Source organism: Leptodactylus fuscus, chromosome 4 (genome assembly GCF_031893055.1).
Source record: "Leptodactylus fuscus isolate aLepFus1 chromosome 4, aLepFus1.hap2, whole genome shotgun sequence".
Lineage (NCBI taxonomy): Eukaryota > Metazoa > Chordata > Amphibia > Anura > Leptodactylidae > Leptodactylus > Leptodactylus fuscus.
The window spans coordinates 20,184,083-20,256,171 of record NC_134268.1 but is presented as its reverse complement, the minus strand read 5'-3'; positions in this window follow the sequence as shown (position 1 = coordinate 20,256,171).

Genomic DNA, 72,089 nt, shown 5'->3' with positions numbered 1-72,089 from the left:
AGTAGCTGGCTATCTATGGAACTGCTTAAACTTTTTCTGTTGGATTGAGATGTATCATACCAATCAGGAATGAATATGGAGACTTACATTGTTGTTATTTCTCTTCCTTTCTCTGCAGCTATTTAACCCCACGTTGTTTTAATAGAAGAGTGTCAGTATTTCCTCCTTGGTTGAGAGAGGATCTAATACCAACATTGTGTGTCTGGTGTCATTTCCTTACTGCTGGCACTCAGCCTAATTAATTAAGATGACAGTTACCCAGGATTATTGATCAATTAGTCATAAACCAGGCTTTGACCTTATCATCGTTACACTCGGGAGTCTGTACTCATCCCAGAGTATGAGTGGAGGCCCAACGTAATAAACTATACCCACCTTCCCTCACCTCGCCTGGGCATATGCCCAGTTTCCAGCAGTCCCTTACATACTCTTGAGACCTTTTCGGTCCTCCTGGCTGACATCACAAGCCCTGGGGTCAATGCTGGTCACATATGACCACCGAGGCCCAATCATAGGCTTTAGCGATCCCCCAGGGGAGTGAAGGTAATTCCAAAGAGTGGAAGAGCTCAAAGCAGACTGGATGACTTGAAGGAGCCCTGGAGAGATAGGTAAGTCTTTTTGTCATGTTTATGCACCTCCACTTTTTATAGTCGTACGTGGAGTTCACCCCTAGGAATTCGATACAGAATTTAAAGCAGATTTTGACAAAATTTGAAGCAGAATTTGGAGAAAAATTCCATTGTCTTATTGGCAAGCCCAAACGTAAATGATTTTCCACCAACCATTCATTCCAATGGGAGTTCAAAGACGGAATCTTACCGTAAAGCTACCGAAGTGAACAGGAGGCAAATTTCAGGAGGAATTTGGGGTAGATCTTGAGGCAGATTCCGCCTCACATTCAGAGTCAAATTCCTATCAAATTCCTAGCACCTAAGCCTGAATGGACCCCAGAGTATAATAACAGGACTTCCGGGACATCGAGAATGTTCACAACGCGAATCTTGTGAGGTTCACCCAACGCTAACCGCTATCCAGAAGAATCTGGTCCTTAACCCATTTTTGACATTGATTTGAAGAGACTTTTGACATGGTCGTTTATGGGAAATGTTACCCCAAAGATATCGCCCTCCACTATAAAGGCTACAACTGATTGATGAAATAGAGGATCACTGGAATGAAATATGACAAAATAACATCACATTTGCGTCTCCGGTGTATTATCTAATGTAAAACATGTCCATACGATGTGACTAAAGTAAGTTATACGAAATTCTGCGATAAATCTCAATGTGTTTAATCTGCTTATGTTTCCAATTATAAACTTACACTATAAAACACAGACAGTACGCAGAGAGGGCGCGAGTGACAGATATCCATACCCTGACCCGTGAAGAACAATCTTACCTCAATCTTACAACGCCACAATTCATTTACAAGATCTTCTCCAGTTTGCCTCTATAGGCTGGAAAACTGACGGTAGAGCCTGAAAGTACAGTACAAGAAATTTCCATTAACCTGACACTTAAAGGGATGAACTAACTAAGAAAAGCCATTTTATATACATGAGAAGAGAATTCTGACTTAAAATGGGGAGGGTTCTCTGTTCAGGATCCTCATTTCTGGACCAGAATGGAGTGTGATTGTGAAGAGTGTCTCTCTCTGGAGGACCTGTCCTGTCCCATCTCTCACTCTGGAGGACTTATCCTGTCCCATCTATCGCTCAAGAGAACTTATCCTGTCCCATCTCTCGCTCTGGAGGACCTGTCCTGTCCTATATCTCACTCTAGAGGCCCTTCCTGTCCTATATCTTGCTCTAGTGGACCTGTCCTGTCTTATTTCTCACTGTAGTGAACCTGTCCTGTCCCATCTCTTGCTCTGGAGGACCTGTCCAGTCCCATCTCTCGCTCTGGAGGACCTGTCTGGTCCCATTTCTCGCTCTGGAGGACCTGTCCTGTTCCACTTCTTGCTCTGGAGGACCTGTCCTGTTCCACTTCTCGCTCTGGAGGACATGCCCTGTCCCATCTCTCACTCTGGAGGACCTGTTCTGATCCATCTCTTGCTCTGTAGGATCTGTCCTGTCCCACTTCTCGCTCTGGAGGACCTGTCCTTTCTCTTGCTCTAGAGGAACTGTCCTGCATAATACAGAAAACATAATGATTTATATGAACACAGTGTAATGTTGTTTATTTCTCCCAACTGAAAACTTAAAGACAGCTGGAGATCCCAACAGGGGGAACTATGTGATCAACATACTGTTTGTCAACCCTGCATGCAGGGTTCCTCTGTCCGCTTGAGAAGTCGGACATCTTCTCTTGCGGACAGGGAAGGACGGGCACGGAGTGCAAAAGAACGCACCCGATGCCCATTCAAGTGAATGACAGGTGTCACGGACACATCTAGTGTCCGCTCCTAGTGTCCGTGACAGATTTTGAGCGGACACTAGGAGCGGACACTACATGTCGGACACCGACGGTAGTGTGAACGCTCCCTTGACTACACGATACTTCACTAGATTCTCTTGTTGAGTGAAACTGAGTCAGAAAGGGTTCTAAAGGCAACAACCCTCAAAGGAGACATGATACTCCTTTTGACCTATGTCTGTGACCTATGACCTAACCAAACCAGTACCCGATTTCATTCTGATGAGGTGCAACAATCCTGCAACAGCTGTCTGTGAATGGCTCTCTCTTTCTTTTGTTTGCGTTTCATAAGGTAATTTGAAGAGCAAATAGGTTTAACACATTAATTTGACCTTTGCCCAATTTTACACAGTTCCCCCTTTCTCTGCACATGGTGTTGTCCGTTCCTGCATGAGTCTAATTTGAGTCTGTGTCAGTTATATATTCTGCATGTAGCACAATATATTTGATGTATGCATTTATTGTATGGTATGGCAATTCTGATTGAAAGCAATGCCATAAATACATTCTTCCCATTGGATGGAACTTGGTGGTACATTGTAAGACTTGTTACTATAACAAACAGATTGCTGTAAAGTCTTTTAGAAAGTCCTCACATGTTCCGTAGATATTTATCTAATGTCCTTTCTATGACCAGACTCTTACTTTCCCCCAGAAGGATACTTAAGAACTGGAAGCTCACAGTCAATAAGGTAAGATCCCTAGTTTAATTCTATTACAACACCTTTACACTAGACCAATTCTATAGATTTCTTAGAAACTAAGCATTGATCTATAAGGGGCCTACCTTCCAGAAGGTGGTGCTAGAAGGAGTTTTCTTCTTTGCATCAAGGATAACTTATTTACATAAATAAGACAGAAAAAAGGTTAGACCATAATAATAGTCACCTGGAAGAGAGTGTGTTACCAGAACCCATAACATATCAACCCAGCCATGCAGTAGATAGGTTAGGACTAGAGATGAGTAAACAGTGAAATGTTCAAAGTTCGATTCGAGTAGCCGCTCAATACTCGGCTATTCGATCGAACATCGAACCCCATTATAGTCTATGGGGAATAAATACTCGTTTAGGGGGAAACCAATATTTGACTCAGGAGGGTCACCAAGTCCACTATGACACCCCAGGAAATGATGCCAACACCCTGGAATGCAACTGGGACAACAGGGGAAGCATGTCTGGGGGCATCAAACATGCCCAAGTCACTGTATTACGTCAGGATCCCTGTCAGCTTGCGATATGCGGGAGCTGACTTTTTCCCATAGGAATGCATTGACCAGCGTTGATTGGCCGAATGCTATACTGAGTACAGCATTCGGCCAATCAAAGCTGGTTCTGCCGGAGACTCGTCTGTGAGGAGGCAGAGTCTAATATCGGACCAGAATGGAGACTGCTGTGGACCGATCTTAGACTCTGCCTCATCCGGCAGAACCAGCGTTGATTGGCCGAATGCTGTACTCTGTATGGCATTCGGCCAATCAACGCTGGTGAATGCATTCCTATGCCGAGATGCAGCAGTGCTGGCCGTGCGCTCAGCTCGGCTACACCGGAGATGCAGCCAAGGTGAGCGCATGGCCAGCACTGCTACACCAGAGATGTGAACCCTGCTGCACATTCAGCTCTGCTGCATCAGTGCATCTCTGATATTCGATCGAACATGTACTCGATCGAACTCTGCTCACTCATCTCTAGTTAGGACCCCCTGAATCAGTGTTTTCCCCTTGTGAATCATTGCCTCCATTGCTGAGATATTACTGCTTTGTCAATATGCACAAAAGCTCTTTGGAGCACTGAGAGTGTTGCTATTTCTCCAAGTAGGTAAGTGGCAACACAATCATTGCTTCAGAAGGCTCATCCATTGGTGCACTAAGATGGTTGGGAAAGTTTGAGTAACAATGGAAAGAAAAGTGAGAGTTTGCTGAATACATTATCATATTCCTATACTGAGATATGGTTTACATTATTGTATAGAGATGGATTCATCAATGTTCCAACCATAGAATTAAGCAATTCACATACAAAGCCATGCTGGAATCAGAACTGAAATATTTACTGAAGACACACATGGATCTCCTCAACTCCAGTTGGTTTTAATCAATCCAATGATATGGCCCTGCTTCTGCCATCCATGTATTTAATGTATATCATCTACTAGAATATTCTATATGGAGGCTTGTATACATTGGGTATGGATTATACGCTCTTGGATTGAATTGTTTGAGCAATACTTAGTATAGCTTATTATACAACACATTAGCCAGAAAGTTTAAGAAGTCAGAAGAATAAGGAAACAATTAAGTTTACTCAATACAACTCCACCAAGAAAAGTGGAAAACTTCAAGTGTCCTTATCTATAGTCAGGAGGCAAGGGACAAAATTGGGTGCTGTCATCTCCTAAAATGTCCTAATCCAACTTCTGAAAGTCATCCCACCTCTAAATCATAGTGATAAAAATTGTTATTGTATTCTTGTACATAGGAGCAGTATTATAGTAGTTATATTCATGTACATAGGAGGTAGTATTATAGTAGTTATATTCTTGTACATAGGAGCAGTATTATAGTAGTTATATGCTTGTACATAGGAGGTAGTATTATAGTAGTTATATTCTTGTACATAGGAGCAGTATTATAGTAGTTATATTCTTGTACATAGGAGCAGTATTATAGTAGTTATATTCTTGTACATAGGAGTAGTATTATAGTAGTTATATTCTTGTACATAGGAGTAGTATTATAGTAGTTATAATCTTGTACATAGCAGTAGTATTATAGTAGTTATATTCTTGTACATAGGAGCAGTATTATAGTAGTTATATTCTTGTACATAGGGGGTAGTATTATAGTAGTTATATTCTTGTACATAGGAGCAGTATTATAGTAGTTATATTCTTGTATATAGGAGCAGTATTATAGTAGTTATATTCTTGTACATAGGAGTAGTATTATAGTAGTTATGTTCTTGTACATAGGAGCAGTATTATAGTAGTTATATTCTTGTACATAGGAGGTAGTATTATAGTAGTTATATTCTTGTACATAGGAGTAGTATTATAGTAGTTATGTTCTTGTACATAGGAGCAGTATTATAGTAGTTATATTCTTGTACATAGGAGGTAGTATTATAGTAGTTATATTCTTGTACATAGGAGGTAGTATTATAGTAGTTATATTCTTGTACATAGGAGTAGTATTATAGTAGTTATATTCTTGTACATAGGGGGCAGTATTATAGTAGTTATATTCTTGTACATAGGAGCAGTATTATAGTAGTTATATTCTTGTACATAGGAGCAGTATTATAGTAGTTATATTCTTGTACATAGGAGCAGTATTATAGTAGTTATATTCTTGTACATAGGAGGTAGTATTATAGTAGTTATATTCTTGTACATAGGAGTAGTATTATAGTAGTTATATTCTTGTACATAGGGGGCAGTATTATAGTAGTTATATTCTTGTACATAGGAGGTAGTATTATAGTAGTTATATTCTTATACATAGGAGCAGTATTATAGTAGTTATATTCTTGTACATAGGAGCAGTATTATAGTAGTTATATTCTTGTACATAGGGGGCAGTATTATAGTAGTTATATTCTTGTACATAGGAGTAGTATTATAGTAGTTATATTCTTGTACATAGGAGCAGTATTATAGTAGTTATATTCTTGTACATAGGGGGCAGTATTATAGTAGTTATATTCTTGTACATAGGAGGTAGTATTATAGTAGTTATATTCTTATACATAGGAGTAGTATTATAGTAGTTATATTCTTGTACATAGGAGTAGTATTATAGTAGTTATATTCTTGTACATAGGAGCAGTATTATAGTAATTATATTCTTGTACATAGGGGGCTGTATTATACTAGTTATAATCTTGTGTATAAGACCATTATTATAGTAGGAGAGGCAATACCTAGACCTATCAGATTTACTATAACTCACACCAGAAATCTAAACCAGTCTCTGTGTTGGGGGACATACATGAGTTCCATTGAATATGTGTTAAGTAGGACCTGACAACACAATTATAGTCTATGGGGATTTCTGTTTTTTCTTATCCCCAAGCGGACTTGAAGAATTGAAACCCAAGCACAGTTGTGAACCTTGCATAATACAGTAGACTCTGAGGTGTAGCTAGCAGGAAGGGGGGGGAGGGAGTGGCGGCCCCGGGCCCACTGGCTCTGTACGCTTTACCTTTAACTAGATTGGTGTCTGCAGCGCTTACACAGGTTCCACGGTCCAGTCAAACAGCTGATCCTGGGGGTCCTGGGTATTGGAACCCCAATATTTTATTTTTACTTTTTCATTTGGAAACCCCTGGGCATTATTAATATGGAGTACTATTTAAAGGGGTGCACAGGGATGTTATTAATTTAAAGATTCATGTGGCAACATTATTCATTAAGGGGGGGTTATATTATATATTTTATAATTGGGGTTAGTAGCAGGAGGGGTGTTCAGGTGAGTACAATGTGGTTCGGGTGCCTGGGAAAGTAATGAGCCAACGATGTCTGTGCTGCAAACGTTACAGAGACTGGAAAAAAGTGGTCATGGAGGTCCAGATGGAAGAGAAATAGAATACAAAAGACGTCACCGGTAAGTCACCAGATGTTACTGCCCTGTATTCACCTAAATTGTCTGCAGACCCTGTGTAGAGCTGATATGTACCACTAGATGGTCACCGTATAGTGATAATATTGGTATTCGTAAGTTGGGGGCCCCTTGGACAGGTTGGCCCCCCATACTCAACCCCTAGCTACCTCTCTTATTAGACTTGACTAGGAATAGTGGACAATTGTCATGGTTTACATGTCTATGTACGGGTCAGGATATTAAGCTCTGACACAACAGTTGTGCTTCATCCCTACGACCCGTTCTTACGGCGCACAAACCATTAGCTACAATGTACATTCTCTGCTTAGCTTCGCAGCTTACAGCATTTCCAATGGGACGGCTCTGTTTATCCTCCTGTCGGGTAAGATCTAAAGAGCTTGCCTAATATATTCCCATAATGCATCACAAAGCTCAAACAGACCCTATGCGTCATAAACCCGATCTGCACAAGATGGCCGATGGCTCACATGAATATGTATGAAGGGAGTTTTACATGACTCTGTCAGCAGATTTGATCCCATAAAATGTTCTGACAGTGTTATATACAGGGCTGGAGAGCAGGATAAACACATATCCGATGACAATCATGAAATTGCACTTTTGATGCCCTGGTGCCAAGATTCCAAGAACAAACTCACAATGTAAGTCTTTTAGTTTATCCATTGGACTCCCATAGATCTGCATTGATAGATTGACCTCTTGTTCATACAGGAAATAGAATGCACATCAAAGGAGCAAAAGAAGAGGTCAGTGCTCCAGATGGGAGCACATAATTTCACAATAAAGCTAAATCCCAGTACAGTAAGTGTATGCTTCCATCTGTACCCTTGTCTCCATTCTTCTGCAGGACCAGAAAAATGGAAAGTGGTCTACAACAAATCCCCGTTAACTATAATGTGGTCCATGAGTTGCCAATTTTTGTTTTTTCTCTGACATTGCCTAATTAAAAAAAGTAGAGCTTGGGTTTCTCATATGGGATTTCTGATGGACTTTGTGCCAGATGGGCACCCAGCACAGATGTGATCCTCATTGTACACTACTCAGAGGCGTAACATGAATCACGAATCTGGACCCCAATTAGAAATCTGTACTTGTGCCCCACTTACCATGTGCCATCTATAATAATGGTGTCTTTCCTGCACAGACTAATTTTCAAAAAGATTGGACAATTTTTTATTATTTTTTTTGCAGATCTGTGTGACCATTGGTCACCGTGGGTGAGTGACGTTTCGCTCACTTGCAGTTATTGTCAGGTTGGATGTAGTTGAAACCAAAAAACATTTTGCTGCTGTGACGCTGTTTTTGGTGCAATTTTTTTATTTTACAGGTAAAACATGTACCTATTAGAGATGGGAGAACCTCCCAAGATCCGTTTAGTTTTGGGTTCAGGTGGTTCAATCCCCTGATTTGTTTAGGGTTGAACAAGATTGGGTAGAATCAGAAGTGAAATGATTATTCTTTGGGGTCTGGAGGCCCAGGGAGGTGTAAAAAACAAAAACCATTCCATTACTTCTTCTGGACCTCATTGGGGCATCTGGCGCTCTTTCTTGGTCTCCTCCATATCTGGATTGACATAAAGAATTCATACTGCTAACATTTGGATGGAAGAATAGCATTGTGAAAATTTTGGACCCAAGTCATACCCCGAACGAGAGTGGCCATGTGCCTTAAAGACATCACCCCACCACCCCTTTGGTCACTGCTCACGCTCTTTTTTTGGATGTGTCCAGCACATATCCTGCTTTCCAATTGTCTAAGGAGATTTCCGTTCTCTTCAGGAGGTCATTCCATTTGTTTGGGAGTTTCCAGAAGGGTTAAGGGTAAGTCAGGGGTGAACCTAGCTCTCATGCCTCCTGAGACGGACAACATAAAGCCGCCCCCCCCCTCCCGAGAGGAGGGGGCGGAGCGGAGGGGGCGGGGCAGAGCGGACGGGGCGGCGTTAGCAGGCAGAGAGCAGGCAGGGAGAGGACCTGCTCTCTGCCTGAGCGTCAGGGGAGGCCGGTGGAGCAGCGCTGCGTCCACAGGGCCTCTCCAATCCACAGCTTGTCCTGGACTGGCTTAGGTCAACAAAAATGCCGTATTTGCCTCAAAATCCTGACCAAAAAAAACGGCTACCATTGAAATCAATGGGAGCCACTCAGGAGCTTTTTCCCTTTTTTACCCTAACAAGTATGCAAAATCTGCATACACAAACCTGAACATGTAAATGGAACCAAACAGGTTTCATCTATAAAATCAAAAACATCACCAGAAGCGTGCAGTTTTTTCCCCCATGCAGTTTTCCTATGATGGTCTGAATAAATCCTAAAGCACCTGCGGAGCAGATTAGCTCGGTCTGTTACCTCTTCTGTCCTACAGCGCTATCTATATCAATCCACGCTTTCTAGAACAGACCTACGCCCTGCTATAACTGATTCCCCACCGTCACCTGTTTATTCTCACACCCGCAGTGAACTTCGTCAAATCTAACAAAAATCTCACGAGCCCAAGACACAGGAATTGAATTAAATATCAAGGAAAACATTCAGTGACGCTTCTACCTTGCAGCGCTGCTAGAACCTACAGGGACACAATGAGATGGAACATTGAATCTGCAGGTCACGTGTAATAGCCCGACCAGTGATGTAACGGTTAACCTTCTATGTGTCACCGGGCAAGATCACGTAAGATGGACTGCAGATGGCGAAACACCTGCGCGCGGCAATGATGTCACTACTTAAAGCGACAGAACAGTTTTCTGATCTAAACAGATCCAATATTTTGTGCTCATTCATTTCTTACTATATCTTTTTAGAGAGGAATTTATCAACCCATCTACGCCAGTTTTGTGGAGCTTAAAGGGATCCTATCATTCACATGGCATTTTTTGTCCCTAACATGTTGGAATAGCCTTAAGAAAGACTATGTGTCTCCTACCTTTAGATGTCTTCTCTGCGCGCCATTCGGTTAAAATTCAGTTTTCCGTCAGTATGCAAATGAGTTCTCTCACAGCACTGGGGGCGGTCCTCGGTGCTCAAACAGCACTGGGGGCGTTCCCAATGCTGCCAGAGAACTCTCCAGTGCCGCCTCCATCTTCATCTGGAACGTCCTCTTCATGCGTCTTCTTCCGGCGGTTAGCTTGACACTTGTAGGCCTTGGGCAGAGCTGACTGCGCATGCCCACAGACCACAAGAAAATGGCCACTTACTGTGCAAGCGGCCATTTTTCTTGTGGCCACAGGCATGTGCAGTCGGCTCTGCCCGAGGCCTACAAATTTTACCACCTGCACCGGAAGGCGACGCATGAACAGCATGTTTCTGAAGAAGATGGAGGCGTCACAGCATTGGGGACGCCCCCAGTGCTGTTTGAGCTCTGGGGCACGCCCTCAGTGCTGCGAGAGAACTCATTTGCATACAGAAGAAAAACAGGGTTTCTACAGAACTGTGGCCCAGAGAAGACATCTAAAGGCAGGAGACAAATAGCCTTTCTTAAGGCTATTCCGAAGTGTTAGGGACAAAAAATGCTATCTGAATGATAGGATCCCTTTAAACGGGTTGTCCCATTATGGACACTTAAGTCACGATAAGTGTCACGTCACGATGGTTCTAACTCACCCTGGTGGTCTTGGACCAAGTAATATTGTAACTTGAGGGACCCCTGTATTATTCCTTGTGTTATGATCTTCCGATCCTGCATTTATGTAAACTAAAGATGTTTTCGAGAGCGATTCAGAATTCAGTGAAATGGACGTCTGTTACCAATAGAAGCCGAAAAATTGCCAAAAAATATTTGTTATTGTAAAATTCAACCAGAGATAAGATGAAAATCAAAATGAGAGCAATTATAGGAATGTTTTTTCGGAAAACAAAGCTATAGGTCAAAGCTTATGATGCAACTTCCCGGGAACTCGATGGTGTTTATTCTGAGGACGGATCTTGTTTCATTGTAATTCTCAATGAAAAGCGTTAAATATAATAATATGAGGTCTGCATGGAGGTCACCAGGATTTCCTACCAAAAACAGAGGGGACTGAATGAAGAGGTAACCACAAAAATAGATAGATCAGGATACAGAATGTTTAAATAAGCAAAGAATTAAAGGGGGGCCCGGAACACACAGGCCCAGGGTTACATCGGAATGACTGTTTTATGTCTCAGGTAGGGTAATAAAAAGATATATATTAAAACCATGCAGAATGGGGGCCCAACATAGTCATCCTCACCCTCACTGAGTCCCCACGCCCCTCTGGTTTCAGTGTGGCCCGGGTCATTGCTGGGGTCTACCTGCTCATCCAATGGCTGACCAGAGATGAGTGAACCAACTTGTTAGAAACCATGGTAGACCTGATTATTCCAAGTTGTTTGGTTGTAACAAAACCAAATAAGTGCCAATTCAACTTGTACAAAGTAGTGTGACGTTCTAGCACCAGCTAATATCAGCCGACAGCCTCACAGCCAATAGACAGTGGTAGGTGGACACCTTACATTCATGATGTCATTTACACTATATATGGTGCTGTTTGTACAATCACGAGGCATTAGCAGTAACAGTGGCGATAGTGAAGGATCTGTGATTCATATCAATGCATCGTACAGAACACTCAACTCTGAAAAACTTACAATTACATGCAATAGAGCTGAAGAATGGTAGGCCTAGGAGAATGTAGTCAGGCAGATTAGTGATCAGCACCACTGAGCTAGACATGTCCTGCGGCCTGGTCCACCATATTATATCCAGTCATCAGTGGCGTATCTAGGAATGGCAGGTCCCCGTTTCAAACTTTTGGGCCGGGGCTTGTGTCATGACGCACAAGGACGCAAACCTGGCCTATGTGACGTCTGGGACGTCACCAGCGCTGCACCTCCCATGAGGCGACCTGAAGCGACTGCTTCAGGTGGCGCTATGCCAGAGCCCCGTGGAGGGCGGCATTTTTGCTTACCTAAGCCAGTCCAGGACAAGCTGTCCTGGACTGGCTTAGCGTCACCGAGCAGGTCCTCTCCGTGCCAGTTCTCTGCCTGCTAACACCGCTCCGCCACGCCCCCTTCGCTCGGCTCCGCCCCATCCTCCGGGGGGTGGCTTTCTGTCGTCCACCTCGGGCGGCAGAAAAGGTCGGTTCACCCCTGGACGTCACACAAGTAAATCTGAAACCCAGGAAAGGTGAGTAACAGTACTTTTTTTATGTTCCCTCACCTCCCCTGGGCCTCCAAACATTATACTCGGGGGTCTGAAAAGACCCCCCCCCCCTTCCTTCCTGAGTATAATGAGTGTTTGTGGAGTTCACAGACCTGTAGCCTCACTTACCAATCCTCACAAATCAGGAGCCAGGATCGGAAAGTAAATAGGGCCCGTTACCCGCTCTAGTTACTAGAGACATAGATACCGTATATACTCGAGTATAAGCCGACCCGAATATAAGCCAAGGCCCCTAATTTTACTACAAAAAACTGGGAAAACTTATTGACTCGAGTATAAGCCTAGGGGGGCTTCTTCAGCACAAAAACTGTGCTGAAAAATTTGGCTTATACTCGAGTATATACGGTAACTGTCAATCATTGCGTAAGACTTGTTAAACAAGATCATGGCTTCAATGAGGGTAAAAAAAAATTCACTTTATGATGTTTTATGCATTTTTGCACTCAGAAGCTGATACGGATCATACAAGTAGCAGCAGCAGACGGTGACATGGACAGTACAGGCGGTGACATCAGTCTGATATGACCGGTACTAGAACTATGTTACATCCAGTGACTCATCTCATGTCAATGTGTTTCCACTTAGGCCCTCACATCCAGTGGCATGCCATCACAGCTGGATCGGTTACACGCTGGGCTCGAGGAGTATTACGCATCATCTCACAGCAAAGCACAGCTCGCTCTATGGAGCCAATGCTGCAGATATCTTGGAGGACGGTGAGATCTGAAATTCTCATTACGTGTCCGCTGGGCCAGTATTAGGAGCTCCGGGGCTGTAGCGTTTCCCTCTTGTTGATCTTCACTGTTATGATCTTATATAGCAATAGGACATAACGGGTGGAAATTATTACATTAACCCTTAAGGGCGCAGGGTAGTTTGGTCGTTAATGTTGCAATTTGTTTCCATCTCCGCCTTCCAAAATTTGAAACTTCTGTTGACATACGGAGGCTTAGGCTTATTGTTTGCACGATGAGTTGTATTTTTGTTTGCCCCCTTTTTGTTGTACATACAATTTTCTTTTATTAACCTTTTGTGGGGGGGGTCTGTGCCGAACAAACCTACAATTTTATTTAATTTTTAATTGTTTTTTGCATTTAGTTTTTGCAGCATTCATTCTGCATTACACATGACATGACTTTACAATTACGGCGATGTCATATTTCTACTGGTTTTATTATGTATTACAGCTATTACTGAATAAAATGTCATTTTTGGAAAATGGGGGTCACCATATTTTGACGCCTATTTTTACTTTTTTTGACGTCTCTCTTTTAGAGGGGCATGTGGTGGATTTTATTACTGCCAATTTTTGAGGAAAGTGTGGCATGGCGGTATTTTTTTTTCTGGTGTTCACCGTATGGGATAAATAACGCCATTTTTGGATAGAGCAGACTTATATATACATTAGATGCCTAATATTTTTGTTTACATAATGTTTTGTTTTTGTTTTTTTATTCTAAACGTTTTTCACTTTTTACTATTTATTTTGTATTTTGGGCCCCTGGCATACTCTTCTGGCCTCTGTCACATAGCCCGGAGCCACCACTAAGGCCAGTGGCGTAACTACCACCATAGCAGCAGTAGCAGCTGCCACAGGGCCCAGGACATTAGGGGGCCCGGTGACAGCCGCTACCGCTGCGGTTCTTTTTGGGTTTTTTTAATATGCCGTTTCGGGTCCTATTTACTTACCGATCCTAGCTGGACCGGGATCGGTAAGTGACACTGCGGGCCCCACAAACACTATCATTATACTTGGGGGTCTTTGCAGACCCCCGAGTATAATGATTTGTGTACCGGGAGAGGTAAGAAACATAAAAAACACAGTTACTTACCTCTCCACTATCCTGCCAGGCCTCCTTCCTACTTGTCTGACGTCATTTTAGAAGGACGGCAGCGGAGGCCAACAGCGCAGGAGCCGGGGGACAGGTAAGAAACAGTAGTTGTTTATGTTTTTATTCCCCTGGGTCTCCGATTATTATACTCTGGGGTCTGACTAAGGGACATAATACTGTGTGCAGGGGCCACTAAGGGACATAATACTGTGTGCAGGGGCCACTATGGGGCATAATACTGTGTGCAGGGGCCACTATGGGGCATAATACTGTGTGCAGGGGCCACTGAGGGACATAATACTGTGTGCAGGGGCCACTAAGGGGCATAATACTGTGTGCAGGGGTCACTATGGGGCATAATACTGTGTGCAGGGGCCACTATGGGGCATAATACTGTGTGCAAGGGCCACTAAGGGGCATAATACTGTGTGCAGGGGCCACTAAGGGACATAATACTGTGTGCAGGGGCCACTATGGGGCATAATACTGTGTGCAGGGGCCACTATGGGGCATAATACTGTGTGCAGGGGCCACTATGGGGCATAATACTGTGTGCAGGGGCCACTAAGGGGCATAATACTGTGTGCAGGGGCCACTATGGGGCATAATACTGTGTGCAGGGGCCACTGAGGGACATAATACTGTGTGCAGGGGCCACTAAGGGGCATAATACTGTGTGCAGGGGTCACTATGGGGCATAATACTGTGTGCAGGGGCAACTATGGGACATAATACTGTGTGCAGGGGCCACTATGGGGCATAATACTGTGTGCAGGGGCCACTATGGGACATAATACTGTGTGCAGGGCCACTATGGGACATAATACTGTGTGCAGGGGCCACTATGGGGCATAATACTGTGTGCAGGGGCCACTGAGGGACATAATACTGTGTGCAGGGGCCACTAAGGGGCATAATACTGTGTGCAGGGGCCACTATGGGGCATAATACTGTGTGCAGGGGCCACTGAGGGACATAATACCGTGTGCAGGGGCCACTAAGGCGCATAATAGAGTGCGGGGGGGGGGCCATGTCAAAAGTTTGCCGCTTTCCTAGTTACGCCACTGACTAAGGCCTAATCACTGGCCCCACCAATGACCCCGGGTGTGACATCAACCAGAGGTCAAAATAGTCATGTACCAAAGTCAAAGCATTATGACGTTTACACACCCCATGTGACTGCAGAGGCCCAATAATAGGCTCAGTGATGACCCCAGGTCACATGATATCAGGCATATGCCAGAAGACGACATGGGTGGAACACAGGATGCCATGAGGAGACCCCCGAGTAAAATAGTGTTTTGCGGGTGCAAACCTTAAAGGGGTTCTATCACTAGGAAAAGTCATTTTTAACTAATCTCATCCTTGCATAGCCTTTAGAAAGTCTATTTCACTCCTACCTATAGTATGTAGATTGCCTCAGTGGTTTCTGAATAAGTCCGTTTTTATTCATATGCTAATTAGACTGGTGCACGATAGATCGTGCACACCTCTCCTATTGTTTTCTATGGGAGACTGCTGATGATGATGATGATGACTCAGCTTCCTGTTTGATTCACACACATAGAAGATAATGGGAGAGAGGAGGCTGCTGGGAACTTCCTGAGCCGGCTGGAGGCTCATTAGCATATGAATAAAAACATTCAGAGACCACTGAGGCAATCTACATACTGAAGGTAGGTGTGAAATAGACTTTCTAAAGCCTATGCAAGCATGTGTTTAGATAAAAATGACTTTACCCAGTGATAGAGCCCCTTTAACATCTTCATATTTATGTTGAGCCTGAAATTTATGGAAAATTTGGTTTGAATCCAGTTTGATCTGAATTGATTCTCTCATCCCTAATATATGCACCTCTATATGCGCCAGTCTTATGTAGGGCCACACACTCAGCGCCATAGTATGAAGGTATTCTTCTCTGGAAGAATATGATGGCTACCATGAGCTCCAGATGGCACCACACATGTGCCTAGTTCCATATAGTGCCAATATTGTTGGTCTTTAGGGAAACCTGTGACGCAACCCATTGAGCATTGGAATGGGGGCTATTGGTTGTCACCCAGCTTTCCCAGACAGGAGATGGACATGTAATAGACATATCGCTTTTCTCACCGATCTGTTAGACTTTGTCACTTTTTGTCTTACGTTGCACTTTATATTCCTGCCCGGTCTCTGAACCTTGGCTAGTTCACCCTCGGCCTTAGTATAGTGTATGATTTCCGTTTCCTGGAGCACAAAGTCTGGTTACATAGAAAGAATAACAAACCTGTAATGAGTGAGTTAGAGGCGCAGCACGGTGTGCAGAACGTGAGAGAGTCTGTGCAGTTACCTCCAGGACTCCCAATGGTGGGACTTACTGAGAAATCACCGCAGAGCCCTGACATGGAGAGAAGCCGAGCTCCTGATGTGAGGGATCTCCTGGTGTGAGGGATCTCCTGATGTGAGGGATCTCCTGGTGTGAGGGATCTCCTGATGTGAGGGATCTCCTGATGTGAGGGATCTCCTGATGTGAGGGATCTCCTGATGTGAGGGATCTCCTGATGTGAGGGATCTCCTGGTGTGAGGGATCTCCTGATGTGAGGGATCTCCTGATGTGAGGGATCTCCTGATGTGAGGGATCTCCTGATGTGAGGGATCTCCTGATGTGAGGGTCTGCAGCTTCAAAGCCTCTGACCTCCAGTGTAAAGAACTGAAAATAGGGAGAAGAGGGTCCTAATGATTTACTGTACAGAGACTTCTCCATCTGCCAGGAATGAGCGCAACATAAGATACCATTCACATAGTGCAACTCTAACATTGGGATTATGTCCTGCATCCTTACAGTGAAGTATGAGAACAAAGACAATTATCTATCTATCTATCTATCTATCTATCTATCTATCTATCTATCTCCTATCTATCTATCTATCTATCTATCTATCTATCTATCTATCTCCTATCTATCTATCTTCTATCTATCTATCTATCTATCTATCTATCTATCTATCTATCTATCTATCTCCTATCTATCTATCTATCTATCTATCTATCTATTATCTATCTATCTCCTATCTATCTCCTATCTATCTATCTATCTATCTATCTATCTATCTATCTATCTATCTATCTATCATCTATCTATCTATCTATCTATCTATCTATCTATCTATTATCTATCTATCTCCTATCTATCTATCTATCTATCTATCTATCTATCTATCTATCTATCTATCATCTATCTCCTATCTATCTATCTATCTATCTATCTATCTATCTCCTATCTATATATCTCCTATCTATCTATCTATCTATCTATCTAATAATAATAATACATTTTATTTATATAGCGCCAACATATTCCGCAGCACTGTACAATTTATAGGGTTCAGATACAGACATACATAACAAAGAACGTCATTTCACACAATGGGACTGAGGGCCCAGCTCAAAAGAGCTTACAATCTATGAGGTAGAGGGGGTGACACAAGAGGTAGCAGGGGCGGCATTGCTTATACAGTGTTCAGACAATTTTGTGCATTAGGAATTGTGATAGGCCTGTCTGATAAGATGTCTTTAGTTTGCGTTTGAAACTGTAGAAGTTGGGAGTTAATCTTATTGTCCGGGGTAGAGCATTCCAGAGAAGTGGTGCAGCTCGGGAGAAGTCTTGTATACGAGCGTGGGAGGTTCTGATAATAGAGGATGTAAGTGTTAGGTCATTGAGTGAGCGGAGAACACGGGTTGGGCGGTAGACAGAGATGAGGGAGGAAATGTAGGGAGGTGCGGCATTATGGAGAGCCTTGTGGGGGAGGGGGATAACTTTATATTTTATTCTATAATGAATAGGCAGCCAGTGTAGTGACTGGCACAGACCAGAGGCATCGCTGTAGTGTCTAGCCTGATAGATGAGCCTGGCCGCTGCATTCAGAATAGATTGTAGAGGGGAGAGTTTAGTGAGGGGAAGACCAATTAGTAAGGAGTTACAGTAATCAAGGCCAGAATGAATCAGAGAGACAATAAGTGTCTTTAGTGTATCTCTGGTAAGGAAAGGACGTATTCTGGAGATGTTTTTGAGGTGGAGGTGACATGAACGTGCGAGTGATTCAATATGAGGGGTGAAGGAAAGGTCTGCGTCAAACATGACCCCGAGGCAGCGAGCCTGCTGCCTAGGAGTTATAGTAAGGCCTGAGACTGCAATGGATATATCAGGGACAGATCTATTAGATGGTGGAAACAGTAGTAGTTCAGTCTTAGAGAGATTTAGTTTCAGATAGAGCGAGGACATGATATTAGAGACAGCAGAGAGACAGTCACTGGTGTTCTGTATGAGTGCAGGGGTGATGTCACGGGAAGATGTGTATAATTGGGTGTCATCAGCATAAAGATGGTACCTGAAGCCAAATCTGGCGATGGTTTGTCCAATGGGGGCTGTGTACAGACAAAAGAGCAGGGGGCCGAGGACCGAGCCCTGAGGAACCCCAACAGCAAGGGAAAGAGGGGAGGAAACAGAGCCCGCGAATGATACACTGAAAGTGCGGTCTGAGAGATAAGAGGAGAACCAGGAGAGCGCAGTGTCATTGAGGCCAACTGAGCGGAGCATAGTGAGGAGAAGATGATTGTCAACAGTGTCAAAAGCTGCAGAGAGGTCCAGAAGAATAAGAAGAGAGAAGTCACCATTGGATTTAGCCGTCAGGAGATCATTGGAGACTTTTGTGAGAGCTGTTTCAGTAGAGTGCAGAGCTATCTCCTATCTATCTATCTCTCTCTCTATCTATCTATCTATCTATCTATCTATCTATCTATCTATCTATCTATCTCTATCTATCTATCTATCTATCTATCTATCTCCTATCTATCTATCTATCTATCTATCTCCTATCTATCTATATCCTATCTATCTATTAATCTTTTATCAATCTATCCATGATGTCCATATTTCTCATACTACATGATGCCCGAGATATAAGACTATGCACATTCTCTCTATAGTATCTTCTGAGCCCACAGAAGTTTCTTCTTTTTCATCTGCAGGAATCTGTTCCCCAGGGAAGCCATAATAACTATTTCCGCTCTCACATCAGCAGGATGGATCACATCGTCTGTCATTCCAGAGAAAGTTACTAATTTTCACCTATAAATCTCATATCTGACTATCCATCTAAAATAGAAAGATAGAACAGGCAGCACTCCAAGATCCAACAGAAACCACAGAAAAGGGTTTGGGCAAATAATCCACTGTATGTGCTTTCTATGTGATCTTGGAGTGCTGCCGATTTTATATTTCTATTTTCAAGAGAATTATCTCAAAGCTCTAAGGGCGCATTCACATGGAGGAAAACAGTGCTGAATTTGGTGTGGAATCCGCGTCAGATTCACCGCTGAAAAAAAAGCCTCCCATTGACATCACGACTTAAGGAACCCATTTTTTTCAGCGCTGAATCTGACGCGGATTCCACACCAAATTCAGCGCTGTTTTCCTCTGTGTGAATGCACCCTAAGAAATCTGTATATCTCATATCTATTATATCTATCTATTCATTATGCATAGCGAGATACATTATACTATCGGTAAACAAATGTACCTCTTATTTCACTGAATTTCTTAGACTGCTGCCAATGTTGGTGGATTATATAATCTATCTATTTATCTATCTATCTCCCATCTATCTATCTATCTATCTATCTCCCATCTATCTATCTCCCATCTATCTATCTATCTCCTATCTATCTATCTATCTATCTATCTATCTATCTATCTATCTATCTATCTATCTATCATCTATCTATCTCCCATCTATCTATCTCCCATCTATCTATCTATCTCCTATCTATCTATCTATCTATCTATCTATCTATCTATTTTCTATCTATCTATCTATCTATCTATCTATCTATCTATCTCCTATCTATCTATCTATCTATCTCCTATCTATCTATCTATCTATCTATCTATCTATCTATCTCCTATCTATCTATCTATCTATCTATCTATCTATCTATCTCCCATCTATCTATCTATCTCCCATCTATCTATCTATCTCCTATCTATCTCCTATCTATCTATCATCTATCTATCTCCCATCTATCTATCTGACAAAGTGCATCCCCTTTGGGAAAAGGCATCAACATAGAGTTTACAGGGAAAAAAAAAAGAGGCCTTCAAAGAAAAGAAGACGCCCCCTACAGTCAGACATGGCGGAGGTCCCTGATGGTTTGGGGTTGCTTTGCTGCCTCTGGCACTGGACTGCTTGACCGTGTGCATGGCATTATGAAGTCTGAAGACGACCAACACATTGTGCAGCATCATGTAGGGCCCAGTGTGAGAAAGCGGGGTATCCCTCAGAGGTCAGGGCTCTTCCAGCAGGACAAGGACCCAAAACACACTTCAGGTCAGCACTAGAAAATGGTGGTGAGAGAAAGCCCTGGAGACTTGTAAAGTGGCAGCAATGAGTCCAGCCCTGAATCCCATAGAACACCTGTGGGGGAGGGGGAGAGATCTCTTGGTGGCAGTTTGGAGAAGGCCCCCTTCACATCTCAGGGGGGACCTGGAGCAGTTTGCCAAAGAAGAAGGGTCTAAGATTCCAGCAGAGCCTTGTAAGAAACTCATTGCTGGTTAGCGGAAGCGGTTGTGCGCAGTTATTGTGTCTAAAGGTTGTGCTACCAAGTATTAGGCTGAGGGCGCCAATACTTCTGTCCGCACCAGTTTTGGAGTTTTGTGTAAAATGATCAATGATGTGACTTTTTTTTCATTCTCTTTTGTGTTTTTTCATTGCAAGCAAAATAAATGAAGATATTACCAAAGAGTTTGTGCTTGTGATCATTTTCTGGAAGAAACAGAGGATTATCTGACAGAACTGCAGGGGGGCCAATACTTTTGGCCAACATTGTATGAGAAGATAACCTGACTACATTAAGGACATCATGGCTGGGTTTCTGACAAGTCCCAGACCATAGAAAGTTCCTCTATTCATGGTCGTATCCATTGGCAAGTGATCAAGACAAAAGATGTCGCCACCAAGATGGTAAGAGAAAATATTTATAAAGCTGCTAATTTTTTAACTAATTACAAGGTGGATTTTGTTGTGTGTTTTTCTCCATCTGTGGATTTACCTAATTTTAAGACCTTCAAAGGAAGAGATATTTTATTATTATGTCCCGAAATATAAGATCATAGAACTTATAAGCAAGAGCAGTTGTACAGTAAGGCCCAAGTTGAGCTTTTGTACCAAGGGCCCATGAGCCTCTAGTTACATCAAAGTATTGAATCCATGATGTCCATATTTCTCGTACAACATGTCGTCCCGAGTATAAGACTATGTACATTCTCTCTATATAGTGTGTTCTGAGTCTGCAGAAATTTCTTCTTTTTCATCTGCAGGAATCTGTTCCCCAGGGAAGCCATAATAACTATTTCCGCTTTTACATCAGCAGGATGGATCACATCGGACATCGTTCTTGTCATCTCGGTGAAAGCTGCTAATTTTCAAGGAATTTACTGCTAAAAGTCTAGAAGTAACCCAGACTGCAGGCAATACTGTATGTGATGAAGCCTGCTTATGTTACAACATATCTAGACCTGTAATGGTCGCCATATTGGTTTTAACTCTGTTGTCCCAGAAAAAGATATAACAGTCTGACAACCGAAAAGAATGTTTGGATTCTGCTCTTATCTTGATAGGAAATGTGATCTTTCTTCCCGAACAAATTCAGGTAAAATTACAGAAGAAAATCGATGCTGATGAAGCATGGAGTCGCCAAACCACAAGCGTTACCGTACCACCAATACCCCACTCACCAACATCTATTGTAAACGGACTGGTAAAATAACACAGGCCGTATTTATTTAATATTATGGGGAGCTTAAACAGCTTCTTTTCATGGGGTTTGCAAATTTGAAAGATTCAATTATGTTTTCTTGCGTGGCCAGAGGGTAAAAAGCCTTCTGGGAAGAGAAGATAATTGAGAACAGTTGTTTCCGAGTCTTAGAGTTAAATCATAGCCGTGATATTGTAATATCCAGTAAGTCAGGATACAAATCTGAAGTCTGTTCAAACCCATAATCCCATTGGGCTCGGATACCCTGCGTAGCCAGGTACCTCTATTTATACAGCGCAAAACTGTTGTGGGGGGAATAAAATACGTGGATGTAGTGAAACAAAGAACAGTAAGAAACAAGAGGCCACCTCATGTAAGAAACCGAGGGAAATGATTAATGATCCCATAATACATGTTATTAACATCAATGATACTGAAATGATGGAGGAAAAGAAAGTCAAGAGTATGATACTGCCCTGAATGCACGAGAATATACATGCTATAATACCGCTCCAATGTACAAGAATATAACTACTATAATACTGATCCTATGTACAAGAATATAACTACTATAATACTGCTCCTATGTACAAGAATATAACTATTATAATACTACTCCTACTGTATGTACAAGAATATAACTACTATAATAATACTCCTATATACAAGAATATAACTACTATAATACTGCTCTTATGTACAAAAATATAACTACTATAATACTACTCTTATGTACAAAAATATAACTACTATAATACTACTCTTATGTACAAAAATATAACTACTATAATACTACTCTTATGTACAAAAATATAACTACTATAATACTACTCCTATGTACAAGAATATAACTATTATAATACTACCTCCTATGTACAAGAATATAACTACTATAATACTGCTCCTATGTACAAGAATATAACTGCTATAATACTACTCCTATGTACAAGAATATAACTACTATAATACTGCCTCCTATGTACAAGAATATAACTACTATAATACTACTAATATATACAAGAATATAACTACTATAATACTGCCCCCTATGTACAAGAATATAACTACTATAATACTGCCTCCTATGTACAAGAATATAACTACTATAATACTACTAATATATACAAGAATATAACTACTATAATACTGCCCCCTATGTACAAGAATATAACTACTATAATACTACTCCTATGTACAAGAATATAACTACTATAATACTGCTCCTATATACAAGAATATAACTACTATAATACTGCTCCTATATACAAGAATATAACTACTATAATACTGCTCCTATGTACAAGAATATAACTACTATAATACTACTCCTATGTACAAGAATATAACTACTATAATACTGATCCTATGTACAAGAATATAACTACTATAATACTACTCCTATGTACAAGAATATAACTACTATAATACTGCTCCTATGTACAAGAATATAACTACCATAATACTGCCCCTATGTACAAGAATATAACTACTATAATACTACTCCTATGTACAAGAATATAACTACTATAATACTACTCCTATGTACAAGAATATAACTACTATAATACTACTCCTATGTACAAGAATATAACTACTATAATACTGTCTCCTATGTACAAGAATATAACTACTATAATACTACTCCTATGTACAAGAATATAACTACTATAATACTGCTCCTATATACAAGAATATAACTACTATAATACTGCTCCTATGTACAAGAATATAACTACTATAATACTACCTCCTATGTACAAGAATATAACTACGATAATACTACTCCTATGTACAAGAATATAACTACTATAATACTACTCCTATGTACAAGAATATAACTACTATAATACTACCTCCTATGTACAAGAATATAACTACTATAATACTACTCCTATGTACAAGAATATAACTACTATAATACTACTCCTATGTACAAGAATATAACTACTATAATACTACTCCTATGTACAAGAATATAACTACTGTAATACTACTCCTATGTACAAGAATATAACTACTATAATACTACTCCTATGTACAAGAATATAACTACTATAATACTGTTCCTATGTACAAGAATACAACTACTATAATACTACTCCTATGTACAAGAATATAACTACTATAATACTGCTCCTATGTACAAGAATATAACTACTATAATACTACCTCCTATGTACAAGAATATAACTATTATAATACTGCTCCTATGTACAAGAATATAACTACTATAATACTGCTCCTATGTACAAGAATATAACTACTATAATACTGCTCCTATGTACAAGAATATAACTACTATAATACTACTCCTATGTACAAGAATATAACTACTATAATACTACCTCCTATGTACAAGAATATAACTACTATAATACTGCTCCTATGTACAAGAATATAACTACTATAATACTACTCCTATGTACAAGAATATAACTACTATAATACTGTCCCTATGTATAAGAATATAACTACTATAATACTGCTCCTATGTACAAGAATATAACTACTATAATACTGTCCCTATGTATAAGAATATAACTACTATAATACTACCTCCTATGTACAAGAATATAACTATTATAATACTGCTCCTATGTACAAGAATATAACTACTATAATACTACCTCCTATGTACAAGAATATAACTACTATAATACTACTCCTATGTACAAGAATATAACTACTATAATACTACTCCTATGTACAAGAATATAACTACTATAATACTACTCCTATGTACAAGAATATAACTACTATAATACTACCTCCTATGTACAAGAATATAACTACTATAATACTGCTCCTATATACAAGAATATAACTACTATAATACTACTCCTATGTATAAGAATATAACTACTATAATACTACTCCTATGTACAAGAATATAACTACTATAATACTACTCCTATGTACAAGAATATAACTACTATAATACTACTCCTATGTACAAGAATATAACTACTATAATACTACTATAATACTCCCTCCTATGTACAAGAATATAACTACTATAATACTGTCTCCTATGTACAAGAATATAACTACTATAATACTGCTCCTATGTACAAGAATATAACTTGTACTTGCACTTTAAAAATGTTTTGTCTACATATTACACAATAGTACAGTATACTCATGTTGTTCATTCACATAAGGTAGAAGCCAATGCATGAAAAGAGTTTTGAGTGTTCCCACAGAATGAGACTAATTTTTGTCATGTGTCACGGATTTATAGACGTGTAATTGGTTTTCTGTTTGTGTTAACGCTACATCCTTTTTGTGACACATACGGCTATACTGTATCTGCTGCTCAGTGGCTCAATGATAAGTGTTCCCTTCCAGTACAGATGTTATGGATGTTGGCGTGAATTTCAGCAATAACCAAATTTATACATCCCTCCTCTTGTCTGTGTTACTTTCCTTTTATTTTCTGAAAAAATTTTTTTTACTAATACACTGGCCACGAAAAAAAAAAAAATTGACCAAGACTGGAATTTCAGCACTAACAAATGCAATGACTGACTTTCTGCTACAATCTGTATTAACAGTATTGAAGCTTAATACACATGATTTCCAGATACTCTGTCAGGAGAAGTTTGTGTTCTAGATCTCTGTAGACTGCCACCCAGTGGTTATAATGTGAGTTGCTCTGTTGATGATTATTATATTACATTTGTATCATGAGAGGTAATGGTGGACATATCTGTAATAAAATTATGCAAAAAGACAGCCGGAAATGTATCACATGATGTAGTTCTTATATAAACTCAGACTCCACCTTTGGTACATACTGCATTCAATGACAATAGAAAAAGAAAAGTTCACCAAGAAGGTGTCGTTGTCCTGGTCAGCAAAGGTAGGATTGAAGCGCTCGCCACGAGGCCAACATTCTTGCACCCAACAATCAAAATGTTTCCAGTTGTCACCGAGAAGTACACTACCCAAAAGTAACCTCTGAGAACTTTTTTTATAGGGAAGCACTTTTATGCCCTCTAGTGGTAAGACACCAGGCCCACACCTGTAATCACTTCTATATCTGTCCAAGACATAACTTCAGGATGGGTTTTGCAGCGATCTGACTTTTCTATCTGGGTGCGGTATTGTTTTTACTTGCAAGTATTATATTACTGTGTAGGGTCCCTTGGGCATGAAGGATACGATTTATCCAGTTCTTCTTCTTTCATAACTCAGACACCATAGAGGTGAAATTTTGGTATCTACTTCCAAAAGACCTCACGTCTATGGCCGAGTTATGGTGCCTACATACGTACAAGGCTACACGTCACCGACTGACTAAGCTGATCACGATTACTCACAATATAAAGAGAGACCAAGCCAAGTTCTTGACTTTGTTGGCCTTGTAAATGGTGCGATACTTGGCCCGTTCACTTTACAGTACATGATGTCCACACGCTTTGTGCGGCTGCTGGAAATCCTCTCATTAACAGGAAAGAACATTTCCCGAATGCTGGGAATTGCCAGCTAGAAAGATGTAAGGAACAATGGAGGTATAGACGAGGTAGACCCCAAATATATGAACAGATGACATAAGGCCTCACATGCCAAAGTGATGCCTGTGCTTGGAGACCCGGCTCAAATCTTGCTTTTCCTTCAGGATAATGATGTACAGGACTCCTGGTTAAAGGGATGAAGAACAAGGACGGGCTGGAGAAGTCTTCACAGGCTGGGTTGTAGGATCAGGCGTGTAAAATCACACAAAGTCTAAACATGTAGCACGGAATGGGATCTGCTAACTGGGATGAAACGCGCCTTGTAATGATGAGGAACATGTAGAGACTAGCGGCGGGCAATGATGTCACGTGCGTAGCCTTGGCCGAGAGCTGTAATATATGGATAGATGCGCTGGCGCTCTCCTACCTATGCGTTATCACATTGTGGAGTAGACATGTATAGATGCACTATCTGATGACAGGGGATGTGAATTCAGCTTAGAAAGGGTTAAAATACTTTTTTAAAAAAAGACTTTGATCATTAAAATGAAGGGCAGGAGTTGTCATGTGAGCGCTCAGTCTGATCATATCTGTCCCGCTCTCCTCAGAGCTGAATTGTGCTATTTAGTTTGTAATTGACCTTTATAAGGGGAAACGCGTGAGCACTGTATTACGATAACGTGCAATGATATCACTCTGTGCCACTTCCCTTTACTATATATAATGGATTCAGAAGGCAGTGGTATTGTAAGCCAGGAGTGGAGTAAGATCTCATGCTCACCAGCAGGGCTCTCCGATGTGTAATCCCCATACTTTATAGAACCAGCTCTATAACGATTGGAACACAAGTCGGAGGAGCCTTGGATTGCACTCTTGATCGTGTGCATGAGGCCTAAGGCTCTGGGCTCTTTGTAGATTTTGAGCCCCCGCAAGTTTTTCTAATGATCTGCACACATGGGGTGCTAGAACACAATTTAGGGTAAGGATACAGCACCGGGACCAAGCTTACTATATAGATATGGTGTTAGAACCAAACTTGCTACATAGGTATATACAAGACAAGAAGTATACAGTACAATACCCTTATATACCGGATAAAAAATGTTACTGTGCAAGTTCCATATATACGAGATAAAAATAGGTGGTAGTGTGCAGCGCCCATATATACAGGATTAAGGAAGTGGTACTGTGTAGTGGCCATACAGTATAGAAAGGGTAAGAAAGGTGGTACTGTGCAGTGCCCATATATATATAGGATTAGGGAATTGGTAATGCGTAGTGCCCGTACAGTATATACAGGGTAAGAGAGGTGGTACTGTGCAGTGCCCATATATACAGGGTAAGAGAAGTAGTACTGTGCAGTGCCCATATATACAGGATTAAGGAAGTGGTACTGTGTAGTGCCCGTACAGTATATACAGGGTAAGAGAAGTGGTACTGTGCAGTGTCCATACAGTATAGAAAGGGTAAGAGAAGTGGTACTGTGCAGTATCCATACAGTATAGAAAGGGTAAGAGAAGTGGTACTGTGCAGCATGGGGGGGACCGGTGGGGAAAAGGGCCCAAGAGCACGGGATGGAGCAAGAGTGCAGGCACAAGGGGGATAGGGGCAAGGGGTATGGGGGAGACGGGGACAAGTAGTAGGTAAGGAGGCTGCGGGAGCCAGCGGGACAGAAGGGGATGCGGGGGCACATGGCATCTTATAAACACCAGCAAATACCAAAATATAAGCAAGGAAGGCGGGGGCTGGTAGTGCAGTCATACCTCCCAACTTTTGAAGAACTGAAAGAGGGACAAAATGTGCGGTGTGCTACGCGCCCCGCAACAAATTTAACCCCGCCCACTTTTGTGTTGACTCCACCCACTCATTATTTTTTTCATGTGCCCGCACACAGTATAATCCTCCTACAGTCACCCGTAAATTATATGTCCCCCCTCTATCTCTCCCCTAGTTTCATATACACCCTTCATCTGCCCCCAGTTTCATGTCCCCCTTCCATCTCTGCCCCTAGATTCATGTCCCTCCATCTCTGCCCCCAGATTCATGTCCCTCCATCTCTGCCCCCAGATTCATGTCCTCTCCATCTCTGCCCCCAGATTCATGTCCTCTCCATCTCTGCCCCCAGATTCATGTCCTCTCCATCTCTGCCCCCAGATTCATGTCCCCACATCTCTGCCCCCAGATTCATGTCCCTCCATCTCTGCCCCCAGATTCATGTCCCCCATCTCTGCCCCTAGATTCATGTCCCCACATCTCTGCCCCCAGTTTCATGTCCACTCCATCTCTGCCCCCAGATTCATGTCCCTCCATCTCTGCCCCCAGATTCATGTCCCCACATCTCTGCCCCCAGTTTCATGTCCACTCCATCTCTGCCCCCAGATTCATGTCCCCACATCTCTGCCCCCAGTTTCATGTCCACTCCATCTCTGCCCCCAGTTTCATGTCCACTCCATCTCTGCCCCCAGATTCATGTCCCCCATCTCTGCCCCCAGATTCATGTCCACTCCATCTCTGCCCCCAGATTCATGTCCCTCCATCTCTGCCCCCAGATTCATGTCCCCACATCTCTGCCCCCAGTTTCATGTCCACTCCATCTCTGCCCCCAGATTCATGTCCCTCCATCTCTGCCCCCAGATTCATGTCCCCACATCTCTTCCCCCAGTTTCATGTCCACTCCATCTCTGCCCCCAGATTCATGTCCCCACATCTCTGCCCCCAGTGTCATGCCGTCCTCTCCATCTCTGCCCCCAGTGTCATGCCGTCCTCTCCATCTCTGCCCCCACTGTCATGCCGTCCTCTCCTTCATCTGCCTCCAGATTCACGTTCCACCTCCACATTAAACTTACCTTCTCCTCCGCTCCCTCGCCGCTCTCTGCCCGCCTCTCTCGCTGACACATGCGGCTGAAGCTGCTCGCGTGCTCGCTTCGCCGCTGCGTGTCTCTCTCGCTGACACATGCGGCTGAAGCGAGGAGCTGACCTGTGTCAGCTCCTCGCTTCGCCGCTGCCGCCGGCTCCTGGCTTGTACATCGCATCTACAAGCCAGGAGCCGGCGGCAGCAGCGAAGCGAGGAGCTGATATAGGTCAGCTCCTCACTTCAGCCTCATGTGTCAGCGAGGGAGACACGCAGCGGCGAAGCGAGCACGGGAGCAGCTTCAGCCGCGTGTGTCAGGGAGAGAGGCGGGCAGCGGCGAAGCGAGGAGCTGACCTGTGTCAGCTCCTTGCTTCAGCCGCATATGTGTTCAACTCAGATCTGCGTCCTCTGGACGCAGATCTGAGTTGAAATCGGGACATACCTCCCTCCAACCGGGACCGCGGGACATGTCACCCAAATCGGGACTGTCCCGCGGATATCGGGACGGTTGGGAGGTATGAGTGCAGTGGTGGGGCCAGGGGTACGCGGGCGCCATAGTGTGGAAGGCGCCCGCGGTGGACACAAGGCAACGAGGCGGGGGGAGGGCACCGCTGGAGGTGGGTCGCTTAGCGGGGGAGTGGGCCACGGGGGAAGTCGCGGGTACTGCTAGTACTATATATAACACTATATATTAAGTTTTTTGAAGTGTTTCATCTCATGCACGTGCATTCATATTAAGAGATTATCGTGTCCTTGTGACGTCTATGGACAGTACTAGATCCACATCGATCTTGTTGGCGACTTGCAAAGATTTTATTTCTAAAGTGAAAGCTAAAAAAACAATTGTATAAAAAGTGAGGTTTTCCTATAACATAAATCCGCCACATAGCGAGATTTCTGCTCCAAAGAAGATTTAATTAAAGGGTACTGGAAAATCGCAGAGGAGATTCAGCATGACACCGACCATGCCTTTAACTGGGGGATCTGGGGATTTATATTGGAAAACTATAGGTTGTGTATACCCAGAGGATGTGTCTTTACAGCGCCCATTAATCCAGCTTAGTCACACAGCATCAAACAGATCCACACATAAAATCTATATATACACGACTCTCCTGCATAGTAAAAGCTTCGAGCATTGATGCGAAACACAGGCCGGGGGTGGACGCTGTGAGCGTGCTCAGGAGAAGGAGCCATTAGCATACAATACGGCTGACTCAGAGCTGGAAAGATGTTCTACAGCGTCCAAATGTCAGAGAAAGTGGTCCAATCTGGAATCTATTTCATCAGATTTATCCGGCTGATAATCTATTGGGTTCATAGTCTTGTCTCATCATACGTTGCGACTTATTAAGCCATGACTGGGTTGGATCCTATATTATATGGCTGAACTCCACACTGAGAGCGCCATCAATGTACAATATGCATAGCTATAGGGCTGCCCGGATAAATCATATAATTCTGGCTACATGCAGACACCACTAGAGGGAGCTATTGAATTTAAAGGAAATGCATTTTTTAAAAAAAAAATAATTAAGAATATATTTTAATATTTTTTTTTAAATTTGACATTTTTAATTTTCCAATTCTAGCGTTTGCTACTAAGCCTTAAACTTTCCATGGCTTCCCATTTCCTAGAAGGACCATGGCCCAGAGACACAATGGAGTGGAGCAGAACCCTATTCACTGCTCTGTGAGCTGGGCAGAGGTGATGGTATAGATGAGATGTGACATCGCCTATTGTGACCGGCGGATTCATAGAGATGATCGCTGTGATCATTAGCGTGCTGTAAGTGAAGTGACTGCTGCAAAGAAATCTACAAAAAAAACAGAAAATCTTGGGGCAACATGGTGGCTCAGTGGTTAGCACTGTAGCCTTGCAGCGCTGGAGTCCTGGGTTTAAATCCTGCCAGGAACAACCTCTGCAAGGAGTTTGTATGTTCTCCCCATTTGCGTAGATTTCTTCTCATACTAAAAAGACAGACTGATAGAAACAAATGTACATTGTGATCACTATATGGGGCTCACAATCCACGTAAAAAAAAACAAAAAAAAAAAAAAAAACCCAGAAATCTCTGCTTATTAAATGGACTAGTGGACAAAATCAGAACTACAGGATTTTTACAATTTTTTTAAATATAGATATAAAAAAAATTTAAAACCTCATCAAAAATTCTTTAAAATATTCGTAAAACTTGTTTAAAAAAATAGGTCATTTTCTGTCAACACATCCCCTTTAAAGGGATTCTACCATTAAAACACATTTTTTTCTCGTTGACACGTAGGAATAGTCTTAAGAAAAGCTACTCTTCTCCTACTTTTAGATGTCTTCTCCGCGTCGCCATTTAGTATAAAATCCCGTTTTTCGTCTTTATGCAAATGAGTTCTCTCACAGCACTGGGGGCGGTCCCAATGCTGTGAGAGAACTCTCCAGTGCTGCCTCCGTCTTCTTCAGGAACGGCCTCTTCACGCATCTTCTTCCGGCGTTGATGGTCAAACTTGTAGGCCTCGGGCAGAGCCGACCGCGCTTGCCCACAGGCCACAAGAAAATGGCCGCTTACTTACTTTGTAAGGTCTGGAGGCCACAGATAGCAGAGTTAAGCCGAACTTCTGCAGTTGGATAAACTGCTGCAGCGAGATATCCCTGAAGACAATAAAAACCAATGAAATTCCTTTTTTAATGACTTTACATTGTTTTTTGTCGTCTTCATGGCTGACAACACTATACAGTACTGTAACTAGCGACTTAGGGGCAGATTTCTGAATACAAAGCTGTCATAGTTGCCCATAGTAACCAATCACAGCACAGCTTTCATTTTGTACTCTGCCTCTGACAAATGAAAGCTGTGCTGTGATTGGTTGATATGGGTAACTAAGAGTTTTGCATTTAGGCCTCATGGACTGCTGAAGAAAATGGCGCCCAGGACCCAACTCTGGATTGTAACTAAGCTGAATATAGAAGTGAATGGAGCGCCGGTCACACTAGCACATTGCTGCTGCATTCACAAGGAGGCCTTAAAGGGATTCTACCACTAAACTAACATTTTTTGTAATGACCACGTCGGAATAGCCTTAAGAAAGGCTATTCGTCTTCTACCTTTAGACGTGGTCTCCGCCGCGCCGTTCCGTAGAAATACCGGTTTTAACTGGTATGCAAATGAGCTCTCCGCAGCAATGAGGGCGGGCCCCAGCGCTGAAATGCCGGTGAGCGCGTCCCCATTGCTTCCCAAGAGCTGTTTCCAGCGCCGCCTCCTTCTTGAGCAGCAACTCCTCCTCTTCTGTGTTCTGATGCGGTTCAACTTCCGACGCCTGCGCAGTAGACGCCTGTATTGAACTACAAGAGGTCTTGCTCTTGTAGTTCAATACAGGAGCATACAGCGGCCACCCAAAAATGGCCGCTGGCCGCTCCTGTATTGAACTGCAAGAGTGGCCACCCAAAAATGGCCGCCAGCCGGTGGCCATTTTTGGGAGGCCGCTCTTGTAGTTCAATACAGGAGCCTACTGCGCAGGCGTCTGAAGTTGGACCGCATCAGAAGACAGAAGAGGCGGAGTTGCTGCTCAAGAAGGAGGCCGCGCTGGAAACAGCTCTTGGGCAGCAATGGGGCGGCGTTTCAGCGCTGGGGCCCGCCCTCATTGCTGCGGAGAGCTCATTTGCATACCGGTTAAGACCGTTTTTTCTACGGAAACCACGGCGAAGACCACGTCTAAAGGTAGGAGACGAATAGCCTTTCTTAAGGCTATTCCGACATGGTCATTAGAAAAAATGTTAGTTTAGTGGTAGAATCCCTTTAAAGAGACTTTCGGTCCTCCTGATAACTTAGGGTAAGCTCACACAGAGGCCGCCTCAGGTTCCAATCCAAAAACCGGGTAGCCATGACTAAAAGCCGATGCACTCCAGCCGCACACTCCACTCTGGACTAGGCCCGATGCATGGGCCTAGTCCAAAGGAGGGAGTGTCTTCAGGCCAAATCGGGAGGTGACTCGGCCTAAAGAATGAGCATGTCGCTTCTTTTTTCCGGGCGAATACTGCTTCAAAAACCTGACCAAAAAACTCCTTGTCAACTTACCCTTAGGGAATCAGCATTTGGGCACTTATCCTCTGTCCTGTAGTTAATGTCCATAACTGCACGGCCTTTATAAATCCCCGGACACCCCCTTTAAATACACAACATTGTGAATGTAGGAAAATCATTAGCTCATTCCCTATTTAGTTACTTGGTTACTAAGTATAAAGCTTAGTTGAATTCTGTGACATGTGACCCTTGGCAGGTCCTGCAGACAGTGACATAGCCGCGTATTGCAGGGTCCCCTTATGTTAGCGGAGGGGCCATTGTGCCTAATGTTAATGGATGAAATCAAAGGCTGATGTGAAGGTCCTGGGGGAGCACTTCAGGAGTGGCCTGGTGCCCTGCCAGAGGTATTTAGCTGCCATTGAGGGTCAATTTTCTCTAATTACAGTGCGTTGCCCGCCATATGGAACCTTTACAATGTATTACTATTATACTACGCCTTCCTGAACCTGTAAGTAATTGTTCATTTTGTGTTATACTCTATTAATGATCCGTTCTGGATGAATCTCAAGCTCGCTCTTGGCTCGGGCTGCGATTTTGATGAATGACTATTACTCAGAAACTACACTGAGGGGGGAAGACCCTTCATTTCCATTCATTACTTCCATCACTCCTTAAAGGGAAATTTTTACTAGTCATAAAATGGACCTACTACCGCCATGTAGCATACCAGGGCCATTATAGTATTCAATCTGGTCTCCAAAATGCAGGATTACAAGGGTCATCCAGGATTAGAAAACATGGCGGCTTTCTTGTTCTTATGAAGTCCATTGGTCACATGGCAATGCTACTGTTCAGTTCTGGGGGCAGAGCCCATAGGGGCCCCTGCACACAGTGCCCCATATTATGGACCATAGTGGCCCATGCACACAGCATTATTATGCCCCAGTCATTTTGGACACCCCCATGAACAATTATTATACTCTGGGTTCTTTTCAGACCACAGAGTATAGTAATCCGAGACCCAGGGCTTAGGAAGGATACAAAACACACTGTTATTTACGGTACTTACCTCTCCCTGGCTCCGGCAAACTCACTCAGCTGCGGATCCAGCGGTGCCCCGCGGCACCGTCCGGACCTAACAAAACGGTCACGTTCGGCAGGAGGTATGTCCCGATTTCAACTCATCGGCGTCCGTATGAATACATAGGCGTTTAAAGCAGGAGCTGTCACAGCTCAGCTCCTGCTTTAACGCTGCTCTCCTGCATTTGTAGCCGTGATGTGATGACGTCACATTGCGCCTACAACTATGTGTATGAGTGAGAGAGCAGTGGGGGAGCGTTGGAAGGTGAGTGGAAGTGTTTTTATTGTGTTAAACATTAAGGTGGAACATAATGTAGGGGGACCATGAAACTGGGGGCAGATGAGGGAGGGGGGAACAGCGTGACACTGGAGCAGATAAAGGGGGAGAGAACGGCATGACACTGGGGCAGATGAAGGGGAGAGAATGGCATGGCACTGGGGCAGATGAAGGGGAGAGAACGGCATGGCACTGGGGCAGATGAAGGGGAGAGAACGGCATGAAACTGGGGCAGATGAAGGGGAGAGAATGGCATGACACTGGGGCAGATGAAGGGGAGAGAACGGCATGGCACTGGGGCAGATGAAGGGGAGAGAACGGCATGGCACTGGGGCAGATGAAGGGGGAAGAACGGCATGACACTGGGGCAGATGAAGGGGGGAGAACGGCATGACACTGGGGCAGATGAAGGGGGAGAACAGCATGACACTGGGGCAGATGAAGGGGGGAGAACGACATGACACTGGGGCAGATTAATGGGGGGGAGAATGGCATGACACTGGGACAGATGAAGGGGGAAGAACGGCATGACACTGGGGCAGATGACGGGGGGAGAATGGCATGACACTGGGGCAGAGACGGGGGGACATGAAACTGGGCAGATGAAGGGGGGAGAATGGCATGAAACTGGGCAGAAATGGGGAGACATAAAACTGGGGACAGAGATGGAGGGGGGACCTATAATTTACGGGTGACTGTAGGAGGATTATACTGTGTGGGAGCACATGAAAAATGAATGAGAATGGGTGGAGTCAACATAAAAGTGGGCAGAGCCAAAATTGCCACGGCGCACTATGCGAGCCACACATTTTATTCCCTCTTTCTAGTCTGGGAGGTACAGGTTAGAAGCACGAGGCCCTTAAAGGGGTATTCCCATGTCCCTTACTCACCAGTCTTCGCTGCTGTAAACTCTTCTTTCTTCCTGGTTTTCTTGCGTCAATTGGTGGGCAGGGTTTCATATACAAAGCCAGCGGCGAGATGACGTCGCTTCTATGCCGCTGGCCTTGCGTGCGCGCTCCCAATGCAGCTAATAGTACATAAATAAGGTCAGTTTTATAAGTTGGTCAAACACAGCTAACTAGTTAAAAAAAAAGCCTCAAAAACGCATTTTTAGGGCTAATTTTTTCAAAAAATCCTGGGGGGGGGGCCCAGACCCCCAGTAAGTAGGGCCCTGCCAAAGTCAATTGCCCAGGGCCCCGCAAAGCCTGGATCCGCCACTGAACTCCCTGCTGGTGTCGGCCATCTCACAGGACGTCATGTGAGCAGGATCTTGCGTCGCGGTGCATAAGGATGCAAGTCCCTGCCCATGTAACGTTTAGGACGTCACCCAAGTAGGCCTGAAATATTCGGGAGCCAGTAGAGGTAAGTAACAGCGGTTATTATGTTCCACATTCTGGGTCAGACAATTTCTTAGTTTATACCGTATAAATTACACGGTATAACATAACAAATTATATAGGAACACTGACATTTTTTTTTTAATTGTCGGAACTGAGTTTCGGTGCTTTCCGGTCCAATTTAACCACTGTCAATGAGGCTATGGCCATTGCTCTAAAGAGGTAAGTAGCAAAGCTCATTTGTATATTGACAAACACACCAATATCCCAGCAACAACCTATCTACGTGCGGGGCTAGGTTGTTATGCTGGGTCTGATAACACATTCCCTTTAATTACTGTAGACTATATTCAGAGCCTACTTGTCCTAAGTTCACATTGCAGACCTAAACCCAAGCCCTATAAAGACATATCTGTATTGTGTAGCCAGGGGTGAACCTAGGGTTTGTGCCGCCTGAGGCGAACATCAGAGAAGGGGGCGGAGCGGAAGGGGCGGGGCCGAGCGGAGGGGGCAGGGCCGAGTGAAGGGGGCGGAGCGAGCGTCGTTAGCAGGCAGAGAGCAGGCAGGGAGAGGACCTGCTCTCTGCTAAGCGTGAGGGGCGGCCGCTGGAGCAGCACTGCGTCCACAGGGCCACCCCAATCCACCGCTCGCTTCCCGTGCCAGGCTGCCGAGACGGTGACGCTAAGCCAGTCCAGGACAACTCTACAGGATGATCCTGAAGTTTTTGTGTTTCTTTGCATGATCCGTATAGATAGAGGATGGACCATCACAATCATCTCTGGTGGGCCCCTGAAGCCTCAGCCCTACGAAGTCCTCACCGTTCCATCTTGGTCTTCTTAGCAGGAGCTGCCAGTATAACAAGATAGCTGGCCCCATGCCATGAAACACAAAAATTGTACAATTTCCCATTAATCCTTCCAATGGATTGCAAACGAATTGTGGTTCTTATCACTACAATAACATCTCTTCTTACCCAACTCTCGGCCCGTCTACACGTAAGGACAATTTTTTGTACAACATGTTCAACAACAATTATCATCAAAAAGTCACCTGACAGCTCTTCGGGTAATAAAAGTGAAATATTTCTATTATGCCTGGAAAGGGATCTATTTTTGAGACTATCACGCGGGGAGATTTTCTTAGAAGGAGGAAAAATTGAAAAATGAACTACCCAAGGTTTCTTACTGACTGTGTAAAGTGCCATAGGGAGCGATGGAGGTCCCATAAAGTATGACAAGAGGCAACCTTAACTCGTTAGAAAAATAAGGTTGATACAAGTTCACGTAAAGTTCATATGTATTGAGTGTTTTTGAAAAAAAATTTTTAGAATTTGAAATTTTATTCAACGAAGTACAGAAGGAAAAAATGGATCAAGTTATATTACGGAACGGTCAATTACTTTCCCATAATTTGATTTGATTTTAATGTCGCAAAAATGTTGTAATTAGTTACAAATGACTCAAATTATCTTCAGATTTCCCCGTTCTGATTTAATGATGTGACCTAAATGTAAAGATAATTGGAATGGATGGTCCCGGGAGATTCGGCACATGGATTGCCAAATTGTGTTCAGTCTCATAATGATCTAACATCCGAATCATTGCTGGAATTACATGTGAATCTACAGCTTAGAATAAAGGATCTGAACATTGCGGTTAGCACCAAATTCATTGACTTTATTGTTTCGAGGTGCAACATATATGTCTTAAGAGCCACCGTCAGCAATGGATCACTCACACGGGGAAGACGTCTCCAGTGGTGCTCAACACAGGAAGAGGAAGGTACAAGAGATTGGTCACCTATTAGATGCTCACATGTTCCCCTTACTAGGGTTGAGCGATCGGGATCAGAAAAGATCGGATTCCGATCGGCGATCGAGCAAATTTCACCATCAGAATTCCGATCCCGATCTTTTTAGGTGGGATCGAGGTCTCACGATAGTTCCCACAATGCTTGGCTACTGGCTAATCATTGTGGGAAAAAGCTAATATTAGGGTTGAGCGATCGGGATCGGGAAAGATCATATCCCGATCGGCGATCAAGCAAATTTCACGATCGGGATCAGCTGGAAAATGATCGAAAATCGGATTTTAAAAACGCACACTAGCATACGACTTTCCGTTCTTCAGGTCCACTTGGGGACCCAAAAATCGTAAACCCTCGGAAATCCACAGACCCCAGCGACTATAATGGAGTTTGCTTGGAAGACTTTTTTCTCTGCATTTTTCAAGCGGAATGGGGAACGGAATCCCCGAATGTAGAGCAATGTATATTCATTGAGAGGTAATGTATATTCATTATACTGGTATAAACCTAGCCTCAGTAGTACAGGAGAGTGGCATTGGGGCATTTAAGGGATGAAGAGGCTAGTTGACTACGTTATAGGGGTAGTGAGGATTGGAACGGTTATGGAGACACCATGTCTGGTACTGTTAAGTAGTGTTATGGGTGCTCTCGTTGGTAGGGTTATTGGGACATTGTGACTCATTTTGTATGGGTGTACTGCGGTTGACTTTGTAGGCCCCTCAAACAGTTTTCATTTCAGATACTTTTTTTTATCTATGAGGCTAGGTTCTCCAATGGAGACTCCGGTACAGATGTGAACTTAGCTTTATTAACATTTGTGGTTACATTTAGGCTTTCTCAATGGTAACAGGAACCGATTTTGATTTTGAGGCCCTATAGCTTTAGGGGTTCACCAGTTAAACCAGTTTCAGACCTGAGGGGCAATTGAGGATTACTATAGATGATAGAGAGGGAGAGACTAATTCATCGAGCACACATGAGGACAAAGTGAAAGCCGTAATAATTTCTCCATTTCCTGAACGCACATGTTACTGATGGGAATCGGGTCAGATTGGGGCCTCGCTACGCACAAGACCATTGTGGGGCCCCATTACCATTCGTCACTTACCAAAGTTTAATAATAAGACATAGTGAAACACGTGGGACCTAAAACTGATTCCCATTGAGATTTATTTAGTAGAGGGGCTCACAATGGGGTTTTACATGATGGCTACACCACTCTGGTCCTCGGGTCCATGGTTGAGTTTTCTTATTGTCCTTCTATAGTGTCTGTTTCGTACATATTTTTGTCAGATGACGGATGGCATTGTAAATGTCTTCACAGTCGGAATAGAAGTCCAGACGTAATATTACTTGCTGTGAGTCAAGTTGCTCAGTAAGAACACTAAGTGGTCCTCCAAGACTCGCACGGTTCTGGACAATTGCCTTTCATCATTAACCACATGCAGAGTAAAGCACTGTGCACGGATTACAGTCCTCGAGACGCCACGTGTCAAGATATCCATCTCTACAATGGTGTACTATAAAAATAGGCCTGTGAACGCGGAATATGTATGGTGTAAAGGAGGGAAATGATCTGCTCCTTTTCTTTCTCCCTAGGGTTGGCCTAGGCCTGAAAGGTAATGTATATTCAGCTCACCCCTTAATCATGAACACCTGATCCTGGGCCGCACGGATGTGGATGGACCTTGTTCCACTTGTAAAGCCAGCAAAAAGTAAAGAATATCCAGCGTCTCCAGAAGGTAAAAATTAACTTTTATTTCCGCATTAAAAAAAATATAAGCATCACAGGTAAGTACACCCAGCGTACAGAGATTGTTTAAGCTACGCGTTTCAGAACCTTGCTGGTTCCTTCATCATGGCTTGAAAAGGTACCTGACGTTGGTTGGGAGATGCTTGCTGTGATGCTGGTATATAGTTTCATAATTCTACTATATTTCCAAACTTCCATAGTGTCTAGTAGCTATAGCCTATATAGTACTATAGCTTTCCATCTTCTACGCATGCACAATCGCTGGCAAAGCTGACTGCACCTGCGCGCGGCCATTTTTTTGTGGCAGCTTACTACAAGAGCTCGCGTAAGCAGCCACATAAAAATGGCCGCGCGCAGGTGCAGTCGGGCAGAGTCGATTGTGCATCATAGAAGATTGAAAGCCAGGCCGGAAGATGATGCGTAGAGGCCGGTTCCTGAAGAAGGACGAGGCGGTGCTGGAGAGTTCTCTCGCAGCACTGGGGACGCCCCCAGTGCTGTTCGAGCGCTGGGGCCCGCCCCCAGTGCTGCAAGAGAACTCATTTGCATAAAGACAGAAAACGGAATATCTACCGAACGGCGGTGCTGAGAAGACATCTAAAAACGGACTTGTTCAGAAAGCACTTAGGCAATTTACATACTAAAGGTAGGTGTAGAATAACCTTTCTAAAGCCTATGCAAGTATATGATTAGTTAAAAATGACTTTTCCCAATGATAGAGCCCCTTTAAGGCAACTCTTATGTATTAGTTAGAAAAAAAGGATCCCTTTAAGTCAAAATATCGTCAGCATAACAACTGAAAGCCATGGGACTCTGAGCTGACCCTGGCCAAATGTATAGCTGAAAATTAATTAGGGACCCAAGACAAAGTCCCACTGCGGTCCGGTCCAGCTGCTCCCAGGTCTGGTTTTGGTAAAAGTCCTGGTTGCACGTCTCCGCTGAGGCTGTACCGGGACTTAGATATGTCACCTGTGACAATCCATGTCCTTTCCTTAGGTTGCTGTTTGTCCTATACGTTGAGGACTTCAAATCAAGATCTGGGAACAGCAGGACCAGACCATACCAGACCGTGGGAGTCACTGGAGCACCAGGGACAGATGAGAATGACAACCCCTTTAAATGTTTCCATCATAGTATAATGTCCCCTATAATGTGCCCCCACTGTATATGAAGTACGTGCGGCGCCTGAAGTCAGGAGAGTCAGAGAATAAGACGCACTATGAAGAGACTCTTTGTATCCCAATAACAAGGTCCATTTTGACAATTTGTGCCTCTATTTATTACATGGAGGTTAAGAAAATAAGATTCTAGTCAGCCCTCCTTGGAAATTTGGCCTATGAAGAGAGGATTTCCCCAAAGATCGGCTTTCTCGGAATTGGATGTTTTTCATCCCGTGGCTGCGAGGATCATTTTGTTTTTACCCTGGTTTCTAAGGCATGAAAAAAGTCTTAAGTTTCTTCGTTTTTGTGCCTTGGTAATTTTATATGTGAAGGATCCACATCCCAATAACATGCGTGGATAAAACAATTCCATCATGGCTGCTGAGGTTATTTACTTAACCCTTTCTGGCATCTAAAGAATGTAATAGTGTGTCCTGGTGACCAAGCAAGCGCAAAATCATTGCTTGTAGGTTCACTGTAGGAACCATATGTAGGGCGTAGCTATAAGGTATCCTGGGGGGGGGGGGGCGCAAAGGTCCATCCATTGTACCACTATTCCATTATTCTAAGCAAAACGAACCAGGTAAGTAGGGGGCCCCATTAAAGATTTTGCATGGCTGCCCATGAGCTTCAGATTACACCACTCTCCAGGCTCCTGTTGTAGCCCCCAGGATTAGAGGAATCTCCAATTCCAAGTAACATTCTGGAGACATGGTGGTCTGCTATGGGAGTTCCCTTATTCTGTCCAGCTCATTGGCAGTCTAGTTTACTTTTTACCACAATATCTAATGGGCTTGGCAGATGGATGAGGCTAGTAGGTCACCTTTAAAATAGAAGAAGAGATAGTCTGTAGCCCCTGTTGCTCCTGTTCTGATGCCGCTGGGGGCCTTGCTGATCTCTACTTCCTGGTCCCATCTGAACCCCCCAGAGATGTAGACTCAATCTGTCCCTGGCTGAGACTAGTCATCGATGGGCATCTTCAGGAATCGGTATGTGCCAAAATTTTGGCGCACCTAACAACAGAATTTTTGTAAAAATTGGGGCGGCCATATTGAAGATATACATTTTCTTCCTGTATTATCGGTATAGACAGTACAGAAGGGTGCGCTCAAGTTATGACATCTGCAACAAATGGGGACTAGTGCATTGTAAAAAATGATGGCTTACTATAGTCCTCGCGAAATGATGGAGGATATGACAGAGCCCAGTGGCAAACCACAAAAACTTTGTCTGAACTCAGAATTTTGGGGAAAATTCTTAACGAACCTGGCTTGTTCCCTAAACCCTAATACAGAATTTTATCTTAGTGTATAATTTGCCAGTTCTTCAGAGCTGTCCTTACATCTTTCCGCCTCTAATTATAATGAAATGGCTCCGCTGTACTGTTCCAGTCCATACTGCAAAGCTGTCAAAATGACCAACAGAAAAAAGTTCTAAATTTCTACAAACCCTTGATGTTTTTGTACCATTATACCACTGACATGTGTAGATATGGTAGGTGTTCACATTTACCTTCAGAACATTTCTCCCTTAAAGGAAGTCTGTCATCAGAATATCAAGCCAGCGCCCTAAATAGATAAGTTAGGGTCAGACTTTGTGAATTGCTGACTGCGTTGCCAAGATATTGACTTTTATTGTCAATAATAAATTATCTCTTTGGAGCAACAAGGGCATTACCTCTTACCTATGTGGAGCAATGGCAATGCCCTTGGATTAATATACTGGAGTCTGGTGACATTCCCTTTAAAGGGATCCTATCATTAGAATCCCTTTTTTTTCTAACACGTCGGAATAGCCTTAAGAAAGGCTATTCTTCTCCTACCTTTAGCTGTCTTCTCGGTATCGCCGTTCGGTAGATATTCCGTTTTCCATCTTTATGCATATGAGTTCTCTCGCAGCACTGGGGGCGGGCCCCAGTGCTCAAACAGCACTGGGGGCGTCCCCAATGCTGCGAGACAACTCTCCAGCGCCGCCTCCATCTTCTTCAGGAACCGACCTCTACGCATCGTCTTTCAGCCTGGCTTTTAATCTTCTATGTATGCGCAGTCGGCTCTGGCAGCAAGCCTCGGGCAGAGGTGGCTGCACCTGCATGCGGCCATTTTTTTGTGGCCACTTTTGTGGCCTGCTGGCAGAGCCAACTGCGCATACGTGGAAGATTGAAAACCAGGCTGGTAGACGATGCGTAGAGGCCGGTTCCTGAAGAAGATGGAGGCGGCGCTGGAGAGTTCTCTCTCAGCATTGGGGACGCCCCCAGTGCTGTTTGAGCGCTGGGACCCGCCCCCAGTGCTGGGAGAGAACTCATTTGCATAAAGACGGAAAACAGAATATCTACCGAACAGCGGCACCGAGAAGACATCTAAAGGTAGGAGAAGAATAGCCTTTCTTAAGGCTATTCCTACATGTAAGTTATAAAAAAAGGGATTCTAATGATAGGATCCCTTTAAGAAGTTTTCCTTTCTCTTTTTGCCTGCACCCTCCACTGCCTCTAACTTCCACACACTTCATTACACATCAATGGCGGCCCAGGCTTAATGCTTGTCGAACTAATGTCAACAATTAGGAGACACATCTTCTTAATGTCGACAGTGTGTATATGAGCGGATCATTTACAATTGAATCCCAGCTGGGCCGAGGAGCCGAGTCATAAATATGGTGGAAGGCGCTGAAGATAAGCGGACAATTACTGCAGATTCCATTGCGACTGTGGAGCCCGCTGGAGCGTACCGCCATTGGCAGCTAACAGATCTGTGCTAATAAGCAATTCCTAGAAAATGCTTCTCATTAGATGAAAAACAGGAGACAGAATGATTTGCCTTGATGTATAGCAATCCCGAAACCACCGAGCGGACATATATTACCCTGATGTTTAAGTAAGCCGGTGTGATCTACGCCCATGTGCATGGCATATACACAGAAGAGCCCATTACCGCCATGTTGGTACATAATTAAAACATACAACAGACGGGATATAATTTGCAATTACTGGAGGAGAATACATCATCCCCCCCTAAGACGGACTTAATCACCTTATAATGGTGGATACCACGTCTTTCAATCAGCTTCGAAAATAAACAGGGCGGCGTTTGGATGGAGTATAATCCTCATCATTTGTGTCACTGCGACGGGCGATGACACAGGTAAAGATGGCGGCGGAGGTGATGTCATTGTGGGAGGAGAGAATGGAAACTGATGGGAAGAAGTAGAAGTCAAGAATGGGAAGGAAAATGAAACTTTCTAGAAACTTCTCTTCTTAGGCTTAGGTGTTCACAACTGTGTTGGAGAATCTGTTGCAGAAACCGCCACAAAGAACTTTTTTCTCCGGCAGACCCCATTATAATGAATGGAATCCACCGATGATAGTATGTAAGCACTGAAATGATGGGCCAACTCTTTATTGTTCGGGACTTCCAATGGACCCGAATGACAAAGTGCACAATGCTAGTGTGAACCTAGATGTGAACCAGTGATTGCAGAACACTTTTTGGTCCACTTCCATGCGGAGAGTCCCAGTTTGGGTCGGAAAGGGGACCGGGTTCTGGACAATGCAGTAATGGGAATAGGTAACTATGACATTTGCTCCAATTTTGATGATTTTTTAAAAGAAACAGCGTTCAATAGAGTACATGTTCGATCGGATATCAGACTGTTCGAGATGTTCGATTCCAGTTGAACACCAGGTGGCAAACTCACTAAAAATTCGTATCCCCTCCCACCTTCCCTGGCACTTTTTATGCACCAATAACTGCACAGGGGAGGTGGGACAGGAACTACGACAACGGAGGTATCGAAAAAAAATCGGAAAAAGTAATTGGCTGCCGAAATCAGGTGACCTCCAATTTATACGAATAGTGGATTTAATATCCGGTTCATATGAGACTGTGAACTATGTGACTGTGAGACAGGGACAGAGGTACAGGCAGGGTTATCTAGGGATAACCTTTATTTAGGGGGGAATGTCACTCACCCAGCTCTTTGGGGCTCTATCTGGTCGGGATCCCTGTCAGCTTGCGATATGCAGGAGCTGACTTTTTCCCATAGGAATGTATTGACCAGCATTGATTGGCTGAATGCCATACAGAATACAGCATTCGGCCAATCAACGCTGTTTCTGCCGCAGGCTCGTCTGTGAGGAGGCGGAGTCTAAGATCGGACCAGAATGGAGACTGCTGTGGACCGATCTTAGACTCCGCCTCCTCCGGCAGAACCAGCATTGATTGGCCGAATGCTGGACTCTGTATGGCATTCGGCCAATCAACGCTGGTCAATGCATTCCTATGCCGAGATGTAGCAGTACTGGCCGTGTGCCCAGCTCGGCTACACCGGAGATGCAGCTGAGCTGAGCGCATGGCCAGCACTGCTACACTGGAGATGTGAACCCTGCTGCACACTCAGCTCTGCTGCATCAGAAATGCGATGAACCCTGCTGCACACTCTGCTCTGCTGCCTCAGAGATGTAGCAGAGCTGAGTGTGCGCGAACAGTCGTGTATTGAGGGGCTACTCGAATTGAATTTCGAACTTCGAACATTTTACTGTTCATTCATCTCTAGTTATCATCAATACTTTAAAAAAAAGTTCAAAATTCTTCTATTTTCACTCTGGCCACTAAACCTAATAATAGACTGACACTTGTCAGTAGGGGTAGGGGTTTTCTTTGCAACAGTCACCTTATTTACATCACAAACAGTATTACAATAGATGATAACACCTCTACAGTATAGATAACACAACTGACCCATCATTATTGACAGTAGATGATGTCACAGTTTATCTATCTCCTCCCCTTCCCTGCACTGAGCATGTCTAGAAAACTCTCCCATAGACCTCACTGAGTCGGTTTTAGACTATGACCATCACTGTGCTGTAAAGCATATCACTAAATGCTGTTAACGGAGGCGATGAGAAGCTCAGGCAAGATGGCCGCCCCCATAACCATGTACAGAAAATATAATAAAAAAAATCTACAATCAGAAAATAAAAACAGATTGCAAACTGTGATAGATTTCTGGTTTCAATAACTAAAACAGAATTGGCAATGCATTCCCTTTAAGTGTTTGGGGCCTGGGAATGTAATGTGCAAAACATGTAACTAGACGAGTATATAGCTATAACATGCCATATATATGATTAATTTATTATCCTCCTTCTTAAGTTTTCCTTTGAATCCAGTTGAACATGTGATAGGATTCTTACACATCTCCTTCTCTTGTACCCGTGTGATCAGTGTATAGATTCACAGAACTACATGTGTGAATAGGTCACTTCCCCCCACAAAGTCAGCAGATTCGTCTCCCGCTGCTGTCACTATTCCTAGGATGTGTTTGGGTACAAGTGGGTTTGAGCCAATCTTGACTTTTCAGGATCGATTTTGAAATCCGATTTCCGATCATTTTTCATTCGAACCCGATCTCGATCCCAATTCCGATTCCAATACAAGTCAATGGGATTTTTCTACTAATCGGAGATCAGATTTTAAAAACAATCCTATTCACTATACAGCATGGAATCTAATAATTGAACGCTTCAATTGTTAGAATCCATGCTGTGTAATGATTTTTTTTAAATCACTAAGTAGCCAGAGGATTTTTTTTTAATCCTCTGGCTACTTAGTCCCCCCTGGTGTCCACTTACCTGCAGAGATGGCTGGTCCGGTGCCCGGTGTTCTTGTTCTTCTTTGCCTCGCTGCCCCCGCCTCCCAGGTTAGGAGAGTGTGGGCGTGTACTGGGAGGGGAGACGTCACTTCTCCCCACCCTGTAACCGCCCACACTCTCCTAAGCCACAAGCCCCGCCTTCTTCCTAGCTCTTTAACACTAACCTGGGAGGCGGGGGCAGCGAGGCTAAGAAGAACGAGAACACCGGGCACTGGACCAGCCATCTCTGCAGATAAGTAGTTACTAGCTACTAGAGATGTTAGCTAGTCTCCCATTAGAATGAATGGATGCAGCCGGCACGCAGGGGGTTAAGGCTGTGTGCCAGCTGCTTCCATTCATTCCTATGGAACCGCAGCGGAGCCTAACATTGTTAGCTTTTCCGACAATGCTTGGCCAGTAGCAAAACATTGTGGGAAAAAATCACTAATCTCGATCTCACCTAAAAAGATCGTGTTCGGAATTCCAATCGCGATTGTGAAATTTTCTCTATCGCCGATCGGAATCCGATCTTTTCCGAAAACGATCGCTCCACCCTAGATACAAGATGTTCTATCTTCACACACTTTATAAGACGGTATCTGACCCATCTGATTAATATCCACATTCCAAAGTCGATGTCACTCACGAACAAAACTTTCTTATCAGCTTTTGTCCAGCTACTGTCATAATTTGTGTTTCCCCACCACATCACGGCATTGCTTCTGGATCATGTGACCAATGTCTGCATTCACGTGATCAGATCCCTGCCCCCTGCACAAGCAGTACACTCCGCTTCTGCTGCTTATCTCTTTCCTAGAATCTGGATGGATACATACTATTCACCATTGTCTACATTCATATAATTACCAGTGGACATGTCACTGTCTCCATCAAGATCATTAGACTCCTCTTCTGCTGTTATCATTACTATCATTATTACTAATATAAAGCAGTGTTCACACGTAGGAATTTGACACTGAATTTGTGGCAGAATCCACCTCAAAATCTGCCTAAGAGTCCATTCACACGGAGTTTTTGGACGCTGAATCCGCCTCAGAATCCACGTAGAAAAAAAGCCTCCTATTGACTTCAATGGGTTCCTAGTGGATACAGCTAGAGATACAGCTAAAATTCTATTAGGACTCCCCTTTCCAGGTCAACTGCATTGTCCCAAAGTTCACGGAAAGGCCTGAAAAGTTGACCCTTCTGTCCCCGGGGGGCTTCAGTTTAGTCTTTGCCATGGGCCCCCAGGTGCAATATTAGACCATCCTGCACAAGGGCCATACCCCTGATTCCGTGGATTGTCTTTGGCCGACCTTTTTGATACAGTGTTCCAGGTTTGGAGATAAAGGACTCGGCAGGCCTTCCTCTGATTATAGGCTATAAACCCCCCCTGTAATCTCTCTTTGCCAGTGCAGGGGGTTCTGCTGACTCACAGCAGCAGCTGGATAGCTACTTTGATAGACGCCTCGGGCATCGGCATCCTTTCCTGGTTTATTGAATCTGCATCCAATTACCACCTATTAGCTCTACCCTCCACTATAACGCAGATCTGCTGGCGCTGACATCAAAGTACCGTGTGATGATGAGCTTGTGGTTTGCCTAATTCTGCAGCCTGGCAACGCTTTGCCCTCAAGACCGTATTAATCCATGTGACATCAGTAGAGGATTAATGGACAGTACGCCCTTCTGTAACCAGCGCGCCCGCAAAAGTCAACATCACTGCTCGCGTGGCTGATGGTTCGGATGGAGCTGAGCTGAGGGGTTTTGGATGTGATAGTCGGATATCAAACTTTATATAAAGCCGCAATCGATTGTATTATCTTGAAGGAACAGGCTAAATTGTTAAGAGGCGCCGGAATGGAAATTTACACGAGGCGCAGAAGGAGGGAGGGATTGTCAAGACGTTTGTGCGCCAAAGATGAACCACGTCAACTCCCATCGATGCCAGATTGATAAATATCCAAAGGGGCGTGGTGTTTTATAAAGTTTCTGTTAGCCGACTGCCCCATAATGGCTACAGACTAGGTAGATGTTGGACTATTTTAACTGCTTATGATATTGTAATATTTTTTATATAATATACTTTTAGTCTGATATTTCTCACATAGTTTCCATTTTTGTCTTCCAAAATAAGAGGAGACCCCGCAGAACTCTACGTCTCTCTACTGTAGAGATCCAGTCCTGTAGTCTGTTAGTAAGCAGGAAATATTCTATTTCATTGGTTATCATGTAATACCTTATTTGCCCTGTGGAGGCACTGCAGGAAAACTGAAGACGTACTAAAAAGATCCTCAGCAGATCACAAGTGATCACTGAAGATTTAAAAAGGAATTGTGCTGAATGGAAAGGCTTAATAAACTAGACAGTAAGAGTTAAAGGGGTATTCCCACCCTATAGACTATATATCACCTATCCATGGAAGGGGTTGACCACTAGGGCAACTTGGGATCAGGAGAACAGGGGTGGGCAAGTGACCCATGTGAAGTGGTGCTCGGCCGACTATCTTTAGTAGGTCTTTTTGGGGGACGTTGTATATAAGGGGCTACTAATGGGTTAATAAGCCATTGCTATGCTATGGTGTGGCTCCTGCTCCGAGGTGGTGGTAGCCATTGCCAGACCTCTCCAGTCTTTAGTGTTTTGGCCTGTGTCAGATAGTAGTGAGGGTAGTAGTTTGTGAGCGAGCACCTTCATCTCTCGAGGATTGTTAGGGGGTACACCAGGGGTCCGCAGCTGCTCAGAAACTACAACTCCCAAAATGTTCCATTCACTTCCATGGGAGTTCCATGAACTGCGGAGCAAGTATGCATGCTGGGAGTTGTAGTTTTACAACAGCTGGAGTGCCGAAGGTGGCGTACAACCTTCACGTGATCGCTGGGGATCCCAATGATCATAGAATTACTGTATCTCCTATTCTTTCAGTCATTGTTAGTATTATATCTACCTGTATATTCTGTGTATTGTATGTAACCCCCAAATGTAAAGCACCATGGAATTAATGGTGCTATATAAATAAATAATAATAAATAATAAATAATTCTTTCCATAGGGGACATGTATAGGAATCACGAAATCCCCTTTAAATTGCAAGTTTTGCTGCCAAAATTGACCTCAGGTAGTTCCCATTGCATCTAATATTCTATTTTTTTCCACCTTCATTTTTTATTTTTTTTTCTTGGCGCCTCAGCCTTTCCTATTCTCCGGTCAATATATAGACCATATGGACTGTCTCATTTTGCTCCCAATAAGCCAAGTATAAAGTACATGTTATCTGCTTAAGTCATTACCAAAGTATTACAGACCTCGGTCTCGGGGGAAGGGGGGATAGTTCGGCAGCTCAAACATCTCAAAGAAACATCAAAAGGATGGATAACTACTGAGTCCAAAGTGGAGGCTTCCAGGGACCTCTAAAGTGCACGTAATGTGATCTGGAGTAGCCGAGTGCTCCGCCGTGTGCCCACAATGAGGAAACTCTATAGGGCTGCGGCCCGCATGCTACGTTTATAGTCTCATTTCACAAAACCCTTCTTCCCCTGCGGTATTCTCCATCATCGCCCAAGGACTTGAAGGGTTTTCTCATAATGTTGTTCCTTCCAAACTTGTCTTCTTGATATTTCTTGATTTGAGGAAATGTATTGGGCTGCATTCACACAGAGCCCAATGCGTTACCGTAGCCGCTGACTGATTTATTCATATTCTATGGCATAGACATGGGCTAAAAGAGTCCTCCGCTTAAGACAATCCCTACTTCTTAGAAGGGTCCTTAACATAAGGCTGATTGTAAAGGGTCCCCGGGTTGGGTCCCCCATTGATTTACTACAATCTGTGGGACAACCTCAGTGGCAGCAAAGTGGCAGCAGACGGAGAACTGGAGGGGAAATGTATCAGGATCGTATGATATTGCAGATAGGAAGATCAATATTAGATAGATAGATAGATAGATAGATAGATAGATAGATAGATAGATAGGAGATAGATAGATAGATAGATAGATAGATAGATAGATAGATAGGAGATAGATAGATAGATAGATAGATAGATAGATAGATAGATAGGAGATAGATAGATAGATAGAAAGATAGATAGATAGGAAATAGATAGATAGGAGATAGATAGATAGATAGATAGATAGATAGATAGATAGGAGATAGCTAGATAGATAGATAGATAGATAGATAGATAGATAGATAGGAGATAGATAGATAGATAGATAGATAGATAGATAGATAATAGATAGATAGGAGATAGATAGATAGATAGATAGATAGATAGATAGATAGATAGATAGGAGATAGATAGATAGATAGATAGATAGATAGATAGATAGATAGATAATAGATAGATAGATAGATAGATAGATAGATAGATAGATAGGAGATAGATAGATAGATAGATAGATAGATAGATAGGAGATAGATAGATAGATAGATAGATAGATAGATAGGAGATAGATAGATAGATAGATAGATAGATAGATAGATAGATAGATAGATAGGAGAAAGAGTCAGATGGGAAGATAGAGTTATATACGAAAAGAAAAGAACAACAAAACTGACCAATAAAATCCCGCGACCATTTCTGCAGGTCCTGAACAGCGAGGCTATATGAATATAATATATACAATATATAGGCTCCCCAGAAGCTGTGTGCGAGACCCCATGTCCACTACTCCAACAACTAATCCTACCCCCCAGAATACACATGGCACCCCATACATGCTGTATTTTCTTACACTTCGCTTCACCCTTGGTCGTCTGGCACCATGTGAGCTCCTTCTGAGAATCTGTGATGTCATACCTTCTAGAAGCCCATGGATATTTTTGTCACAAAGGTCCATTTCTTGTCCCATTGGGATCTTTTTGCTCCAAGACTTTTGTAATTTTCTAAAACTTTTTTAATTCCGTTTTATTTTTGCCTTAGGTCTTGTGTTTTCTTTGGGGAATCTCCACCTGCCAACATATAAAGCCCATGGACATTACTGATCGAACACGTTCATGTTTATTATACAGATGACACAAAGTTGGAGATCGCTCCGTCTAGCGGGAATTAATGTAAATCCGCAATTAATTGCTGCAAAACTTTTTGGAAGTGAGAAGAGGGGCGGAGCCAAATCCCGTGCCGTGACATCAATTACAGGATAAACATAAGTGACTATAATTACTAGACTCATGTCAGGAATGGGAATCTCTAGGAAGGATTGTAATTAGACCAGAATGGCCTGAAAGTGATCCAATATTGCTAGAAAAATTAAATCATACACATTAGGGAGAATGTGTGCCTACATAGGCAGTACGGAGACTTACAAGTCATTCCTGCTCCGCTAGGGATTCTGGGTAAAAAATATGCAAATCTATTCTCCAGGATGTAATTAGGAGAACAGTGCCTCTGTATGCTGCCCTCATGCATGATGTTAAGGATGCTGCCCTCTAGAGGGCGGCATACAGAGAACACTGTTCTCCTAATTACATAGCGCAGGGATACTGATTTGGCAGAGTCCCTAGCGGAGCAGGAATGAGTTGTCAGTCTCCGTACGCCTATGTAGGCACACACTCTCCCTAATGTGTATGATTATCCCCTGACCCTGGTCTATAGTCTCTCACTCTGCCAAATCAGTATCCCTGCGCTATGCTGACGAGGCCCAAAAGGCCGAAACAGCGCTGTCCATAGCTGGGAATGTGATCCTTTTGGAATAGAAATACTAATTTGGCAAATAAATCCGCATCATGATAGTAGGCTTATTAACTGAGTCATGCATGATGTTAATGGGGCTGCCCTCTAGAGGGCGGCATACAGAGTGCACTGTTCTCCTAATTACATCCTGGAGAATAGATTTGCATATTTTTTACCTAGAAAAAATTAGAACAATAATTCTATATATGGATATAAGGTAATAATACTGCCCACTATGATGTCACAATACAGACAGCTATGAAGCAGTTGTACAAAGCTGTGACATAATACACATAATATTGCCGCCTGTTATTGTCCTGGACATATAATAGATTTATTGACTTCCCCTTTTAGATTCCATATCAGCAGATCTGCCTGATTCGGTACTTAACTCACTTCAGGTACCACATAGTTTGTTTTCGGCTGCAGTAAGTACTGCTTCATGTAACTGGTGACCTACAGTATTGTGCAAATGTTTTAGGCAGGGGGGGATGCTGCAAGTAAGAATGCTTTCAGGCATAGAAGGGTTAATTAACAAAATGAAGTGAATGGAGAAAAGAGAAATCTAAATCCCATCAATATTTTGTGTGACCTTTGACCCTTTGCCTTCCATCATTGGAAAAATGACAAATACAGCCCAAGATGATGGTGAGGCTCCAATACCATGGGGTGATAACAAGGCTCAAGGAAGACCAAGTCCAGTTACTGACCAGACAGAACCTTATACTGAACATTTGTACATTGAAATAAATGTTTTTCTCGATGTTTTTGAATATTGTCAGATGGAATATCGCAGCCTTTGTCTTACATTACAGGTCGCCACCCTGGGTAGTGATAGAGATAAAGATGTTTTAGTGGATGGGATCTCTGGGATTTACTCAGGATAAGAGGATAGACAGATAAGAACATTCCAGCAGTGGGGAAGAGATACCGAGTATCTGGAAGCCTCAGATGAAAGACCAGAGGAAGTGCAGAGCATGGAGGACACAGATAAGCCTGATCCAATGTTCCTGACTATCTAAGCCATGAGACTCTGGAAACACTTTCCTTCCAGGCTCATAAGGGTGCGGTGTGTTTACCAGAGCCAGGAGATGGGATGATGGATGCTCCGTGTCATTGTCTGCCATTTGTATCTACGCACTATAAGGATCCCTGGGGTAATGGCCATAAAGGGTTCATCTCGGAGATCAAAATGTCTATGGTATAAACAACGGAACTATCTCCAGTCCAGTACTATGGGGAAAAATCGGATCTGGTCCAACTCCACGTGCCCCATTGTAGCTTCCTAGTCTGCTTCTATGGTATATATATATATATATATATATATATATATATATATATATATATATACATACAGTCTCTTATTTTACCTTGTGAAGATTTAGGAATGGGCAGATTGCTCCACATCACATGATTCCACCCAAGTGAAGACGTCTGTGGTCAATGATATAGCTACACTATTTGATAACACATTATATGGAGGAGAGTTATCAATAGAAGACATGTACCTGCCATGAACTGCTCCGTATACTCTACTGCTCACCTCTCTTCTCTGCCAAGATGCCATTTGATCCTGGTGGACTGTTCAAGTCCCCATTTTTTCTGAATTGTTATTGTTAAGTCAAGTCAATCTCAGATTCCAAGTCCTTCTGATTTATTCTTCCTATACTAGCTGACTTCTAGCTATTATTGATGTTCCTGTCTTGAACCTTTGGTTACTATTGTCCTTGTGATAACCCTTGTTTCTGTTCTAGACCACCAACCTGTATCCTGATCCTGTCCTCATTTTGAGTCCCTGTTCTATCTTGCTCCTTGCGTTGTGACCACATCCTTGTTTTGAGGCCTTGTTCCAGTCTTTGCTCCCCATTTCAGTCCTGACTCCAAGCTCCAGCCTATCCATGTGCTTAGTTCTGCTTGGATCTGTACTTCTGGTTCTAGCTCCTAGTCTGTTCTTGGTGTCCATGCTCCAGGTATGGCTCGTTTCACGTTCCAAGTCTGGTCTCATGTTAGTTCTAGCACTGCTTCTCCATTTGGCTTCCAACCAACCACTGTTTGGGGACCATGACATCACAGAAGCGGCCCAAAGAGGACCAAAGACACCAGACAATCTGCACTGGATGACATGAGGGAAGTTGAATACCCGTATTTATTTTACTTCACCTCCACTGGACTTCGGCTTATTATCCATCTTTAGACCACTCCTGATTGGAACTGGCCAAACCATACGAGATCCATTTTGCAAATATTCACAAGGTTTTCCCAGCAGTTTCTTTTTGGGACCTGACACCCACTAAGTTCTCTGTGGCCCAATCACAGTCCAGTAGTGGTCACCTGGGACCTCTGATGACAAGGAAGATGCCATAAGAGCACCAAAGATGGTGGAGAACATGCACCAGATGTCACAAGAGAGCCCAGACAAGGTAAGGGAAGAGAGTATCAGTGCTTATTATTTTGTTGCACCTCCCCTATGCTTTCACATCTTACATTCTAGAGTCTGAGAGACCCTAGACTACAGTAGTGGCAAATCCCAAAAATATCAGTCTTACCAAACCGGAGATTTTTTGAAAATTTGTTATGAACCAGACTTGTTATGAACCGGTCCGCTCGTCTCTACTCCTGACTATGCACTTTGCTATATGAATCACTTTGGTTGGTTTTCGTAAGTTTTCACCCTGTTCCATGTTTACTCTTTCCCATTCATGGCTGTCTCTTCAGTTCTTACCCAGGAGACACAGATTTGGCTTCGCGCTCTTATTTCTCCGGGCCAATTCTCTTTCATGTCATCGATGAAGAGTAAAACATTGTGCGAAATCCTCGCTGTCGTCCCAGACACGCAGCTCGGTTTATGGTTGACGGAGAAACCCAATACATAGGAGAAGGGGCTACGTCTTAAGTAAGTAAAGTCCTAATTTTCACTAGGAGCCATCGTCATAACAAATACTCCAGCACAATAAATGGGGGTCATCGAATTGCATATAAATAATGCACTTGAATCCCATCGTGGGGCGTGCACAGAAAGACTCCAGTGTTTATTCATCTAGCAAAATAGCTTGTTGGCAGGACCCTACAAGACAACACAACGATATTTCATGCCTTGTCCAAGGCCACAGTTACATTGAACTACACAGTCTGTTCCTTAGGGTGGTCTCAGTATCCCATTGTGAAGGATTTAGTCATGTAAATAATTTCCAGGCCAATGCTAAGCTGATGGAAGTGACTTTCTTTCTCATGTCTTGTGTCTTCTAATGAAAACTTGTGTAACCTTGAAGTGGAAAGCCCCGGATCAGATAACGTCACAGACCGGTCAAAAATAATGTTATTTATTGTTGGTAAGGAATCGCAAGGAAGGGTCTAAGGAGACATGACCAGATCTTACTACAAGAGGAATGTTGTGGGAGAACAGGCCCGACGGCTATAGGATGGATTCAAGGGAAATAATGTTGCCTTTGTCACCACAACAGACTACCTTTCACCTCCTCACTTGGTTCCGGAATGTAGGTGCCCCAATACAATCATGGGAAACTGGCCATATTGTAGCAAAAGGAGCAAAGGTGTCTAAGGATAAGTTCACACTTGCACTGAAGTCTCCGTAAAAGACTCCACCGCAGATTCCAGTCATAAGGAGGACGTTTTATACTGAAACCCATGCAGAAACCATGGGGACCCCATTATAGTTTAATGGGGTCCCCATGGTGTGCACAAGTAATCGCTTTAAGCGCCCGAGAACCATATTGTAAGTGTGAACCTAGCGTAAGAATTGATCGAATACTGTTCTTTTTGAAATGTAAATTTTTAGATTTTATATATATATAGTGTTGGCCAAAAGTATTGGCACCCCTGCAATTCTGTCAGATAATACTCAGTTTCTTCCAGAAAATGATTGCAATCACAAATTCTTTGGTATTATCTTCATTTAATTTGTCTTCAATGGAAAACCACAAAAAGAATTGTCAAAAAGCCAAATTGGATATAATTCCACACCAAACATAAAAAAGGAGGTGGACAAAAGTATTGGCACTGTTTGAAAAATCATGTGATGCTTCTCTAATTTGTGTAATTAACAGGACCTGTTACTTACCTGAGGCACCTAACAGGTGGTGGCAATAACTAAATCACACTTGCAGCCAGTTGAAATGGATTAAAGTTGACTCCACCTCTGTCCTGTGTCCTTGTGTGACCACATTGAGCATGGAGAAAAGAAAGAAGACCAAAGAACTGTCTGAGGACTTGAGAAGCAAAACTGTGAGGAAGCATGAGCAATCTCAAGGCTACAAGTCCATCTCCAAAGACCTGAATGTTCCTGTGTCTACCGTGCGCAGTGTCATCAAGAAGTGTAAAGCCCATGGCGCTGTGGCTAACCTCCCTAGATGTGGACACAAAAGAGAAATTGACGAGAGATTTCAACGCAAGATTGTGCGGATGGCGGATAAAGAACCTCGACTAACATCCAAACAAGTTCAAGCTGCCCTGCAGTCCGACGGTACAACAGTGTCAACCCGTACTATCCAGCGTCAGCGTCTGAATGAGAAGGGACTGTATGGTAGGAGACCCAGGAAGACCCCACTTCTTACCCAGAGACAGAAAAAAGCCAGGCTGGAGTTTGCCAAAATTTACCTGAGAAAGCCAAAACCGTTCTGGAAGAATGTTCTCTGGTCAGATGAGACAAAAGTAGGAAAAGGCCTCAACATAGAGTTTACAGGAAAAAAAGAGGCCTTCAAAGAAAAGAAGACGCCCCCTACAGTCAGACATGGCGGAGGTCCCCTGATGTTTTGGGGTTGCTTTGCTGCCTCTGGCACTGGACTGCTTGACCGTGTGCATGGCATTATGAAGTCTGAAGACGACCAACACATTGTGCAGCATCATGTAGGGCCCAGTGTGAGAAAGCTGGGTCTCCCTCAGAGGTCAGGGCTCTTCCAGCAGGACAAGGACCCAAAACACACTTCAGGTCAGCACTAGAAAATGGTGGTGAGAGAAAGCCCTGGAGACTTGTAAAGTGGCAGCAATGAGTCCAGCCCTGAATCCCATAGAACACCTGTGGGGGAGGGGGAGAGATCTCTTGATGGCAGTTTGGAGAAGGCCCCCTTCACATCTCAGGGGGGACCGCGAGCAGTTTGCCAAAGAAGAATGGTCTAAGATTCCAGCAGAGCCTTGTAAGAAACTCATTGCTGGTTAGCGGAAGCGGTTGTGTGCAGTTATTGTGTCTAAAGGTTGTGCTGCCAAGTATTAGGCTGAGGGCGCCAATACTTCTGTCCGGACCAGTTTTGGAGTTTTGTGTAAAATGATCAATGATTTGACTTTTTTTTTTCATTCTCTTTTGTGTTTTTTCATTGCAAGCAAAATAAATGAAGATATTACCAAAGAGTTTGTGCTTGTGATCATTTTCTGGAAGAACACGAGTATTATCTGACAGAATTGCAGGGGGCCAATACTTTTGGCCAACAGTGTATATACATATATACTCGAGTATAAGCTGACCTGAATATACATCGAGGCCACTACTTTTACCACAAAAAACTGGGAAAACTTATTGACTCGAATATAAGCCGAGGGGGATCCACCATTGCAGATAAAAAGTCTGGTCCTGTGCATTACAGCTTAGTAACTCCAAGGGGATCATAGTAATAGCAGGTAACCCCATCATGTCCCTCACATTAACCCCCTGTGTGCCTCACATAAGAGGTACTGATATGTGGGACATATGGAGGTAATAATTAGGTATCTTCATAATTAAGGTCTTTTATTAGTACCCCCATGTGTCTCACATATTAGTAACCCTTATATGGGGCACACAGGTGTTAATGTGAGGGATATGATGGGGTTAACTGTTATTAATGTGAGGCACATGGAGTATAGGGGCCAGGTATAGGGAGGGTACAGTGGTCCTGTATAGGGGGTGTACAATGACCAGGTATAGGGGGTGTACAATGACCAGGTATAGGGGGTGTACAATGGTCCTGTATAGGGGGTGTTCAATGACCAGGTATAGGGAGGGTACAACAGCCAGGTATAGGGAGGGTACAATGACCAGGTATAGGGAGGGTACAATGACCAGGTATAGGGAGAGTATAATGGCCAGGTATAGGGAGGGTACAATGGCCAGGTATAGGGAGAGTATAATGGCCAGGTATAGGGAGGGTACGATGGTCTGGTATAAGGAGTGTACAATAGCCAGGTATAGGGAGAGTACAATGGCCAGGTATAGGGAGGGTACAATGCCCAGGTATAGGGAGAGTACAATGCCCAGGTATAGGGAGAGTACAATGGCCAGGTATAGGGAGAGTACAATGGCCAGGTATAGGGAGAGTACAATGCCCAGGTATAGGGAGAGTACAATGGCCAGGTATAGGGAGAGTACAATGGCCAGGTATAGGGAGAGTACAATGGCCAGGTATAGGGAGGGTACGATGGTCTGGTATAAGGAGTGTACAATAGCCAGGTATAGGGAGGGTACAATGCCCAGGTATAGGGAGAGTACAATGGCCAGGTATAGGGAGGGTACAATGCCCAGGTATAGGGAGAGTACAATGGCCAGGTATAGGGAGGGTACAATGCCCAGGTATAGGGAGAGTACAATGGCCAGGTATAGGGAGAGTACAATGGCCAGGTATAGGGAGAGTACAATGGCCAGGTATAGGGAGAGTACAATGGCCAGGTATAGGGAGAGTACAATGCCCAGGTATAGGGAGAGTACAATGGCCAGGTATAGGGAGGGTACAATAACCAGGTATAGGGAGAGTACAATGGCCAGGTATAGGGAGGGTACAATAACCAGGTATAGGGAGAGTACAATGGCCAGGTATAGGGAATGTCCAATGCCAGGTATAGGGAGAGTACAATGGTCCAGTATAGGGAGTGTACAATGGCCAGGTATAGGGAGAGTACAATGGCCAGGTATAGGGAGAGTACAATGGCCAGGTATAGGGAGAGTACAATGCCAGGTATAAGGAGTGTACAATAACCAGGTATAGGGAGGGTACAATGGCCAGGTATAGGGAGGGTACAATGACCAGGTATAGGGAGAGTACAATGGCCAGGTATAGGGAGAGTACAATAACCAGGTATAAGGAGTGTACAATAACCAGGTATAGGGAGAGTACAATAACCAGGTATAGGGAGAGTACAATGGCCAGGTATAGGGAATGTCCAATGCCAGGTATAGGGAGAGTACAATGGTCCAGTATAGGGAGTGTACAATGACCAGGGTGTATATAGATCTCAGAGGAAGCTGTTTTCTGTAACTAAATATATTACAAAGATTATTAACTGTGCATACATTATTGATTCTTAGCAAAACATTGAAACATTACAATTATTTCAGAAACTATTCTTTCTACTTTCAGTGACTACTGACTTATCTCATATCACACAACTATCTGGTTGGATGTGTCCATTTCCTCAGCTCAGCACCTCTATAGAAGCTCTCGCTCTTCTCCACGTTTTTCATCCTCATCATCTTCCTTCACTTTTCGACCCTATTATCTACGAGCCTATTATCTACGAGCCTATTATCTATGACCCTATTATCTATGACCCTATTATCTACAACCCTATTATCTACGGCCCTATTATGGTTCCTGGAAACCCATCTTGTGATGTTTCTAACAGTAAGGGGACAATTCTAATCCTAATGGTTTTGTCTTTCGTCCGCAGAGTGGGTTGCGAGTCTTCCAGCAGTAACACAATGGTAACAATAGATGGAAGAGCGATATTAAGCTCTAGAGAGGGTTTTGTAATGTCGAGGTGACATCACATATAAACACGAGCCATTGCCAGAAACCACAATCTGTTCCTCATAAGACACTGCGCTGTTTACATACAGAGGGCCGCACATGAGACAGGCTCAGCTACCTACCACGAGAAGTGTTGGTTAGGACTGATCCAATTAAAGCCCCATTGCAAAATCGGTAACAGGGCTGCCATGTGCCATTGATAATACTGGTGTCTTCTTATGTGCCATTGGACACCCCTCCCCCCAGGGACCAGGAGCAATGACTAGTTCTGCACCCCCATGTAACTCTAGCTGTGGAACTGAATTCTAAGAAAGACTTTATGGGTGGGATTGATCAAGATGAAGACTTTTAAAGGTCACTGCTATGATGTTGATTTAAAGCAATGATGTCTGCTGAGCTAATGTCTTGGTTTTGTGAAAATAATCAACTACAGTTCTGTTTAGAAGAAGCGACCGAAGTAAAGTAACCAAGGAGAGATATGTATATATGTAGTGTTTTGCAGTATTTACTAGTTACTTTTAAGAGGATCTTCCACCATCTCCACCAACTCTGACTACTTCAATAGGTGGTAATACAATGATTCTGGCGCAGTTGGAATTTTTTCTCTAGCCCCCACCATTCCTGAGTAATCACTTCTGATACTTTCAAGACAATTATACTCTCTAGGGTCAGGTGGGAGGTCCTTGGCTGGAGCAGATAGACATGGACCGCCCACATGACTGCAAAGAGCCTAATTGTGCTCAAAGCTAACAACACCGATTGCTCAGGAATGGTGGGGGATAGAGAAAAAAAATCCAACTGTGCCAGAATCAGCAGAGTCATGTCTATTGCAGGATGCAAAGGGTTGGAATTGGTGGATGTGGTGAAAGGTCTTCTTTAAAAGGGCCTGGTTACGGAGTCCAGCTATCTGTGTCTTCCTCTTCTGGGCGCTCTGGCCTCAGCAGTGACCCTGTACACATGATGCCATAGAAGAGCCCTAGACCCTGGTACCGTTCTATGATGTGACACGCCCAAAGGAGGAAGACACAGATCGCCAAACACCACGACGAGGCCTGAAAGAGGTGAAGGAAGGTGAGTATAACTGTTTATTATTTTTTATACCTCCCCTGGGTCTCCACTAGGGTTGAGCCGATCTTGAGATTTCAGGATCGATTTTAAAATCCAATTTCTGATGATTTTCCAGCCAATCGCGATTGTAAAATTTGGTCGATCGCCGATCGGAATCCGATCTTCCCCGATCCCAATCGCTCAACCCCAGTCAATGCTTCTCTATGGGAAAAGTCATCTTTAGGGTTGAGCCGATCTTGAGATTTCAAAATCCGATTTCCAATCATTTTCCAGCCGATCCCGATCGTGAAATTTGCTCAATCACCGATCAGGATCCGATCTTTCCCAATCCCGATCGCTCAACCCTAGTCACTACCTATTACACCCTGGGATCTGGAGAGACTGCAGAGTATAATAATATCACATCCGGTTCTATCTGAGAATCACTTCATCCAAACAAATCTTCGGACGTTCGCCCATCCACGTACGGAAACTTATTGTTGAAATTTTTATGGTTTTTATGGTTCATCTATTAAGATGCCTGCCCCTCATACACAAGGACTTGGGTTTGAGACCTGGGAAAGACTTCATGAAAACTAAATGGAGTCAGGGAATAGAGAGGGAATCCCCCACCCTTATTATTAAAGGGGATGGTCAGGTGGAAAAATTGGGGGTAATTGTTTACTTAGACAAAAATGTGCAAAAGAATGAATATTATTCTTACCCATGGGCAGGCAATCTTCCTAAATGTTGAGTGTATCCGAGGCAGCAGATCCCAGATGTCTTCAGACATGGCAGCCATGTGTATGAGGCCAAGGAGGAGGATTGTGTTTACATTGAAAACTTTTTGGTCTTAGATAATTGACTATTCTGAGAAGACCCTCTCGCGCCTCGTTCTGGCCCCCGAGATTGTATTCATTACGTGTATCTGATCTCCCGTAACTCAATACCATGACTTAAACCAACGCAGACCACAGAACTGAACTCCTAAAGGAAGGTCACGTGACTCCCAGAATCCTTGGAAATGGTAACGTCCTGGTTTCAATTGTCTGAAGTTCTAATTTCCTGTTTACAACAATAAGAATTAATGAAATAAAAGTGTCTTCGGCCGGAGAAGGATTTATTGGCTCATTACACTCACTTTGATTCCTTACTATGAATCATTAGGATTTGTTTAGTTCGCAGTAAGGACTTACTGAGAAAATTATAGAATTGTGCAATTTTTTAACGAAAATCATACGTGAGACTGTGGTTTAGTCTGTAAAACCCTCCACATGTGACGGTATAAACTGCTTTAGTCTCCCGTACAGGGTGATGGGGATATTAAAAGTCTTGTTATCTAATCTTTGGGGATGGAAGAACCTCATGAGATTTGTGTAGCACCTATTCACAATATTACCAAATTTGTCAACCGAAAGTGATATTATTATAGTCCAGAATCTCTTCAAGTATAATACATGGAGACCCGGGCGGTTGATAGCCACCTCCCCTAGCCTCGGACAGTATCCAGTGTTTGCTCCCAGGCCTCTTCCAGACTCCTGAGTGATCGCTAAGGTCTGTGATTGGACCTCAGTGGTTGACACGCCCCCCCATGACCACTGAGGTCCAATCACAGACCGCAATGATTCCCCAGGTATGCTGACATCATCCATGGTGCCAGAAGAGGCCCAGGAACAACTAATGGATGCCACAAGGGAGCCCAGGAGAGGTTTCTTATTTTTCCGCACCTCCCCTGGTCCTCAAATTATTATATTCTGGGGTCTCTTCATGATGATACAAGGGTGGCAAACGTGAAAAATGCTGGGTATGGCCAAACCCAAAAATTTTACAAAATTTGTAACAAATCTGACTCCCTATTGATCATCTGTCTGATGTAGCAGAGCTGAATTCAACATTTTATCTCTGAATGGTCACCATAACACGTACTGTAAAAATGTTTAAAAAAAACTAATCAATATTTATTAAAACCAGACTTTCACTTTTTTTCTAATCTGTTTTTATTTTCTGAGTGTAGTTTTGTTTTTTTTTTATTCTATTTTCTGTACATGATTGTGGTGACGGCCATCTCTGCTCTGTTAACAGCATTTAGTGATCTGCTTTACAGCAATAGTCAATGAAGGGGTATAGATAAATTGTGACATCATCAAATATCAGTAGTGGATGTAATCATGATTCAGTAGTGTTATCTATAGAGGTGTTATCTTCTATTGTAATCCTGTTTGTGATGTAAATGAGGTGACTGCTGCAAAAAAAAAAAAAAATCCCCTAGAGAATTTATTGTTCTTGTTTTATAGTGGCCTGAAGAAGACTCCGATCCAGCGTCGAAACGCATAGCCACCCTCTGCCTGTCTTTTCGGAACCAATAAATGAATATTAATTTATTTAAATTTTGGTTTTTCTTGGATTCCATCCTGTGGCGCTCCAATTCCATCCCGTTTTTTGTTTTCTCTTTTCCCCTAGAGAATTGACACATTATTTGTCATAAGATAAGATATAAGATAACCCTTTAATAGTCCCACCATGATAATACAGTAATATATTATAAGAAAAGATCACATACAAGCTCATAGCAGACAGAAAAGATACTGGGAGTCATAGCAACTAAAAAGAAAAGAAGGACTTCAGGATCATTTAGTTCTCTGTGGTCAGAATGAAAATTGCAGAATCTAGTACTTTTTTTCTAAACATTGATCGCGACATTGAAAATTAAACTATTAAAAATATGTTTCATGTAAAAAGTTAGTTTAAAGAACAGGCAATTTTGGGGTAAAACCTTCCCTTTAAAAATGATAACCGGTGAACCACATCAGGCAGAAATGTTGTAAAAGTCGTTCAAATTATAAAGGCTCAAAATAGAAGATCTGCAAAAATGGTGCTAAATGGAAAAATCCAATAATCACTGCATGTTATGTACTGAGGCTGTATAGTAATATCTGTATCCACTGAACAGTCGCTGTCAGTCAGGTGTGAACAGTGACTTATGGCTAGAGCTTTTTTCCAGCTTAAAACACAGAGACAGATATCTGGATCCAGGATCACAATTCATCTGGCAAAAGTCACAGAGTCAGTAGCGGCCGACATCAAAGAGCCTCTTATCTCTGTCCATGTGAAGACTCCTCCGAATCCACATGACAATGGCTGGGATTCGCCTCTTCTGCCAATGATAAGCCGAGGCCTTGGCCACTCTCCGAGGACGTCCTTCTGTTCTTGTGCTCAACAAGCAAAACAGTTTCTCCGTTGCCAACTTTCTAACGTAATTCCAACACATGGGAACCGGAACCTACCATGGAAGTTTCGTCCTCCACCACCTGGCCCTGATATCTGGAAGGGTGGAAGAGATTGTGCCCGAAATTAAATAAAGCCAATGTCAACTGGAACAATAAAGGGGTTCTCTGTCATCGGGCTTCCAGCATGTCACCTCATCTCCATTAGATATGCTGAACTGTCTATACCGTCACACCGTATTCGAGCAGAACTTTCCAAATGTTCTGACTCGACCTGAAACTTTTGTGTTCTGTTACCCACAAATCACTGAAGAGACCCTGGAGAATAATAGGGATTTTTTGGGTGAAGCCCAGGGATTTGTGGAAACATAATAAGCACATACTGTATACTCACGTTCCATCACCTTTACTGAGCTCCCATGTGGCATCCAACGCTCCCTTAGGGTCCTCTTGTCCCTCCATAGTGACGTCCCAAGAAACACTGAGGGCCAACAATAGTCCTCAGCAAGCCACTAGGGAACGTGCCATCACCAGGAGTTTGGATGAGGCCAGGAAGCTCTGGAGGAAGATCTGGAAGCCATAAGGGAGACCAATAGAGGAGGAGTTATGTTTTTGCACCTCCCCTGAGATTCCATGTAGCCACTTTTTATACTCTGGGGTCTAAAGAGACCCCATAAGGCAATCATTGCATTTCTAGTTTATTCAACAAAGTTCAGGACGAAACTAAACAGATGGATGAAACCGGAAAATTTTGTCAATATGAATCTCACGATAGTCACCTATCTTTATCCATACGAACTCATTTGGTCAATGACTATCCTGCCGAAAACTTCCATAAATCATGTACACTTTGTTCGTTTCAGAATTTGAATGGGATAAGGGAATGCCCCACAAATCCAGGACTACTTATCTGCCAGACGAACAAGGATTGTGGGAGGGTTAATCTAATATGTCCATGTAATGTCACTTCCCAAAACCACGATGCAATGGACGACGGTACTAGAACAGATGATTTGTGCAGGGTCCGAATGTCGGTCCTTGATAGATCACATACTTATGACCTGTCCTGTGGATTGGTCATCTGTATAAAAATTTGATTTAGGGCCAGACAACCCCTTTAAGGAGTAGGGTGGGAGCTGTGTGCCAGGCATGGCGAGTAACCAATCGTTCTTTATCGTGATGGTTGGATTATCCATCAGATGCCATCAGCATGAGATCCAATCCAACCATAATTTGGTATCTATGACCAATCCTTGGTATACAGTGTTGTACTTTGAAATAGAGGGGGCTCTCATAATAAAGATTAAAATAGACCCCTGCATGCACAGTTGTAGTTCTAGTCCCGCCAATGAGAAGAGAAGTGGCGTAACTAGGAATGGCGGGGCCCCGTGGCGCTTTTGACATGGGGCCCCCAACCGACGCCAAAGACCTTGACTGACCTCCTCCTCCGCATTCCTGCGCACTCTATTATGTCCCTTAGTCGCCCCTACACACAGTATTATGTCCCTTAGTGGCCCCTGCACATAGTATTATGTCCCATAGTGGCCCCTGCACACACTATTATGTCCCTTAGTGGCCCCTGCACAGAGTATTATGTCCCATAGTGGCCCCTGCACACAGTATTATGTCCCATAGTGGCCCCTGCACACACTATTATGTCCCTTAGTGGCCCCTGCACAGAGTATTATGTCCCATAGTGGCCCCTGCACACAGTATTATGTCCCTTAGTGGCCCCTGCACACAGTATTATGTCCCATAGTGGCCCCTGCACACAGTATTATGTCCCTTAGTGGCCCCCTACACACAGTATTATGTCCCTTAGTGGCCCCCTACACACAGTATTATGCCCCATAGTGGCCCCCTACACACAGTATTATGTCCCATAGTGGCCCCTGCACACAGTATTATGTCCCATAGTGGCCCCTGCACACAGTATTATGTCCCTTAGTGTCCCCTGCACACAGTATTATGCTCCATAGTGGCCCCTGCACACAGTATTATCCCCCATAGTGGCCCCTGCACACAGTATTATGCCCCATAGTGGCCCCTGCACACAGTATTATGTCCCTTAGTGGCCCCTGCACACAGTATTATGTCCCTTAGTGTCCCCTGCACACAGTATTATGCTCCATAGTGGCCCCTGCACACAGTATTATCCCCCATAGTGGCCCCTGCACACAGTATTATGCCCCATAGTGGCCCCTGCACACAGTATTATGTCCCTTAGTGGCCCCTGCACACAGTATTATGTCCCATAGTGGCCCCTGCACACAGTATTGTCCCCCATAGTGGCCCCTGCACACAGTATTATGTCCCATAGTGGCCCCTGCACACAGTATTATATCTCTTAGTGGCCCCTGCACACAGTATTATGTCCCATAGTCGCCCCTGCACACAGTATTATGTCCCTTAGTGTCCCCTGCACACAGTATTATGCTCCATAGTGGCCCCTGCACACAGTATTATGTCCCTTAGTGGCCCCTGCACACAGTATTATGTCCCTTAGTGTCCCCTGCACACAGTATTATGCTCCATAGTGGCCCCTGCACACAGTATTATCCCCCATAGTGGCCCCTGCACACAGTATTATGCCCCATAGTGGCCCCTGCACACAGTATTATGTCCCTTAGTGGCCCCTGCACACAGTATTATGTCCCATAGTGGCCCCTGCACACAGTATTGTCCCCCATAGTGGCCCCTGCACACAGTATTATGTCCCATAGTGGCCCCTGCACACAGTATTATATCTCTTAGTGGCCCCTGCACACAGTATTATGTCCCATAGTCGCCCCTGCACACAGTATTATGTCCCATAGTGGCCCCTGCACACAGTATTATGTCCCTTAGTGGCCCCTGCACACAGTATTATGTCCCTTAGTGGCTCCAGCACACAGTATTATTCCCCATAGTTGCCCCTGCACACAGTATTATCCCCCATAGTGGCCCCTGCACACAGTATTATGCCCCATAGTGGCCCCTGCACACCGTATTATTCCCCATAGTTGCCCCTGCACACAGTATTATCCCCCATAGTGGCCCCTGCACACAGTATTATCCCCCATAGTGGCCCCTGCACACAGTATTATCCCCCATAGTGGCCCCTGCACACAGTATAATGCCCCATAGTGGCCCCTGCACACAGTATTATCCCCCATAGTGGCTCCTGCACACAGTATTATCCCCCATAGTGGCCCCTGCACACAGTATTATGTCCCATAGTGGTCCCTGCACACAGTATTATGTCCCTTAGTGGCCCTTGCACTCAGTAGTATGCTCCACTGTGGACACCCACGAACAATTATTAATAATAAAAACATAAAATAAATACATAAAAAACTACTGTTTCTTACCTGTCCCCCGGCTCCTATGCTGTCGGCCTCCGCTGTCGTCCTTCTTCAATGACGTCGGATGTCACATGACCCGGGACGCAGGCCGGTTCATGTGACATCAGAGACGTCAGACAACTAGGCCTGAGGCCTGCCCGGATCGTGGAGAGGTAAGTAACAGTGGTTTTTTTATGTTTCTTACCTCTCCCGGGCTTCCGATCATTATACTCGGGGGTCTGCAAAGACCCCCCAGTATAATAATAGTCTTTGTGGGGCCCGCGGTGTCACTTACCGATCCCGGCCCAGCCAGGATCGGTAAGTAAATAGGTCCCATAACAGCCTATTAAACTGCCTATTAAAAAAAAAAAACACAGCGATAGCGGCTGTCACTGGGCCCCCTAATGTCCCGAGCCCTATGGTAGCCGCTATCACTGCTACCACGGTAGTTACGCCACTGGAGAAGAGTCTTCCAAAGCTTCTCTTCAGTCAGTGATAAACAAGTTAGGCCCAACCAGTTCTCTTCTAGTGCTCCATAGAACCTGCAGAGTCTTCCCATATGGATTGTACCGTACGCTCCGGACATAGATGCCAATCACTTCATTCTTCTATTGGAAACACAGAAGCTCAGCCATTCTTTTATCTCCAACTGGCCCCATTACCAGATGGGTCAGGAGTCAACAGACCCCCCCCCATTCTGGAGATAGGCATAGGACGCAAACTTTTCCAACATCTGCCATAATACTCCAAGATGGGACTATCCCTTTAAGACCCAATAGTATGGAAATAAGACCAACAGACACGGTAGACATCTGCACTCCAAAATCGGGTACCAGATGGAGAGTGAAGCCCGAACCCCCCCCCCCCCCCCCCATACCGAGAGAATCTAATAGATGACTACAATGGATTCTTTCACACCACAAATTCTATTACGACCTCCGGACTTGTTTTTCCACGAACTTTCAGTAAGTTTTTCATCTTCTTGCACTCTGTTCCCACTTGGCTCCATTATTAGAAAACAATCCCTTACTGTTGTGAATGTTTTATCTATTATGTTTTTATGTTTTTATTTTTCTCTCCCCCTTTACTATGACCATGGACTTGGCGTGACTTACGGTATCCCGCTCATCGTTGCAGTGTAGTGGTATGATACGGACGGCTTTAAGGATTTTGTTGTGTTCATCCACATTGTTCTTAGGGCGGAGGAGCTGGACACATCTCAAGTCGGATCTCTGGTGAGGCTTTGCCAAGACTCACACTTCTGAAGGTCAATTTATACAGTAACTATGGTTTTATTATTGTTGCATTGTTTTCATATTACTGTTATACGGCTTCATATTCTGCAGAGAATTGTTTCCATGGATTGCAGTGACTTAGTCACAGACCGAGTTATAGGGGTGCAAGTCGTACGTATTGTCTAATGCCAACCCTCAATAAATCTAAAGACCTTTGGGTAACTCAAATGCCTCCTCCTACAGCCCTGAATAGGCATGAGCAAACCGATTCAGATAAAGCCAGATTTGACCCAAATTTTCAAAAAAGTTTTGAACCTGAACCCAAAACTTTTGGGGTTCATCACCCACAAAACACTATTATACATTGGGGTATTATCTTACAACTGGAGGCCCAGAAAAGATGAGTAAAGATGTCAAACAGTTATACCCGCCTTGCCTCTTATCTCCTGGGCTTCCAACAGTCCCCCGGCATCTTCTTCAGGCCTCTCACGGCCTTTGGATGACATCACATGTCCCAGGGTCCCTGCTGAGGTCTGCAATTGGGCTTGAGAGATCACATAAAGACTCTCTGCCCACATCTGCAGACGAGAAGAGGAAACTCTACATCCTACTGGAAGAAGAGGCCACGGTGGAGACCGCTGTCCAATACGTGTCCATCTGCCACCAAACAAGAGGAAGATGAGACTCCAAAGACTATTAAACCCCACACCCACCATCCAAAGACCTTTAAGCCCCTCCATCACCCGCCCACCTCACGCCCACCCATACCCACATGTCCCAAACAAGAAAAACATACGAACCCCCAGCCCACACCCAACCCCTTCCCCCACCCCCAACGATTCTTGCTTTGGCAACACCAAATGTTTTTCTTCGGTCATGCTAATAAAGCTCATTTGTATTTGTATTCAATTGTTTTTTCAAAAAAAAAATTAGGTCTCCTTTAATGGGGGTGCGGTCTGTGCTAGCGATGGGCTAACTGGTCTGTCAAGAGTCGGGTTCGACACGAATATCCCAAATTATTCCGTTTTTAACGAACTAGACTCAAGGGCTCGAGCCAACTGAAGCCAAAGCTGAATGAATCTATGGGAAGTTCGCCCATCTGTCTGTACTTAGCGGTGGGGTATACATAGACCCAAAAATTTGCCAGCTCTTCTTTGTTACTTGTAATAATACAATAAACAGTGGGGGGTAAATACAACGAAGGGCCGACTATAAAATTATAGGAACGGCAATAACAAAAAGTTCATAAAAAATCTGTGTCCAAGCATAAAGCTGTAAAACGCAACGTATGGGGAACAGACAATATGGTGATTAGCAGCACAGGCGCGGAGATCTGGGCACGCAGGATAGGTCCTGGCCGGCTTTACGTTGATTCTGCTGCATCTTGGCAGGAAGTCTTAACCTTTCCTGCCCTTTTGTACAAAACTAAGAAAAACTTTACTTAAACTTTTTTGACTGACTGGACCCATTAAAGGAATAAAATCAGGGTGAACGTATAGCGGCCCGCTCAGGGGTCCAGGGAGCCACAGGGGAGTCTAATAAGTATTCTGTTTCTCTGACCCCATCCCCTGTTTCCTCTCTCCGGGGTCTCTCATTGATTATACTGAGATTGTGTTATCCAAGTGAATCCGAGGCCTTCAGCGTTTCTTATAGGTAGTAACCCCTTCACTGCCCTAGTCCACTTGGAATATCACCATGAACCCCGGGGCCACTGTAAACATAGGGCAGGTGGTGCATCCATCTATGGTATCTGGGATCCCCTCAGTTGATCCACATTCAGGGTGCTGTTTTGCTGTGGCAGGTACAGATTTCAACTTTATCTGCAACCCTAGGACGCAGATAGAGTTGAATGATGGAGCACAGGCTTCGGCTAGTGATGTCTGCGACAGGGAGACGTGATGAGCACCGAACCGGACATGACTACAGCCGAAACCTGCAGACAGCTCCTTGTGCACAGGGCTAGGTAAGTAGAACTTAGTTTTTGTTAGTTGTATGTAATATACTGTATATTGATGGTGCCTGAAGGGGCGGGGGGCAGTATGTTGGGGCTACTTAAAGGGGCATTCATTTATGGGGGGGGGGGGCACTTAGGAAACATTTGAACTGGGCCCACTAAGGTATTAAAATGGCCCTGACTATCCTTTCACTGTTGTAAGAAGTTATTATGAATGATGACATTATTAATGATGTAACTAGCACTGCCCTAACCCACCAGGAATGTTATTATTAGCCCCTTCACTGCCCTAGCCCACCAGGAATTATATCATTAACCCATTCACAGCCCTAGCCCACCAGGAATGTTATTATTAACCCCTTCACAGCCCTAACCCACCAGGAATGTTATTATTAGCCCCTTCACTGCCCTAGCCCACCATGAATGTTATTATTAACCCCTTCACTGCCCTAGCCCACCAGGAATGTTATTATTAACCCCTTCACTGCCCTAGCCCACCAGGAATGTTATTATTATCCCCTTCACTTCCCTAGCCCACCAGGAATGTTATTATTAACCCCTTCACTGCCCTAGCCCACCAGGAATTTTATTAATAATAAGCCCTTCACTGCCCTAGCCCACCAGGAATGTTATTATTAACCCCTTCACTGTCCTAGCCCACCAGGAATGTTATTATTAACCCTTTCACTGCCCTAACCCACCAGGAATGTTATTATTAACTCCTTCACTGCCCTAACCCACCAGGAATGTTATTATTAACCCCTTCACTGCCCTAGCCCACCAGGAATGTTATTATTAACCCCTTCACTGCCCTAGCCCACCAGGGATGCTATTATTAACCCCTTCACTGCCCTAGCCCACCAGGAATGTTATTATTATCCCCTTCACTTCCCTAGCCCACCAGGAATGTTATTATTAACCCCTTCACTGCCCTAGCCCACCAGGAATTTTATTAATAATAAGCCCTTCACTGCCCTAGCCCACCAGGAATGTTATTATTAACCCCTTCACTGTCCTAGCCCACCAGGAATGTTATTATTAACCCTTTCACTGCCCTAACCCACCAGGAATGTTATTATTAACTCTTTCACTGCCCTAACCCACCAGGAATGTTATTATTAACCCCTTCACTGCCCTAGCCCACCAGGAATGTTATTATTAACCCCTTCACTGCCCTAGCCCACCAGGGATGCTATTAATAATAATCCCTTCACAGTCCTCATCCAACAGGAATGTTATTATTAACCCCTTCACTGTCCTAGCCCACCAGGAATGTTATTATCAACCCTTTCACTGCCCTAACCCACCAGGAATGTTATTATTAACTCCTTCACTGCCCTAACCCACCAGGAATGTTATTATTAACCCCTTCACTGCCCTAGCCCACCAGGAATTTTATTAATAATAAGCCCTTCACTGCCCTAGCCCACCAGGAATGTTATTATTAACCCCTTCACTGTCCTAGCCCACCAGGAATGTTATTATTAACCCTTTCACTGCCCTAACCCACCAGGAATGTTATTATTAACTCCTTCACTGCCCTAACCCACCAGGAATGTTATTATTAACCCCTTCACTGCCCTAGCCCACCAGGAATGTTATTATTAACCCCTTCACTGCCCTAGTCCACCAGGGATGCTATTATTAACCCCTTCACTGCCCTAGCCCACCAGGAATGTTATTATTATCCCCTTCACTTCCCTAGCCCACC